Below are 68,127 nucleotides of genomic sequence, written 5' to 3' on the forward strand. Positions count from 1 at the left end.
AGCCGCTTCTGACCTTGCGGACACTCGGCCGTGGGAACCTGGCAGCTCCACTTCCGGCGGTCGCCGCGGGGCGCCAGTCCGGTCTAAGGGGGAAGGTGGGGAGACAGCCGTGCCTCTTCTGAAGCCAGAGGTCCTGCCAGGTCTCCTCACTCTGCCGCTGCCCTGGGGCCCCGCCCCGCGCCCTGGGGCCTGGGGTTTTCCACCCCCGCCCCTCTGCTCGAACCCGGAAGATCGCCGCCTCCACTCACCCCTCACCCCACTCAGGTCCCTCCTTGCAAAGCCTTTCCAAGCCCCGCCCCCTTCTTTCCAAGGTCTTCCCCAGACTGACTCCCCGCCCTGCCAAAGGCAAATTCGAAGCAATTAAACGTTTAATAAAGTTCTGTCGAAGTAATTTATGTATAACAAAGAAAACAGTGAAGCAGGTTTTACATCCTAAGAGCAATACCCCTAAATCCTTTTTACAGAGGCCACCGCTTTTAACTTTTTCATGCTGAAATCTTTATGGCCCTACTAAATGTAAGTAATATACTTACACCGCATTTCTTGATTTATCATTTTGCTCTTTCTTTCCCTCACTTCCCTACTCCCACCAGTTTTCCATTCTATTTTTTTTATTCTTCTGTTGATCTTGGTAGCTTTCAATCATAGATCTCAACCTGTGTTGTGGGAGCTCTTGGTGTCCCTCTGTCTTAGGTGAGGATGTTGACACTTTTCCCACTTCCAACCTAGGATCAGCTGGACCTCAACAGTTGCATTTAATTCTTACGTATTAAAAAAAATGTTGGAGGCATTGTTCTTAGCCTTGGGGATATAGGCATGAACAAAATTGATGAAGTCACTATCCTCTTGAAACTTCTAGTGGGCAAGTAAGACAATAAACACATACATGTCCAATGATATGAAGAACAGGATCATGGAGAAGTCATTTCACGCTGGGAGAACAGCAGGAACCCAAGTGGGTTGGAATGACCAGGAAAGTCTGCAGGGGTCTGGCTGTAGGAAAGTGTGGAAGTTTTTCTCTCTGCTTGACTGGACACAGGTGCTATTTCAAGGATGAAGAACAAGAGCTTCCTATTGGCCTGGGTGCAGGATAGGCTCTTCAGTGGGTTAGTGATTTCATAAAACAGGTTTTAGGGTGCTAGATCCCACAGTTTGGTAGTGTTAGTGGGGGAAGGGGGGAAGCAGGAGACAGGGAGGCCATTGAGAAGGCTGGACCACCTGCTCACCTTTAACAGAGAGTCCTGCAAAATCTACTTACTGCTTCGTTACCTCCAGGAAGACTTCCTGCACTACTCGAAACCACGGTGATGTCTCTCTCTCTTGGATTTTTATCATACCTTCAAGTGTAGAGGTTAGTAATTTGCCCGAGACAGAATGGTGGGGCCCAGGACCAAACATCTGTAAAATGAGAACAGTAGAATAATGGTTTCTCCTTAAGGTTGTGAAATAAACTGAGCTAGCCCACGTAAAATGCTCAGGATAGTGTAAATGCTCAAGGAGTGCTTGCTATTATGATTAATATATGCTCTCGATTTTCTAACAAATTATAAAAGCATTTTGAGTTTAGGAACTATTTCCTATGTCTAGCTGGTTTATTTATTTGAGAAAAGTTTATTCAGTCATAACTGCATTTCAGGTACTGTTTAGGTGCTGAGGATACAGCAGTGACTAAGACCAACATGGCTCTTCCATGTACAGACCCTAGCTACTACCACAAACTTGCAAAGTGAACGAGTAGATTTTGCCAACCGTGCCAAGAGCACGCCATTGGCTGTGTAGGTTACTTACCCATATGTGGCCCTGGCAAAAATCTCAGGTTTCTTGCTGGGGTAGTGACTTTGTTATATGGGTTTGATTAACATCAGATGACCTTTGTTTTTATCTGCCAAGGGCTGTTTTATCTCTCCTTCTAATATTCTAGTGTCAGCATCTCCATGAATGCTGGTGTGGAGAAGGGAGCAGGGGTTTACAGGGTGTGGGGAAAGGATTGCTGGTTCTCTTGTACTTTACACTTTAGTGTGCAACACAAGAAACCAGATGCGCATGTAGGCAATGGGTTTCTGGCATAGCCTCTTTTTTCCCCTTGAAGTATATAAGTATACATGTAAACATACCCCAGAGTGAGACTAGGGGAATTTCTGGCCTTATTTTAGGTACTGAAACATCCCATTTTTGTGACCTTATCCAAGTTCAAGAGGAATAATGCTGATTTGGAGAGCATGATTGAGGTGGGTCTCATGACCCCAGAGGAGGGTCAGAGATGACCGAATGAATGAAAAGTGAGAATTCCCCTCATTCGCTTGCTCCAGCATCCCCGGATGGCCCTCTGTGGTGTGAGTAATGTGGTGCGGTCAGAACTTCAGGACCGAGGAAGGATGGAAAGGAGGAACTTGTTTTTCTTCCACACATTAATTTTCCCATTTATGGATCCCTTTGCTCCTCTGTTACATTTGCCTCTTACCTGTTTTTCTTTTCTTCTTCTCAGCCTTCAGTACCTCCGCCTGGTTTTGTTCGTGTTCCCAGGAGGGTGTAAAAAGGAGCCATGGATCCGGCAGCACTGGTGGAAGCCGTCGTGGAAGAACTGGCCTGTCCCATCTGCATGGCCTACCTGAGGGAGCCCGTGAGCATTGACTGTGGCCACAGCTTCTGCCACAGCTGTCTCGCTGGACTCTGGGAGGTCCCAGGGGAATCCCAGAACTGGGGTTACACATGTCCCCTCTGCCGGACTCCTGTCCAACCAGGGAACCTGAGGCCTAATTGGCAGCTGGCCAATGTGGTAGAAAAAGTCTGTCTGCTAGGCCTGCACCCAGGAATGGGGCTGAAGGGTGATGTGTGTGAGCTCCATGGAGAACAGCTAAAGATGTTCTGCAAAGAGGATGGCCTGATCACATGTGAGACCTGCAGCCGGTCCTCTGAGCATGAGGCCCACAGCGTCGTGCCCATGGAGGATGTCGCCTGGGAGTACAAGGTGGGGGGCTGAGGCTAGCTACCCCAATCTCTTCTCTGCCCCTCAGTTGGCTGTGTCTAAATTAGGAACTTGACCAGCGGCCCCAGAGATAAAATGAGAACTGATTCCTTTGGTCCTCATGCCCACCGAGCCTTGGGACCTGATAGTGAGCCACATCTCCTTGCATCAATGACCTCCTTTGACTTCCTTCCCTCCCACTTCCATGCCCCATCCCTAACCCCAAAATGGCTTAATGCCTAACCCAAAGATGCTTCCTTACGGAGAATTTGAAGGAGACGCAGTCTGGTTTAGCTGGAGCTCTTGGTGCCTTGAATGAATCTGGTATGGGGTAGTCAAGGCTACAGCTATCAGAACCTGCAAACTCCTAGCAAATAGTCATTTGACATTGTGTGAGTCCCTTTAATCCCCTTGTCTTATAGACAAAACTGAGGCTTAGAAATTTGAGATCATGGAAGAAACTGTGGCTGAGTCATTTAGGTTTGACTTTACCTTAAGTTAGTTAAAGGAAGATCAAAGGATATGACTCGGGTCTTGTTCTTGGGCCAGTATTCTTTCTCTTCTTTCAAGCCATTTTTTTGAGGGGGGGAGGGAGTGGAGGGAGAGGCTGCAGGGGGAGTCATCTCTGACATACCTGCTATTCCTTTTTTTTATCTACCCTCATTGACTTCCAGCTTCTTATACTTTCCTCAGTTGTCCATGTTGACATATCTTTACAGAATCATTATGCCAATAACTCTGTGATGCAATACTAGTCTTAATTTCCTTTCTGGAAGTTGAGATTAGAAGGTAAGAGTGTAAGACAAATCCCCAGAATTAGCTGTTCTTCTATGTGAGAAGAATTTCTACAAAATTAAAAATATTTACTTGCTCATTTTGTTTTGAGAGTATTAGAATAGAGAGGCAGTATCACATAGGCATGGAGTTACACAGCAGTGTTAAGTCCCAGCCCAACCAGTTACTAGCTGAACAGATTTGAGTATGTCTCTCTCTCTCTCAGCCTCAGTTTTCTTATCTGTACAATGGGGATAATACCAGTCTCAAGAGGTTGAGCACTGAATGTATATTTAGTACTTAAGCGCATGTGTGGCACTTGGTAACTTTTTAACAAAATGGTTAATATCATCATCAGAATACTTCATGCTTTCCAGTAGTAATGTCTTGCATGAGTGTTCTAGATAGTGCTTCTTACCTTTAATGAGCATTTGAACCACCCCAAATTCTTGCCAAAATTCAGATTCTAATTCTGGAGATCTGGGGTGGGGCTCGAGACTCTGCATTTCTAACAAGCTTCCAAGTGGTGCTGATGCTGTCGACCCACTTGGACCACACTTTGAATAGGTAGGTTTTAGGAGGCCATAGGGTAATGTGGAACATACGTATAAAGAGGCATGGATAGGAAGTCCAAGGAGGTCTTCTAGCAAGCTTGGAAACAGACGTTTTCTGTCACTCCACAGAAACTTAGAGACTGTGGGCGTTGAAATTACTCTCAGAACAAGAGCTACCTTGGATGTCATGTGGGCAGGATTCCATTCCCTCTTTGGCATCCCTTTGCTCCCAGCATTCCTTCTGGCTCATCACCTGAGGGACACTTTGTTCCCCATTACCTAGCAAGCCTCGTTATCAACCGGCTGAGGTTTTTTTCTCTTTCAGTGGAAACTCCACGAGGCTCTGGAACACCTGAGGAAAGAGCAAGAAGAGGCCTGGAAGCTGGAAGTTGGTGAGAGGAAACGAACTGCCACCTGGAAGGCAGGTTGCCGCCTGGGGAAGGAGTTTGGGTGGTTCCGGTGTTGTCCTGGAGCTGGCCCATGGTGACTTCCTCATCTCTATGAAGCAGAATGTGGGGATTGAAATCAGAGCCAGGGATCCTCATACCAGCTTCCTCCACAGGTTGTGCAGCCCTAGGCAGGCCATGTACTTCTCATTCCAGTTTCTTGATTGTGATGTAGGCATAACCTCTGGCCTAGTGCCCTCATATGTCCTCATACACACCTCACATACACTGGAAAATCACCTCTGAAATAAATTTGAGGCCGTAACTACCAAACTATCAGAACTTTAGATCAACAGAAGGTAACACTGAACCAGTCAAAAACAACATATTGAACTGAGATAATACCAGTAAGAAGCAAAAGCATCTACCAGTGTAGTTGTTACACTGCCTTAGAGGCTCAAGTGTAATGCTCTGGTCATTATTTTGAAAATAGCATATACTATTCTGAAAATAGGAAATAGTCTAGAGCACATAGTACCAAGATAATATCCTGGGCCCTACTGGAGTCGATAAGGATAGGTAATAGGGCCCCAGAAGCATGTGAGAACAGAAGATAAGAAAAATAGTAGCCTTCATCTTGGCCTCTACAGTGCCAGGCATACAGTTGGTACCAAAACATTCCAGAGTGTGTGTGTGTGTGTGTGTGTGTGTGTGTGTGTGTGCGCGCGCGCGTGCACAGTCCCTGGTGGCCCTTGCATGAACAATATCAGTGCTTTTCTCCCATCCTGGCTGTGCAGATACAGATGGAAACCCGAAAGCAGAGTATCGTGTGGGAGTTTGAGAAGTATCGGCAATTACTAAAGCACAAGCCACCGGGTCAGCAGCTGGAGGTAGAGGCAGCCTCAGCTCTCGCCAGCCTGGAGCGGGAGGAGAGGGAGACGAGACAGAAACTGGAGCTGAATCACGATGCGCTCATCCAGCAGAGCCGGGTCCTGTGCCGGCTGATCGCAGAGCTGGAAGAGCGGTCTCAGAGGCCTGTCCGCTGGATGCTGCAGGTGAGTGCATCCATAGCCATCCCCCACCCCCATCCCCGCACTTCTCCTGCTCCTGGCTGGTTGGATGACCTGACCCATTGTAGGCAGGTAGGTGGGGCGGTGTTCAGGCAGCTCTGGCATCATACCAGTCCTCCTTTGGCCAGAGAGTTGAGAGTCAGCCAGTCCAGTTTAGCCTATCCTCCCCTCCTGTAGGCTTCTCCCTTCCTCCTCTGCACACCTTCTCTCCAGCCTAGCTCTGCGCCTCCCTTGCTCTTAGAGAAACCCCCTCCCAGCGCTCAGTGTCTGTCTGGTCCCTCCGAGGAATAGCAGATACTCATGTGCTGTACTTTTTTCTCCTTCTAGGGCATTCGGGAGGTCTTAAACAGGTACGTTCTCATCCTTGGAGCCCCTGGCAGACCCAGGGGGGATAGTGGGGCCTGGCCAGAAGTGGGAAAGGAACAGGGACCCATGCGGTAGAGAACCTGGGGCTGCTCCATAATCCTCTCCCTCTTTCCTTGCATTGGCCAAAGAAGCTTTATTCACCTTTCTTTTTTCTTCTTTGTATGTAATCAGATTCATTTCAAGTGTTATCAGTAAGAATCTCAGAAAAGTTATAAAATATGTGGTGTCAGATAGATCTCTCAAGGAGGGAAAAACACTACAGACGTGTCCATTAGTCTCTAACCTCTGAGTGTGGCACACCTGTTCCTCTCCCCGTATCAGGTGAATGCTCTGTCTGTGCCACAAACCTTCCTCTCAGTCGAATAAGCATCACAGCTTTGCTTGTTGATGCTGGGGAATGGCACCTTCCTGCCAACCCCTCTTCCCTGTACTACGGGAAGGTCCATGTGTCTGAGCTAAGACTCCTTGACCCAAGGCTTACCCCTCCTTTATTAGGAGCAAGTCTTGGAGCTTCCAGCGGCCAGAACCAGTCTCCCTGGAACTGAAGACAGATTGCCGGGTGCCAGGCCTGAGAGAGATCCTGAAGACGTATGCAGGTAATGAGTGCTGGCGGAGGTTGTGATGGGCAGTGGGAGGGGCCCCGCCCAGAAAAATAAAACCATTCAGTGTCCTCTGGATGCCTCAACTAGCCCCACTCCCACCCGTCACTGAGAAATCCGGGGCTGTATTTATCAGGGAGACCTCGCCTATGGTCCCTCGCTCTGTTCCAGCATTGCCAACCAGGATCTTTTTCTCTAGCTGATGTGCGCCTTGATCCAGACACTGCTTATTCCCGCCTCATCGTGTCTGAAGACAGAAAGTGTGTGCGCTATGGAGACACCAACCAGAAACTGCCCGACAATCCTGAGAGATTCTACCGCTATAACATCGTCCTGGGCAGCCAGTGCATCTCCTCAGGCCGGCACTACTGGGAGGTGGAGGTGGGAGACAGGTCTGAATGGGGCCTGGGAGTGTGTAAGGAAGATGTCGACCGGAAGGAGGTGGTCTATTTATCCCCCAACTATGGCTTCTGGGTGATAAGGCTGAGGAAGGGCAATGAGTACCGGGCAGGCACTGATGAATACCCCCTCCTGCCCTTGCCAGTCCCTCCTCGGCGGGTGGGTGTCTTCCTGGATTATGAGGCCCAGGACATCTCCTTCTACAACGTGACCGACAATGGCTCCCACATTTTCACTTTCCCCCACCACCCCTTTCCTGGGCGCCTCCTGCCCTACTTTAGTCCTTGCTACAGCATTGGTGCCAACAACACCGCCCCTCTGGCCATCTGCTCCCTGGAAGGAGAGGACTGAGACCCACCATCCAGCCAGAGGCCACGGAATTTCACCTTGGCCCCAGGGGTCTTACAGGGCCCTGCCCCTGACAAGGGTTCCCTGAAACTGAGTTGAGCCTAGAATTTGGGATTCCTCTGCCTGGCCCCGTGGTCTGCTGCTCCTCAGCCCGCACCTCTCTCTAAACCACTCATGTGAAGGAGGTGAGGCTTAGTCACATGAGCATTGTCCCTGTGAGGGAAGCGTGACAGGGCTGACGGTGAAGATCCCAGTGACTCTCACAAGGAGGGCTTGTCCTTTCTGTAGCTCAGGCCCCTCTTTTTCAGTCCCTGTTGGTGCCATAACTAAGTCACGAAGGACGATGAAGTAGACCAACCTCCTAGAAACCTGTTGGCAAAGAATCCTGCTCACATCCAGAGCTGGCTGTTCTGCTGAGGCCAGTCGGGGGAGGCCTCCCCTAGGTTTGCTGCCGATGAGCAAATGTTTGAGCCCTGCTCTCCGACCTGCAAACTAGAGGCATTCATTGCAGATTGTCCAGACCACTCCCGTGGCCATCCCTCAGCACGAGCTGGGCACACCACTGTCTCAGACTCTAGGGAGACCTGTGTCCTGGCCCTGCCCTTCTCTCTGAGTGACAGGATTAGAAAACCTGTGAGCCCTGTTTTTAGTTTCACTTTATGGATGAGAAAACTGAGAAGGCCTTAGTAGAGCAAGTTATATCTCACAGAGCTGTTGAAAGAAGATTGTAGAGATTATAACGTATTTCTCACATTCGAATGAAACGAGATTGGCAAGACTCGCTTCTCAGGTCACATGTCTGCATGTCATTCATTACATTTGGGTCTGAAACTTCCCACCCGATTGAAAGATTTTTCAGCCTCTGGAAAAATGGGTGGAGTGGCTGTATACTCTCCTACCTCACAGGGTTGTTGTGAGGATCTCAGATCCATCCCATATTTGTGTTCCTTTCTCAGGGACAGAGGAAGGCAAGTTGAGAATATTGCCCATGTTACCTTCCTATCACATTCTCAGCCAGCATCTGACAGCAGGGCCTCTGTCTCAGGACCTCTCCTCACAGTCTAGAGCCCTTTAGACAGAACATGGCCCTACCAGGGCAAACTCTGGGCTACTGTAATATACTGTGTATCTGTTGTACGTTTGTCTTGTTTGGATTAGAATTGGGACTGTGACTGCAGGATAGAGACAAGATAATTTAAAATGAAAAACAAAATGCCCAGGAAAAAGACTCACTCGCCCACAAGCTAGTTGAGCTAAAGTTTAGATCTTTTTGTGTCACAAAGGGAGTCTGAATCGTTCTGGTAACTACATAATATTCTCCCTGCCTTTGTCTTCTCTAAATCTGTGGCAGAAGGAGAAATAGGAGGCAGTGTGAGGGAAAGAGTAGGACTAGGCACAGAAAGCCAGTTTGGGAGCTGTATATATAGTGAAGGGGAACTTAAGACTGTGTATCTGTGCTATTGACACATGAGTGATTGCTGTGTGTGGCAAAAGTAACTCACTGCAGGCCTTTAGAGTGTGATGTGGGAAGGTTGTGTCTAGAAATGAACTGCAAGACTAGCATGATGAAGAATTCATGGCTTTGCCTATTGCGAGGGGCTGCAACATATACATCACATATCGTCACCATGACTCAAGACACACCTTCTGATGTACTTTAGACGTGAAGGTAGTGATGTTGGGGTAGGAATGAGCAGCAAAGAAGATACTAGGTGGTGTATGGACAGAGGCAAAGTTACTCCTGTAATAAATAATAGCAAAAACTGTCTTTCTACTTGAATTGTTAATAAATGAAAGAGGTAAAAAAGGCCAAAATGGAGAAATAAACTCATTCTGCCCACCACGCTTCCAAGTCACTTCTTAAGCATTAGCAGAAGGGGAATGGACTAGTAAGCCACCCGACCTGGTCTTGGCAAAGTGCTGAGCTGACCTAAAGTAGAGGGGCTCTGTGTCTTTTTGTGGGGGAGACTCAAAGTGGTCCAGAAGGGGAAGCGGCAGGTAGGCAAGTAGCCATGTGGAGGGTAGAGTGCCTGGGGAATTGTTTACAGACTTGAGAAATAGATCTGTAGGAAGTGCTTCCCACTAGATGTCCATAGACACTTAGCAAAAGAGGCTAGGGAAAAGTCAATATTGTTCTTTTACTGTTTTATTAGGACAATCCTTGGAAGGGTCAGAGAAAAGTTGATCAATTCATTCAAACCTAGAATGAACTAAGGAGTGGGATGGCTTAATTTGTTATGTACTATTTGGGGGCGTTGGGTTTTTGTTTTTGTTTTTGTTTTTTTCATTTATAAGCTGATTTTGGAGCTATGATTGCTTGTTAGAAGAATTACAGGTTAAATGATGTCATGCCGTTTATTTCATATTTTCTGATTATTAAGACCAGGCAAGAAGATTGGAGTTTTTAAGCATATGAAAACCCTTTTCTTTAGGGTATTGATGTGCACTTACCTTCTAAGAACCCCATGAAGACAAGACCTTATTTGTCTGATTCACCATTGTACCCTCCATGTAGCAGTGTGTGTGTGTGTGTGTGTGTGTGTGTGTGTGTGTGTGTGTGTTTTGATAAACAAGTGAGGGAACTTTCAATCTTATTCCTAGAATCAAAGCAAAAATAAGCTCCCCTTGCCTCAAAGGGGCATGAAAAACTAGATGATATTTAGTTTTAATCTTATTCAAAAACTAATTTGATGAATAATTATAAAAGTGTTCTGGAAGGGGAAGAGGCAGATAGCCATGTGGAGGGTAGAGTGCCTGCATATCCCCTGAAAGTGTCTACCCTGGCACCTCCAATTTGATGTGATAATTCACCACAAGGCAGGGTTCAGGCATGAGATTTGCCTATTTTTGTTTTACTGACAGAAACCAAGGGGTGCAGTGCCTGAGCCTTGAAGGGAAAGGCTACTAAAAGGGCGAAGTGCTTGAGTTCTGCAAAAGGAAGAGACAGAGGGCAAATCGGGTTTACAACTCACAGGAAATTTAGTCTACCTTTTTTCAAGCAGGATTGGTTGTACTGTCTTAAAAGCAAACATTGAGAGTCTGCTGTGAATCACAGGCACCAGTTAAATGAGCACACACTGCTTCATGTGATAGGGTAGGAGTTGTAACTGAATGTATTGGGGAAAGCACGGGATTTTCTGTTGGGGGAATAGCCATGGAAGGGAACCAGTCCACTTTGGAAAGGATATAGTTCAATAAAGAGTTGAGTGCCAACAGTGGATCCCAGTTTCAGGGAATACTAACGTGAATGAAACAAAGCTGCAGGGTAGGCTTCTAAAGGAAATGCTATGAAGACATTTCTGGTTTGGGTGCAAGCTAGACTGTGCCTTTGTTGCTTTCTATCAGATACAGTCAATTCTTTGGTTTTCTTATGAAGAAAGAATAGTGTGACTTTTCAAAATAGAAATCTTATCAAATATGCTTAACCACCTCATCTTGATTTGTTTTTATATTACGGGGTTGCAAGAGGAGGAGAATTTCTTTTTACTACTCTGGGAGCTCAATGCATCATCAGATTTTTAAAATATATTTTATTGATTTTTTTTTAACAGAGAGGAAGGGAGAGGGATAGAGAGTTAGAAACATTGATGAGAGAGAAACATCGATCAGCTGCCTCCTGCACACCCCCTACTGGGGATGTGCCCACAACCGAGATACATGCCCTTGACTGGAATCGAACCTGGAACCTTTCAGTCTGCAGACCGACGCTCTATCCACTGAGCCAAACCGGTTAGGGCCATTATCAGATTTTTAGAGGCTGATTTCTGCTCCACTAGTATTCAGAAACAGAATATATCCTAGTAGACAGACAAGTCCGATGTTAGCAAAAGGTGTGTATATAGCATGTCTGTTTGGAAGAATTATCACATGAATGATAATTATAAGACTGCAGTTCTAATAGTACCTAAAATTATTGAGTTAGAAATCTATTGTGTAGTCGTGGCCAGCTGGCTCAGTTGGTTAGAGCATCATCCAATACACCAAGATTGTAGGTTCCATCCCCAGTTAGGATACATACAAGATACAAGAAAAAAAACCATGAATGCATAGATAAGTAGAACAACAAAACAATGTTTCTCTCTCCCTCCCTCTGTCTCTAAATTCAAATAATTTTTTTAAAAGAGATCTATTGGGTATATATTTTAAATATGTACAACATGTTAATCTTATGTGCTATCCTTTATTTTAATACCCTCTATAAATTATCATTGGTTCTTCCATCAGTAGAAAGGAGATATAATATTTAGATACAATTGTTATCAACACTATTAGGAAATTATCTTTTATTAAGATTTTCAAATGTATCAGAGTTAAATATATGTACTCCTACATATGAAACTTTTTTTTTTAGCTTATACTGATCATTCACTTTAAGACTTTCTGAAAAGGTAAAATATAAAAACAAGTACCTGCTGAGCTGGAGAAGAGTAGTGTCATTTCAGCTTCATTATTAATAGTGCTATTGTTTTCTATTAACCTTTTCATCCCAGAGCACACCTCCTGAGAGGTGTTCAAAAGAAGAAAGACCTTTTATATTTGATTCCTCTCCTTTGTGTCTACAGTTAAGTTACACAAGCAGGACTAGGAAGAAAGTGAAAGATGTCCAAAACAGAACTCACATTGCCTTGGCCTCTGTTGCTTAAAAATAAAAAGCTTATGATTATGTTAAGCTGGCTCCAACTAGCTTAACAATGGGGATATGGTAAAATGATATAGCAGCATCTTACAGAACTTAATTATAAAGGTATATTCAAGTATCCAAAATGAATTGAAACCAGAGAACCAGAGACTCAATTTCTTCATCCCATCTTATAGATCTTCTGCTTCTGCTATGGAACAGATTTTTCTTTCCAAGTTCATGTGTTAGAAAAATGGCCACCATCAGGGATCCCAAGATTACATCTGAGATAAATTGGAATCCATTTTTATTGGAGTAGGACTCTAGACCAGGGGTGGGCACATGGCCCAAGTTGAATGGATTCATCAATGGGCCAGAAGACAGAGTCATATTAATAGCTGCTTCCATATAATCACATGAGGAAATGAACAATTCTGATCAAATTAGCCAGGTGTGGGGAGGCCAAACAGTTGGCTTCTTTTGCAGAGGTACTGGTAGGATATTAAGTTGGAAATATGGGTCAGAAGCTAAGGAAAGAAAAACCCCAAATCTATTTTTCTGCCCAAATTTGTCTCTAATTCAGATACCAGTTGATTGAAACCATTAAACATGTTGTCAAAAAAAGTAACCGTTTTATTCACATTCTTGCTAGAAATTGAAAAGTTACACAAGGATATTCTTTACAGTTTCATCTTAGAACTCCTATGGCACCAGATGAACCAAACCATCTCCTCAGATCTCTAAGACATATTTGAAGTAGGCTAGAATGCTCAAGACCTGAATAGACTGTGTTCATGAACTCAGATTGCAGTGGTCGAAGAGACAATGCATCAGCAAACTCCATATTTGCTCCCGTATTTGTTTGGTCCTCAGACCATAGATAATGGGGTTTAAAGCAGGTGGGATGACCACATATAAGTCAGCTAGCAGCACTTGGGTGTGCAAAGGCACTATGTCCTGCCCTAGCCAGGCCACATAGATGGATGCCATCCCAGGTAGGTAGTACAGAGCCATAACCACCGCGTGGGAGCCACACGTGCTTAATGCTTTCACCTGAGCATTCTTTGAGGAGAGATTGAAGACTGCCTGGAGAATCAGGGTATAAGAAGCAGCAATGAAGGCCACATCGGAGCCCACGATAATGGAAGAACCAATTAGACTATAAAGGCTACTGGACGTGGTGTCTGTGCATGCTAACTTGGCCACAGCCATGTGCTCACAATAGGAATGGAGAACCATGTTGGAGCCACAGAAAGGTAGATGACTCACCATATAACTTAATGGAGTCATGAATATGACAGCTCTGATGGTGATGGTCATACTCATTCCCAGCATCACTTGAGGCGTGAGAATACTCTTGTAGTGTAGAGGCTTACAGATGGCTATATAGCGGTCAAAAGCCATGACCAGCAGCAGCCCTGTCTCTATAGCTGTGGTTACATGGATAAAATACATCTGAGTGAAACAAGCATTGAAGCTGATGGAGCTGCCTCCTGAGGAGAAGATGCTCACCATCTTGGGCACCACAGAGGATGCCATAACAATGTCCACAGCAGCCAGAACACAGAGGAAGCAGAACATGGGCTCTTGTAGAGTGGAATCCATCCAGATTATGGTCAAGATGAGGGTGTTTCCTAACAGGGCTATGATATACATGGCACTCATCGAGATAGCCAGCCAAAGATGTGAAGATTGCAAACCTGGGATACCCACAAGGAAGAAGGTGGCAGGGGTTTCCGTTGTGTGGTTGTAGGGTGTCCCCAGCATCACAGATGAGACTGTTTTCCTGTTAATGCATAAAATGATGTAAGAAAAGGATGCAATCCTCTGAGATTTACTCCCAGCTGTGGTGTTAAGGAAGCCTGGTGGTATTGTCAGCTCAGAACTAGAAAACGTACATCTGACAAAGTTATCTTGCCCCACCTCCCATCCACCTCATAAGTCTTTGCCTCATTATTCATCATTCAAAGATTGACTGATGGGTTACCTCCTTTGGAAGTCTCTTCGGCTCTACTTCCTCTGCCATTCCATGTCAAAGCTAAATTATGTACCTTCTGAGCTTTCATGGAATCTCACAGGGACCGCTGAGGGACCTAAATTAACAATTCCAATGCTCTACCCTTGACTTTATTGTATTCAATCATATGTGCCTTGGTCATGGACTTATACCTTATATCAAGTTTGTGATACATGGCTGTGGTGTGCAAGTCCATTAAAAGAAGATATGTGTGCTCGTTATAGCAAACAGATGAATGAATGAGAAATCAGAAGAAAGAGTTTTTTATCTCTGTGTGTTCAGTTCCTAATATTTAATATTTTTGAATGAAACAATGAACTTCCTGATATTAAACATGTCATATTTTGTATCCCCAGTATAGTGCTATACAAAAGATGAATGAAACATCCTTCTGGTTAAAAAAAAATGAATTGTTGAATTCATGAAAATCATCAAGGTCATTAGAAAACAACATAATTTTTCATAGGAGATAATAAACTGTCTGGAAATATTTATAATCCTTACCTTTTCTTTACTTCAGCCTGGATTTCCTCATTGAGCTAGGTTCATTTAATAGATTAAATAACTGCAAATAAAACTTTAGGGCTCCTTTATAGATGACCCCCCAATAGGTTTTTATGACCTTCAATATAAATAACTTCGTGGTTTATAAGCTACAAAGACATTCCAAATTACAATAAAGCTTTATTATTTTAGAATTTGTGGGATATGATTGCAAACCATGGTCTTTATTGAACTGGACAAACCACCGCTAACAACAACAAAGCCTAAACATAAGAGATGCCTTATAATGGAACAGACTGAATAAAGTAATAAGCTCTGCTTCATGGTCAGATTAAAAGAACCTTGAGGTGCCCTGGCTGATTTGACTTGGTGGGTCAAGTGTTGGCCTGCAGACAGAGGTGTTCCAGGTTTGATTTAGGTCAGACTCACATGCCCGGGTTGTGGGCTCAATCCCCAGTGTAGGAATCGAGTGTTGGCCTGCAGACTGAGGTGTTCTGGGTTTGATTTCGGTCAGGCGCACATGCCTGGGTTGTGGGCTCAATCCCCAGTGTAGGAGGCAGCCAGTCAATGATTCTCTCTCATCATTGTTTCTATCTCTCCTCCCTTCTTCTCTGAAATTAATAAAAATATATTTAAGTAAACAAAACAAAAAACCTTGATGTGTATAGTCACTGAATGAGACATCTTCAGTGATAGATCATGAGAAGACAAAGGAAAGCTTTTTGATATAGAATGGAAGTGAAGAGCTATCAGGTTATCAGAAATTATTCAGGTTATCCTTAAGACTGCTGTGTGTTTTCTGGATGCCACACACTCATAATTGAGCATCCCTGCTTAGAGGGCTGGAAAAGAGCCTGAGGAACCTTCCACCCACCCCCGACCCCCCACACCTGCCTCTGAGCCGGGATCTCCAGGATCTCCCTCTCCAGGATGGCTGCCCTGTACAAATCTACCTTTCTTCTTCTGTGCACTGCTCATCCCTCCTCTCTGCACTCTGGCAAATTCTAGCTGGTCATATTTTTCATTCCTTTGAGGCTTTTATTTTCCTCATTTTTCTTCTGAATTAATTCTGCTAAGAGGTTCATATATTTTATTAGTCTTTTTAAATGATAGGACATTTGGTTTGTTGATCATATTTTTTTTTATTTCACTCTTCAATCTATTGTTACTGAGAAGTTTCTTCTAAGATCAACAATGATCTCCATCCATGCCCAGTTGCCAATCTAATCATTTCTTTTCATTTTTTTAATTTTACCTGACCTATCCAAAACATTTCCCGTTACTGCCTACTCCTTCAATTTTTTTTTTATTTTACATGCTGTAAAATGCACAAATCGCAGGTATGCAGCTTTATAATGTTTTATAAAGTGAACACACATGACCACTACCCAGAGCAAGATACAGACACAGTTGCTTCCTGGTTGTTAAGATGGTCTTCAGAAAGCTCTGATCAAGAGCTCTCTTAAGACACTTCCAACCCAGAACCAGCCTCTGCCTTCATCCCTGCCGTGACATTCACATAAAAACCTGGAGGGCCAATCACTGAAGAAAAGCTCAGATAAGTCACTGAACTCCAAGAAATGAATCATAGGAGATGTGAGGATTTTTCATCAAAGGATGGGAAATACACAATCTAAAGTAAAATTGTTTAAAAGTAAAGGCAGTAATGCATATTACAGAGCCTTTGTGTTTATGCCTCCCCTCTACAACCAAATAAAGATGCTCCCAATCAGGCCTACTGCTCTGTTTCTTTCCCTATAATTCCTGTGGTCTCTGAAAACTGTCTCTCCATTATACCATGGTGGAACTTACCCCTTTCTCTCTCAGCTTTGAACCAAAATAGTCATATGTCCCCTGCTCTCTCCCTCTCTCCCATCCTCTCATCATTTCCAGAAGGTAATCTTGACATCAGAAGTACCCACCCGACTTGCCCAGACCTTTAAATGGAGTGGAAGGCTTATCTCTCCTTTCTAGGGTGACACTGGCTTTCAGACTCATCAGCCCATCACCTAGTCCCGGGTCAATTACCCACATCCCTGGAGTTTTCTCTATTCAACGTCCTCTGATGTGTCCACATGTCTTTTACTCAAAAGAATGGAGATTTATACAGGATCCTTCAGGGGGAGCTAAAATAGCAGCTTAAGATCAAACATGAACAACAGAGAGTCATGGTGAGAAGTATTGCCACTTTCAAAGATGTCCCGCTGGGAGCCTTCTTTCCTCTTTAGGTTTTCTATCATCCTGCTTTTTCCCTGGACCCCAGCTCCCCTTGGCCTTTGCCCAACAGCCAAACACTATAACTCCTCCAGAGACGGGCTTTTCTCTGTGCTCTGGCCCCTGAGGTTTTCCAGATTGCAGGAGGAGGCAAATGCTTAGTGGATAAAGAATCTTTGTTTCTTCAAGTCCTCAGAGGGTACATAAGAGTGAGAAGAATGTAGAGTGCATCCTGAAAAGAGAAGGAAACACCTAGATTAGTTAGATTTGTGAAAGCCTGATATGTGCCAAGCACCTTGCTGAAGGCTTTTCCCAAAGATGATCTCATTCAATTGTCATAACCCTCTAGAGTAGCTGCCATTATTACATCTTCATTTTATAGATGAAATTGGGGGACAGAGAAGGTCACAAAGCTAGTAAGCCAGAGTCAGGATTCGAATTCTAGCAATCATAATTCATTTTGTTGTTGTAGAACTCTTCACACTGATAGTATACTTAATCTCTCAAAGTCCACTCTGTTGTTCAGTTCAGTTCCTCAGTTCTGCCTGGGAGCTTGAGGTGGGCTTCACTGTTTCAATATTTCTCATGACTCTCTGTTATAAAGTCCTATTTGAATAAATAAGGAAAGTAGAGTGTAAGGGAATCAAGGAAGATAAGCTTTTGAAACTAAGGGAAGGGCAAAGATAGGAAAAGACAAAATATTCTCCAGAGAATAAACCAGAGAAGGTAGAGTTGTAAGGTAAGTACTTGAAAAAGAATGAAAATAAATGAGGCCAGGAAATAAATGAGGTGCATGGTTCATATTTTAAAGGTCATGACTTCTGCCTGGGCATCATCACAGTGCAGAAATAAAGTGAAGAGAAAGAAGCCAACAAGCACAAGATATAAAATTAATTTTATAATGGCAAAGGATGTAGAGACATATGGAAATATAAAGTAGGGTAAGTACTTTAAAAAGTATGAAAATAAATGAGGTCAGGAAATAAATGAGGTGCATGGTTCATATTTTAAAAGTCATGACTTCTGCCTGGGCATCATCATGGTGCAGAAATAAAGTGAAGAGAAAGAAGCCAACAAGCACAAGATATAAAATTAATTTTATAATGGCAAAGGATGTAGAGACATATGGAAATATAAAAAATCAGGAGTTGATGCTACCTGCTCCCAGTGCCCCAGGTCCTCAGGGGAGACATAGTTACTAGTGATGGTGATTGATGAGAGGCCTTTGTTTCCTTTCGGGGGTGGGGAAGTGCTTCATGTCTTCCTCAACCTGACCCATCACATTCCTAAAAATGGAGGTGGGTGATTGAAGTCCAATTTACTAGGCTTATCATCTATTAGAAGGTCATTACTAGTGATGGTGATTGGTGAGAGGCCTTTCTTTCCTTTGGGGTGCGGGGTATGTGGGTGATTAAAGTCCAATTTACTAGGCTTATCATCTATTAGAAGGTCCAGTCTTCAAACCTGTGAGAGAACTAGTCCCCAAAACTGCTGTATTTAAATGTTCAAACTCTTTAGGATAATTCAGATAACAGGCCAGAGCGTAAGCATAAATAAACAACAATGTGGAATATTGATAGGAAAAGTGGGCAATCAGATGAAGGCAAAGGAGGTGCCACCTAAATAGCCCCAGCATGATGTGAAGCTAAACTGTGACAGTGCCAGTGGGACAGATGGACCACTTCCCCCTGGGATTCAGCCTGCCTCCTGCTAAGGCATTAATGGCAGGAGTGGATCCTCATGAACAGGGTGTGGCCTTAAACTCACCACACCCAGTACCATGGCTGAAGGGTTTCAAGAGGAAGAAGAAGTATTCCCAAAAGGGTGGCGACTCAAGATAACAGAAAAATGATACAGAGCAAGGTATTCTATATATAGAAGCAAGAGCTTTCAACATCTTTGATTTCCCACCCTTTGGAATATAATAAGAAAGATTAAATCTACAACTCACTAGGCCAAAGCTTTATTCGAACATGCCACCTAGGCGTAAGGGCCAGTGTCAGGCTTGTATGTAGGTGTGTTTGCATTTGTACATAAATGTACATGCAAGTAAGTGTTGACACACATCCACTTTCAATCACACAGCCCTTTTCGCTCGAGCTGCTTTTCATTAGGACTCCAGGGAAGAATTTCACTTTGTGCCACGAGGACCCAGCCACAATACCACCCAATGAAAACGGTCTACAAGATTTCAGTTGCTTCTTCACAAAAAGTGTCTCTTTATTATAAAAGACGGCCAAATTTTCCATTCAACAGAATAATTCTTAGAGTTGGGTCAGTGTAACAAGTCTCTTGAGGTCAGGATTTAGATAGAGACACATCAATTTCTTACGATCTTCGGCTTTCTGTCATGAGATTCTTTACTTCCAACTCCCTACATGCATCCTTCCTTAAGGTATCCATTGCTAGAAAACTAACCAATAAATACAAACAACATTTAAGTGAGCATTTAATTTGACTTTCCAAATTTATGTTTCTCATATATTTATTTTATATTTGAATGAAAAGCAGCACTAAAAAATGAGAAAGTGAATGTTCACATTGCATCTCATTAAATTTTACTTATATTTTAGTCTTAATATTGAGTATATTTTAAAATTATGGCTTCTGTTACATCTGTTCCATGGTTTCTTTTTTTCATGGTTTTTTTTTTCTTTTAATTGATTTCAGACATAAGGTTCAGGAAAGCTAAACACCATGATGGAATGATGAAATGGAAATTAGAGGAATTAGAAGAAATGTGACTATAATTGGAACCCTAAGTGATCATACATTTTGGATATCCCAGTTGTGGAGCAAGTAATTGGAATACCCAAAGCAAAACCAGAAGTCACTTTTGTGGTTGTTATGTAGTGGTCTTTCCTTTGCACTTGACTACCGTCTTTTGTATCATGCCCAGTGATAGCATTTTGCATACCCAAAGCCCAATAATCTCAATGTCTTCTTGCCTATTTTGTTTAATGTGTTATGGAGTTTGTAATCAGACTTGTAATGAATCCAGCTCTACCCTTCGTCGTCCCTCTGGGAAGGGAACACTGAGAGGAGACTGCTTTGTTGATCTGTGCACTCCCAGTTCCGGGAATAAGGGGACACCTAATGTCTGCTGTGTTGGAAATATTAAATGCACAACCATTCAGACCTTGAGGAAAAGGCCTTTCAGCTCTTTCACAGTTAAGGAAAGTGAGGATCAGAGAAAGAGTAAAAGCTCTAGAGCAGTGGTTCTCAACCTTCCTGATGCCGCGACCCTTTAATACAGTTCCTCATGTTGTGGTGACCCCGAACCATAAAATTATTTTCGTTGCTACTTCATAACTGTGATTTTGCTACTGTTATGAATTGTAATGTAAATATCTGATATGCAGGATGTATTTTCATTGTTACAAATTGAACATAATTAAAGCATAGTGATTAATCACTAGAACAATATGTAATTATATATGTGTTTTCCGATGGTCTTAGGCGACCCCTGTGAAAGGGTCGTTCGACTCCCAAAGGGGTCGCGACCCACAGGTTGGCGACCCACAGGTTGAGAACCGCTGCTCGAGTGGTGTTTTTTTTTTAAAGCTTAATTTTTAATTTTTAGCTCTTATAAACTGAGTTATCTTGAGCAATTAATTGTTTTATCACTTCTGGGAATGTCAGTTTCATCTGAAATTTAGGGAGAGTAATTCCTGCCCTTTCAGTGTAGCTATAGAATCACGTTAGTAATTTTCAATTCATAGAAGTTAAGTAGCTCAGTGCTTTATATATATTATCCATTTTCTACCTGGAAGGTAAAGCCAATGTTCCTATAAATGCTAGAACTCATAACTTTATCTTACTCTGTGACCCATTCACAAAAGCACATTATGATCAGGGATCCTACAGGTGGACCCAGGGGTTAAGGAGTGTTCCTGTGAGAAGAAGGTGTTTCTTTCCATGGAGCCCTCACAAGTTTCAGGCCACTCGATGGGATCAGGCCTGCAGAGAAAATTCGAGAACAATGTTGAGACATGGTCATTTTGTCTCATTTCCTTCACTGAGCTGATATTTTTTCCAGGCCACATTCTTTCATGAGTGGAATTCCCCATACCAGTCAGGCATATAGGTCAGTTTTGTTTTTTTCTAGAATATTTCATGCTTTATTAGTACATGCAGCTTTAGCAGCATCTTGATTATTAAAAGCTTAAATCAGAAAATGCTTTTCTTGTAGCTCAGACCATTTTAATGAAATGACCTCAGATATTTATTTATTTACTTTAAAATATATTTTTTATTGATTTCAGAGGAAGAAAGAGGGAGAGGAAGAAAGAAACATCAGTGATGAGAGAGAATCATTGATCGGCTGCCTCCTGCACGCTCCTCACTGGGATCGAGCCCGCAACCCAGGCATATGACCTGACTGGGAATCTAACCGTGACCTCCTGGGTGATAGGTTGATGTTCAACCACTGAGCCACGCTGGCTAGGCTGACCTCAGATTTTTAGGACTTATATTAAAGCATACACAGAAAACAGAGTATTATATAACACCACGATATATTATAAACTCCAATCAAACCATTTGATCTAGGCAGCTTAAACTTTGTGTGCAGTTTATAAAGCAAGAGTATCCTGTCCTATTTCCTCATGTGTCAAATGTGAATACTATCTACCTCATAAAATGTCAGGACGTTTATAAGAATCTCATGGTATGTAATTGCTGAGTAAACATTACTTGCTATTTCTGTTACTGATACTGTCCTTGTTTTACTTTCCACAGCTCAAATATCCTATAGTTATTAAACAAATATCTTTTACTCTTAGAATTCAGAGCTATACATTCTTTCTTCACATTCCTTTAGAATTATTAAAGCTGGAGACCACTGGGCCTAGCATCTCAGACTTCTTGAAGTTCCCATTTGGAAGGCTGCCCATATTTAAACACATGCACTTATTTGAGAAAGGGGGAAGAGGTAGTCATCTGATCTTAGTTTGTATCTTCAGGATTTGAAGGAGCCGCTCTCGGATCTGCTTAGTGCGGACAGCATAGACAATGGGATTGAGGATTGGAGGAATGAGGAGGTAGAAGTTGGCCAACAGAGTGTGGATTGGAGGAGGCACCTGGTGACCAAATCGATGAATGAGGGAGGAAACGGCAATGGGAACATAAAAGATCAGAATTGCACAGATGTGAGAACCACATGTCCCCAGGGTTTTAAGCCTGGCCTCAGGGGTGGCCAGCCCCATCACAGCTCTGAAAATCATCACATAGGAGGCAGCAATGGCCATTGAGTCCAGGATCAGCACCAGAAAGCCAATGCTCAGCCCATAGACATTATTGATCCTGCTGTCACCACACGCCAAGGTGACCACAGCCATGTGCTCACAGTAGGAGTGCATGATGACTCGGGCTTTGTATAGGGGCAGCTGCAAGCGGATCATCACAGGCAGAGGTCCAATGTAGAGTATACCCCGGAGGAGGGCAGCCAGTCCCAAACGTCCCACCATAGTATGAGTGAGCACTGTGGTATGACGCAGTGGGTCACAGATGGCTACATAGCGGTCAAAAGCCATGGCAAGAAAAATGCCTGACTCGACTGTGGCAAAGCAGTGAATGAGAAACATTTGGGTCAAGCAGGCATCCAGGCCAATGTCACCAGCACCAAACCAGAAGATTCCCAGCAGTTTGGGCATGGTGGAAGTGGAGAGAACCAGGTCAATGACAGCCAGCATGCACAGGAAGAAGTACATGGGCTGGTGCAAGCTGCGCTCTACTCTTACCACAGCCAGAATGGTGATATTCCCCACCACTGCCACCAGGTACATGGAGCTGAAGGGGATGGAGAGCCAGATGTGCAGGGACTCCAGCCCTGGGATGCCAGTGAGCTGGAAGGAGCTGGGTACCGAGCAGACATTATGAAAAGTGAGCATAGCTATTCATAAATGAACCTTCTCACTTGGGCCCCAAAATGCAGTAGAACTTTTCTTCTAGAAATAAAAGACAAGAGGATTTTATTCTTAAGTCCTCTAATAAAGAATAGGATCATTGATAAGATGCTATAAGCTTCTTTCTCAAAGGAAATTACAAAATGTGACAGTGTAGGTGTCATATTATTGTTATTATAGTACTCACAATTTTACCAAGCACAGGCCAAAATACATATTTGATGAAACAGCTGAGCACCTTTTTATAATATGGTTCTCAAGGAGTAATGTTCTTGCATCAATGAATGAAATGACCAAAGGCAGACAGGTACCTATTCAGTCATTTAACTCTTCAGAACTGTGTAGTATCTCTCAGGATCATATTTGGTTTCAAAGTGAGGACTCCTTGAAAGAAGAGACACATTGATGTTGAGAAATACAAATAGCAGTTAATTTTATTCAGCACTTATTATGTCATGTCATTTTTACAGTGTATTTATTTTCAGGGTCTAAGAGATACCAGAATGTGTTCCTATGTATATTACAGGAATGTCAAGGAAGGGAAGAAACTTTGTCTTCCACATTTTGAACCTAGTTGGGTTGAACAGAGCAGAGTAGTCCGTGGTCTGGGCTTTAGAATTTTCCAGATATGGTGTCAGATCCTGGTAATAGGAGTTTAGACAAGTTACTTTATCTCATTAGATAAATACAACTGACTTCATTCCACAGCAGACTTAAACCACTGTGACCTAGAGAAGTCATTAAATGCATTCTCATTTAATCTGACCAATAACACCAAGCATTATATCTTTTTAGAATAATGTGTAAAACCCAAAATACATCCAATCAACTTCAAAGAACTCTGGAATGTCTATCTCTGAAGGGAGCCATAATGCTGGGAGGATGGCAACCTATGTAAGTCTGTTGTGGTGACTTTATCCCACAGAATTCCTCTCCATAAGCTGTGTTTTGTCCATCTCAAGGTTCTCATAGATCACTACAAATGGAAATAGAGACAGTGTTGGCAGTAGCCGTAAAGTGAAATACTACTCAGCCATAAGAAAAGATGAAATACTGCCATTTGTGAATATCATGCTAAGCAAAATAACTCGGACCGAAAAAGTTAAGAACAATAAAAGGGGACTTGTCTATTTTACCCTTACCAGTTATTAACTGGCTTTTATAACTTGATGTTATACTAAGCAAAAGTGTAATCATGTGGAGAATGTTGTTTTACTCCAGGACAAGAGTCCCTGAAATGGAAAAATAGGCAGGACTTGCCAAGTGACTATGCCTTCTGTTCCCATGCTTGTAGAAGTTACTCTCCTGTTAGTGAGGAAACTGTGTTAGCAGTTTGTCTTCTCTTCTGATGCCATTTGTGTCCCATCACTACTGAGTCACACCCTGGGGCAGTTGTTCCCTTCTAGATTTGGACCTAAAAGTCATGTTGTAGAAGGATCTCACAGCCCAAATTAAATATGAGGCTAAATGTATGCATAATGAATTATGGGCGTATGAGTTCTCTTGAAAGCAATCAGGCCTCAGACCTCTACTACATCACAGACATTATTAGATTCAAGTCAAATATCCTCAATCCTCTGAACTGGCCTCAAGGAGGTGGATTTTATTTTTACCCCTTATCTCTCACTTTCCTTCCCTATACTTGAAAATACTAGTATACAGGGCTGTCTTCCTGGATGGTTATGTCATCTCCTTTAATCTCTTCCTCTGCCTATCCATCTCCTAGAACACATCATGAAGCTGAAAAGGGCACTCACAACTAGAGAGATGTCCTTCAGCTGCTATATGAGGGTAGGCTGAGCATTGGTGACCACCCATTCTTCCCTATGATCCCAACACTCCTTATCTTATGTCTTCCTAGTCAGAGCAGCCCTCACACCTTAAACACAACAGAAGGAGGCTACTGTACCTCCTTTTCAAGGTTACTGTGAGGGTGTAAGGAATTACGGAAGGACAACCTCCCACCTGAGTTCTACCCAGACACATTTGCCAACATCAACCATAGCGTTTACCATTCCTCATCCTGCCTACTACCTTCCAACAAGGCTGAATTTTGTCCATTTCCTAATGGCATCATGGTCTTCTGCCTCTAAGAATTATCTATGTCTTTTCCTGATGTTGAAGTATTCTCATCTTCTTCACCTGGCTAATCCTTACATATGCACCTTGCCACCACTTACATGTCACCTTTAAATAGCCTGCTCCAACACTTACTCTCTGCTTGGTACCTGTCTTTGTACTGCACACGTAATGCTCTGAATTGCCTGATTATATGCGTGTTTCCCCAAACAGAATGTGTTTCATAAGAACAGAAAGCATGCCTTATCTTTTTCTTTAGTGTAATCCCTGTGCTAACACAGTGCCTACCTATGTTGAATGAGAAGAAAATATTGTGCCTACTTAAAGCACCCAGAGATGTTTTCAGAGGGACTTGCACTGGTGTTAGTAGATTAGAGGCCTTTTCAGCCTCCTTGTGTTTGGTTTTGTGGACTCCGCCCCTTTTCAGTCCCACTCTGAGAGAAATCCTTCTCAATCTTATCTTGGAGACTTATACAGGAGCACAACCTAAGTGTCCCAATCTGTTCATCCTTACAGCCTGGGAACTCTTCCTGATGACCCCTGTTTCTTTCCTCAATTCCCCTTTATAAGATGCTCTTACCTGGGCTGGGTAGTGTCAGAGAACAAGAGCCTGGGGTTCTGCAAATACCTCTGAGGCCTGGCACTTATAAGCATTCTATTCAGGGCTTGAGAGAATTCCACCTGGACTCATAACCTTCTCACTTCCCTCAGTGGAGAAGGAAATAGCAGGCTTTGTCCCAGAAGGATGGACACAAAACCTAAATTTAGGCACAGCTATCCCTGCCACATCAGGGTTGGTCCAGAGAGGTCTAAGGAGACAGACCTAATTGAGTCTAATCCCTTGGGTCCAACTCCTGCTCTCGCTTGTTGCTGGCCTCCCTGGAGTCTGAAGCTATTCTAAGGACACCAAGTAGAAATCAGAAAGGCCTTTCTAGAGGAGGGATGCAGAATATCCCCGAGATTAGATCTCAGCCTTGCAGTAAATCTCTAATGAAGTTTGATATCCTTACAGCACTTGAAGTTGACGGTAGAGTCTTGAACTAATGTTAAGACCAATCAATGGCTATTCCCTAAAAACTAGATAGGGCAGACTTTTTCCCTAGTTTGGTTTACATTGTGAGGAAAGGACCTCGTGGTCTTGTGGGTTGAGCAGTGCATCGCCCTTACATCTTAACCTGACCTTCCCAACCTAGCATTCCATTCTGCAGAAAGAGGAGAAGCCAAACTGAGAGAGCAGTTTCTCTTGTTGTATCCTAATAGGATGCTCATGCGTTGTTGGGGCATCACGCTTTAGGACGCATGTCAAGACATGGCCTTTGAAGCACCAAAGGTTTAAGTTTGCAAGCCAACACGGCTACACGCATACCCACTATGTAACTTTGAACTCCATTGCTTCAAGGGTAAAGTGGGAATAATGCCTGTCTCTGGGTAGTTCTTATAATTGAGTTTTTATTCATTGAGCCAGCCCATACTGTATGGAAAGGGGCTAGAAAGAAGACAAACGTATTAGATGCTTAATAAACAGCATCCTTGTTGCCAACATGACTGCTGTTGTTTTTGTGTCTTAGAGAGAGATTAGCTCTCACATGCCTAGAAGAGACATCCTAATGGGTTTCTTTTTCAGATAAGGAGCCCATATCTGAGAAGGGGCTAATGCAATAGAATCAGTACCAAAAGGATCTCATTTTCACCTCCGACACCCCTTTCAGAGGATCTTGCTTCTCTGGCACCTCAGGAAAAGCTAGAAATTTCTAGAAGCTTTCTACCTTCTCCCCAACCTTAAATTTTACATTCTGTGTAAATCTGCTTACAGTTGCTGCAATATACATGGTTATTTCTTCCTTTTATGCCTGTGCATATGTTATACCCTCAGTCAAGTAACGTAGGAATGCCATTCCATACAGATTCATATCTAGCTTTTGAAACATGGTTCAGTAATCACCTCCACCAACTGAACTCTACCTTTAAATTGAAAGTGTAATAGGTAAGTTAGGATTTTTAGTACCTGGATGTCTTGTGTAATATTAAAAATGATAAGTATTCAATAAATCAAATCAATTAGACTTGAATTATATTGTTAAAGGTTCATGTAGTAAGGCTTCTTCCTTTAATAATTTGACTTTATGGGCCAACTCTCAAGACAACCATGAAATAAGCCAGTCAGAGAAAGACAAATACCATATGATTTCACTTATATGTGAAAACTAATAAACAGAATAAACAATATAGAAATGGACTCATAGATACAAAGAAAAAAACTGATGGTTCCCAGAGGGTATGGGGCTTGGGGCACTGGGTGAAAAAAGGTGAAGGGATTAAGCAGTACAATTTGGTAGTTGCAGAAGAGCCACAGAGATGTGGTCTGCAGCATAGGGAATATAGTCAATAATGTCAAGATAACTGGGTCTGAGTGATCCACTTCTAGGAATATATATTAAGAAACCCAAAACACCAATCAGAAAGAATATATGCACCCCTATATTCTTAGCAGCGCAATTTACAATAGCTAAGATTTGAAAACAGCCCAAGTGCCCTTCAGTAGATGCATGGATATAAAAAGCTTTGGTACATTTATTCCATGGAATACTATGCAGCAATAAAAAAGAAGAGTCTCTTACCCTTTGTGATGCTAAGTGAAATAAGTCAGTCAGAGAAAGACAAATATCCCATGATCTCACTTATATGTGGAATCTAAATAACAAAATAAACTGATGAACAGAGTGAATCCAGAGACATGGAAGCATGGAACAGTGAAGGAGAAGGAGAAGGAGAAGGAGAAGGAGAAGGAGAAGGAGAAGGAGAAGGAGAAGGAGAAGGAGAAGGAGAAGGAGAAGGAGAAGGAGAAGGAGAAGGAGAAGGAGAAGGAGAAGGAGAAGGAGAAGGAGAAGGAGAAGGAGAAGGAGAAGGAGAAGGAGAAGGAGAAGGAGAAGGAGAAGGAGAAGGAGAAGGAGAAGGAGAAGGAGAAGGAGAAGGAGAAGGAGAAGGAGAAGGAGAAGGAGAAGGAGAAGGAGAAGGAGAAGGAGAAGGAGAAGGAGAAGGAGAAGGAGAAGGAGAAGGAGAAGGAGAAGGAGAAGGAGAAGGAGAAGGAGAAGGAGAAGGAGAAGGAGAAGGAGAGAAGCTGGAGAAAAAAAAGATAATTGGGTCTGGCCCAGGTGGGTGCTTGGGTCAGCAGGGGGCCATGCTTTAGACTGCATGGTTTTCCATCCCCTTTATTGTACATCTGCAACTGGTGTGGAATGGTATTGAATGTAAATTGTGGTCGAAAAATAAAAAAAACAAAAATAAACAAATCAACACCCCAGGGGAAAAAAAGGACAACCCTTTAAAACTGATAGAGAGTTATGCATATTAAATATGCATAAGAACATTAAATTAATGTTCCCCATAGAATAATATCTTAAATCTATATTAAACAAATCAAGTGCATATTCAGCCTTGAAAGAGATGAACCAGAAACATGGTCCATGTTCATTCTAACACTGTCCAGGAGAGGGCGTCTTAGCCCAAAGTTGAGACACCAATGGAAAACCTCAAGCTTGGTGTTATTAAAATATCTTAATCCTTCATTTGAATGTGCCAAGTCAGCTTATTTTTCTTAATTTTTATTGTTGAAAGTATTACATATGTACCTCTTTTTCCCCACCCCAGGTCTTCATCACCCTATTGTCTGTGTCCGTGGGTTATGCATATATGTATGCAAGTTCATTGGTTGATTTCTTCCCACCAACCCGCCCGCCCCTGCAACTCAGCTTTATGTCTTCATTCAATCAACCCTGTCTTACAGCTTGGCATCCCATGTAGGTCAATCAAGGTGAAAACAACTTCCTGCTCAGGCCAGCATAATGATTCCATGGGCCTTACTGTGGTCATTAGACAATGCATACTAGGATGTGTATCAAATCATCACTTTGTATGCCTTAAACTTACATAATGTTATATGCCAATTGTATCTCAATAAACCTGGAGTGGAGGGTAGCTTTAACATCAGACTTAACTCCTCTATCCTACATCGAAATCTCTTTGTCCTTCCAATTTTGCCTAAGACTTTATCCCTTTAACTTGAGTCTGCACTAGGGAAAGAGCAACAATCTCCTAGAATTTTAAGGTGTGTTGAAACGTGTTTCCCAGAAATGGTCAGAAAATAGAATCTGGAGCTGGATGGAAAGAGCAACCACAAAAAGCGTTTTGTTAACAGTTAAAGAACAATCCATTTTGCTCTCTAAACGTGGCACCTGAGGAGCAGAGATGAGAATGATAGGAAAGACGAACAAGGGCCATTATAAGGCTGGTGAGGAGCTGAAATAAGATGTCAAGGCCTGGCAACAAGGGTACAGAAGAGAGAAAGCTCTGTATGAATAATTAGAAAATCTGCTTGAGGGTTCTCATAAATCAAGATGGAGTACTACAAATTGCTAACAGTGATCATAAAAGTACCTCCTTGAATGTATGTCAGAACTTTTCCATAGAAAACATTAAATCTTTGCCATGTTTTCAGAAATGATTCTCTCTACTTTAAAAATATTAAGTATATGTTAGAAAAAAATTGAGAAGAGAAACTGTTCAAAATAAATGCATTAGATAAAAATTGTTCAAATATTGACCTGTTCACGCTCTGTAGAAATGAAAACAATTTTCTGTTTTGCTCACCTATATAGTCGATATTTTAAAATTACTACAGGGTAATTGAACTCAAATGAACTCACTGAATGCTGGGTTAAACACAGCTGGGCAAATACTTTTGGAAAGCAACTTGACAGTAGAATCCATGAGACCTGCACAATGGTCGATAATTTTCCCTGGGATTCTAACCTAAGGTTGAGCAGAAAAAGGCTATTGACCAATATGTCTGTGCCACTTGCTATAGTGGGACAACTGAAACTATACTCGCACTATTCTGGGAAGTGTAAGTTAAAGTAACCACAGATATGGACACACAAACCATTGTAACTTGTGATTATAAATATTTTTAAGTAAACACAAATTTAAAAAAAACTAGAAGCAGAATGAAAAATTACAATGTTGATGAAGTTTGTATTTAAGTAAATCTCTTCTTTATTTGTGTAGCCTAGAGTTGATATTAACAGTTTTTAAATAGTAAAAACAATGACAACAAAATTTAAATTTTCATATTGGTTATACTAGTATCTGATGCCCCTCCCCAACCCCACCCTCCCCTTCTCTTATGAACTTTTCCAACTTCAAGACTTCCCTCTTGAAATCTTTAAAAACCTCGGGCCTAGGGAGAGAAGAGTGACCTGGGGCCAGCCAAGAACTCCATCGGGAGAATAGAAATGTAAGTGTATAATATAGTCCTGGGAAGTGGAATGGGATAAGGAGTGAAAATTGCTCCCTAGGAGAATAACTGAAGATCCAGAGGGAAGGGCACAGGTTTCTCTATGCAACCCTTGGGAAATAACTGTCTATTTTCAGCATCTGGATAAAGAGGGAGGGACACCAGAGAAAACAGTGAAGAGATCGGAGCCATGGCCTCCCCCTTGCTTGTGAACTAAATGCATCCAAACATTCTGACAAGGTGACCACTGTAAGAAACAAAGCCTACAGCTCTGTGGACAGCACCTAATGGGTAAGTATATCCCAGAGATGGAACCAAAGTCATTGGATACACTCCAAGTTTCAGAAACTACATTTGTCTTTTGGTCTATCCAGGGCTTAACTTCTTCACAGTTCTGGTCAAAAGCTGAGGAAATAAGTTGGTCAAAATTTGGCCTGGATTATAAATCAAGGAAGAGGAAAAACCCCAAGGTTTTCTCAATGCTTTGTTGCCTAGTGCTCTCCATAACACAAGAGGAAAGACTGGACTATTCCAGCCCGATGTGACCTCTCGCCTTCTGCTCCAGTCAGGCACGATCTCCTGAGCTGATCCTTACACGATAAACAGGTCTCTTCCATTGATTATATCCGTGTCTAAAGGTCTATTCATAGAGCTGGGAAAGAAGGATAGCACTGTGTCTGTTTTCTGTGGAAGAGGGCAAAGAACCGAGGGGAGGGATCAGTTAGGAAGGGAATGCACTTAATATCTGACCTTCTGTGCGCATACACACACACACACACACACACACACACACACACACACACACACACCACTAAATACATGAAGCATCTTTAATGTAGCTATCACTCCCTTCATTTCAGACAGGGAAATAGAATAGAAAACCGAGGCAGAGAGATTATATTCCCTAAGTCATGCAGCCAGAAACAGTGGAGTTAGCATGTGAACCTAAGTGGGTATCACTTCTAATCCATGTTTATTTCATCAGAACAAAACATCTCTCAGGAACCTCAGACCCTCCATCAGAATGCTTCTTCCAGGACTTGAAGGAACGTTACTAGTGTCCAGGAACGTTACTAGTGCCCTTATGTGGGCTGACACAGAAAACATTTCTCTGAAATATTCTAGGTGAAGTAACACAACTTAGGTGCCACAATCTAGATCAAACCACCATTCAAGATGCCAATTATAAATTTGGTGGATTTTATTTTTATACGTATGTTCACATTCTCTTTGTCCCAGCCTAAGACAGTTTCACTGATTAAACTGGGTCTGGCACAAATCTAAGTTATACATCTGGGTTTAACTCAATCCTACCAACATCCTTTTGTGATGAGTAGCCATAGATTGACCTACCTTAACATTGAGTGACTAGGCCCCTTTCTGCTTTAGGATGGTGGTTCATCACAATATTTTCAGAGACCACTTCAGATATTCTCCCTGTTATGAGATAAAATTGTCTATTAACTACTGTTTCCCTTAAATCTCTGTTCCATCTATACAATTCCTGGACTTCTAAGGCATCCTTAAACCTGTTCCATGAAACAGAGAAACACAGGAAACTATTCCAACTTGTAGAATGTAAATTTCTGGTCTACTCCCCTCAGTGAACAGTAGAATCCAGGGAAAGGAAGCTGTTGCTATGTGCCAAGAGTCTCACGCCTACGTTGTTTGTTCTTTATACTTATTCTTTACAGTTGGTATTCTCCCCATTTTTCACAATAAAATGACTTGGACTTAAGAGGCTTTCCCAAACACCGAGTAAGATGAAGCTCTGGAGAGGGAACACTTGTTTAGAAGATGGTAAAGCTGATGCCCTGAGCTGGTGCTGCCTCCCAAGACCTCTTTCCCTTTCCTATCTTATCCTGTAGATTCACAGAAACTTCTATTTGATCCCGAGGAAATGACTTCATACATGTATTTCCTCATTGGCATATTAAGTTCCCAATTTCACAGAATTGTAAAGTAGGAGTTAATATAAGAGAACACTTATGAACCATTTTAAAATTTATAAAACTTTCATTTTTTTCTAACATCCAAAGCCTGAACCAGAAGTACGAAAACATGTAAAAAACAAAACAAAACTTAAAATTGTGTTGGTGCATGAATTAAGAATTCATGAGGTTGCATGGGGGCATTTCTTTTGCTTATTTGCTATGAAAATATAATTGCTATTTATGTTTTAGACAAGAATACTTGAAATGTGCATGGCTTATTTGAGACAATTGGGGAGAATGCATTGACTACTGGCCACTTTGGTGCTGCCTCCCAAGACCTCTTTCCCTTTCCTATCTTATCCTGTAGATTCACAGAAACTTCTATTTGATCCCGAGGAAATGACTTCATACATGTATTTCCCTCATTGGCTATTAAGTTCCCAATTTCACAGAATTGTAAAGTAGGAGTTAATATAAGAGAACACTTATGAACCATTTTAAAATTTATAAAACTTTCATTTTTTTCTAACATCCAAAGCCTGAACCAGAAGTACGAAAACATGTAAAAAACAAAACAAAACTTAAAATTGTGTTGGTGCATGAATTAAGAATTCATGAGGTCAAAACTTTCATTTTTTTTCTAACACCCAAAGCCTGAACCAGAAGAAAACATGTAAAAAAAATTGTGTTGGTGCATGAATTAAGAATTCATGAGGTTGCATGGGGGCATTTCTTATGCTTATTTGCTATGAAAATATAATTGCTATTTATGTTTTAGACAAGAATACTTGAAATGTGCATGGCTTATTTGAGACAATTGGGGAGAATGCATTGACTACTGGCCACTTACTCTTGTATAGGCTAGAGATACAAAAGAAGGCTTTGTAGAGGAGAGGTGATCTGGGACGGGCCTTGAAGAATGGAGGAATTTTGCCTGGATAAGAGTCGAGAAGGTCGTGAAACCTGTCAGCAAAAATATGGCTATTTGAAGGCACCATGGTGAGTGTGATCATGGGGAGTCTGAGACTCGACTCTGCTGAGTTTCTGGTGGAAAGCATGAGGATGTCAAGCCCAAGGCAGAGGAGGATGCAAATTAGGCCCTCGGATTCTGCACCCCAACGATGTGAAGCAATAGGAGCCATTGTTAGATCCTTAGAAAGAGGTACCTGAAGGGCAGAAGAGCAAGGAGTTGGACAGGTGGTGGCCAGTGCTTTCATGCTGACCTCTTTGTCTCTTCAAAGAATAGAAAACAGTCAACAGGACCCTTTTCACTGATCACATACTTCTTGGTCTCTGTCAGTCTATTCTTTTTTATCACTATCATCAGATAATGGGACAAAAATGTCCAGTGAGATTTGCTCATAAAAAGATACACCTCTTCTTTTATCTACCTCAAATTATATACAATGCCCAGATCCTCAGAAAGTTTAATAGGGTCTGTCCTTACACTAAACCTTTCTTAAGGAACTTTATCTGTTCATCATCTTTTTAACCATGAAATCTGGGCAACCTTAAATGAGAGAGCTTTTTCTTTGAGATATTAGGTTTCATATCAAATATCTTTGAAGAAGTCAATTTGATTTGATAATATGGCCAATTCAGTGTTAAACCTTTAGAGAAAAGGGAGTTGCACTTGACTAATATAAGGGCACAATTTACCAAGGAAAATGTTTTTTTATTGAAATTTTTAAGATTATTTTTAGAGCTCTTGACCATTTTTAAAAAACAATATACATACAAAAGGAAAAGTCAAAAAGGGTGTGTTTTTACATTAAAGTATGTTTCTAAATGCACACATATATTTTTAAATAATTATATCAGAATATGCCTCCTGCCATGCCCTCCCTTACTGAAATATGTAAACATCTTATCATGTAAATATATAGATCTAAAAAGGTTATAAACATAATTCTAGTTCATTGAATGCATGTACTAGAATTTAAACAGTGCTTTATTTTTGAACATATATTTCTTCCAACTTTTTATTATTATAAAATCAATAATTACAAATAGCTAATCATTGTTTGTTATTGATGTTACAATGTTACTATATATACAGTGATAAGAGAAGTATATGCAGGAACTGGGCTAAATACATTACATAGACTTACATTTAATCATGGCTCATAGAACTTTTCTGTATTTTCCATTTCCTTTAAAAAATGTTTCCAAAAGCAAAATTCATCGAAGGGGATGAACATTTTGGGAACTTCTACAGTGGAGTAGGGTAAGTTAGCAGTAGAAATCATGAGCATGCTTGTTTCTACATTTACCAGTGGATGTTTTTATGCATAGTCTCTTTTATAAATATGTAATATGCCAATTTTCAAAACCACACTTCCAATTCTGCTTTATTATAGGTTCCATCAGTTCCCCAGGATGGAAAAAAAGAACTAGTAGTCTACAGTTTCCAGAGGCAGTATTTCTCAGAGAAGTAAAAGTCTAAAAATAAGAGCTCCTGTCCTCTGGGTACTTCACACCCTCAAATATGTTCGTGTCTAACAATTCCTGCTTGGCGCCTACTTCTTTCTGGCTCACTGGCATCCCAGGGCTGGAGTCTCTGCACATCTGGCTCTCCATCCCCTTCAGCTCCATGTACTTGGTGGCTGTGGTGGGGAATATCATCATCCTGGCTGTGGTAAAGGTGGAGCGCAGCCTGCATCAGCCCATGTACTTCTTCCTGTGCATGTTGGCTGTCATTGATTTGGTCCTGTCAACTTCTACCATGCCCAAACTGCTGGCCATCTTCTGGTTTGGTGCCCACCACATTGACTTAGATGCCTGCTTGGCCCAAATGTTCTTCATCCACTGCTTTGCCACAGTTGAGTCAGGCATCTTCCTTGCCATGGCTTTTGATCGCTATGTGGCCATCTGTGACCCACTACGCCATACTTCGGTGCTCACCCACACAGTGGTGAGTCGTTTGGGTCTGGCTGCCCTCCTCCGTGGAGTACTCTACATTGGACCCCTACCCCTGATGATTCGCCTGAGGCTATCCCTTTACCGGACCCAAATCATTGCCCACTCCTACTGTGAGCACATGGCCGTGGTCACTGTTGCATGTGGTGACACAACGGTCAACGACTTTTATGGAATGGGAATCGGGTTCCTAGTATTGATCCTGGATTCATTAGCCATCACTGCCTCCTATGTGATGATTTTCAGAGCTGTAATGGGACTGGCCACCCCTGAGGCTAAGCTTAAAACCCTAGGGACATGCAGTTCTCACATTTGTGCCATCCTTGTCTTCTACATCCCCATTGCTATTTCCTCTCTCACTCACCGCTTCGGACATCATGTGCCTCCCCATATCCATATCCTTTTGGCCAACTTTTACCTCCTAATCCCACCCATCCTCAACCCAGTTGTCTATGCTGTCCGTACCAGACAGATTCGAGAGAGACTTCTCTACATTCTCAAAGCAGGGGCTCATCCCAAGTGACTATTCTGCACCTATAAGGCATGTAGATATTTGGTGATGGAAGGAAAAGGCTCTACCTGAGGCAGTCAATGCAATAAGACCCATGCAACTGGGTCTTACTGGAGTTGTGGAAATAAGGGTCTATGATGAATGAATTTTCTGAAAATGGAGAGGGTAATATCTGAAATATATGACAGTGGAGAGAAATCAAGAAATAAGTTTTTATACTACAATATCCCTTTTCCTATTTGACTTCATCAAATTATGCACAACCACAGAACTGGAAATATTTTTATTTTTGACGCTTTTTGGTAAAGGATTTCTGGTTTCTCTTTGGAGAGTGTTTTTGAACAATTTCTAGAAGGTAAAATTACATTCTAACACCTTTTTAAATATGTTTTTATTGATTTTTAGAGAAAGAGGAAGAGAGAGGGCTAGAGAGATAGAAACATTGAAGAGAGAGAAACATCATTGACTGACTGCCTCCTGCACACCCCCTGCTGGGGATCTAGCCTGCAACCTGGGCATGTGCCCTGACCGGGCATCAAACCAGTGACCTCTTGGTTCAAGAGTCAATTGACACACAACTACTGGGCAACACTGGCCAGGCTACCCTAATACCTTCTTGAAGACCATTTACAAATTCTGTCAGCAAAGGCCTGGAAAAATTCCAACTGTGTTGGCAAGCTCTTCCGATCCTTTTGGCTTGCCCCAGAAAAGACCTTTTGTTGAGAATGGAAGCAATATGAATATTATAAATCTTAACCTAATAGGACCTTACTGCCCATAGGAGTTAAAGTCCTCAAGCCAGATCATTTCCCCATTTAATAGATAGATGGAAATGTAATATCCCACATCTTCTCCTAATAATAGAGTTAATTGGAAGCAGGTAGGAGGAGACAGAAGGACAATTGGGGATTTTGTTTTGGAGTCCCTGAAATGGCATACATGAAGGACAGCAGCTATACTGAAATATTAAAAGGACATAATGAGAAGGTCACAGTGGGATTGACTTGAAAAAGGTTAAGTAGAGAATGAGTAAAGGTGATGAGAATAAATAGAGACACCGTGGTAGATACAAACCTTGAAATAACTTCAGATCTTTGGTGAATTCTTGCTTCATACTTTTTTATTTTTATATGATTTTAACCCTTTTCTTTTTCTTGATTATAGATTTTTCATAATAAAATTACTATTCCAGGCTAGAAACCTACAGAAGTGATGGTAATGCATGAAAAATGAAATGAAGCAATCACTATTAATTGTAGTTATTCAGAATTATATGTCTATTTTAGTTCTAAAGTGTTTTAGACTTTAAAATGCGCATCTCACCTCCTTGTTTTGCATACCATTACAAAAAAAAGGAAAAATTAGGAACTTAGGATATCACAAACTCTTTTCTAAAATTTTGCTAATTTCAAATTTCTATTTCCTCATAATCTTATTCCTAAACCTAAGGTTGGTTGGCTCATATATATTTTTCCTCATTGTTTCTCCTTCCCCCCATCTCCTTATCAAGGGCCCTGGAGACCAGTGCCAAAACCAAGTCCACTTACTGGGAAAAGGTTGTGTTCTATGAACATAATTTTAGTGCCAAATGTTTTTAGTAGGAATTGATAAAGAGATACTATAAAAACCTCAGAGATAGAAGCTTATTTTACAGAATATCTCCTGACCATGATCCTAGGCTTTGGAGGGGAAAAAAATGTATCACTGGCACTGATGCAGAGGGAAATGACAAGAAAATTTTGTCATGGAATGGCTCTTTGGCATAATGCATAAAGTCCACTTTTTACTGTGTAAGCAGAGAGTATATATGAAGATCCAGGGCTTTTAATCTGGACTTAGTATTAATCCTTCTAAATGTAATTAACTTTCTGGCCAAATCCTCTCAGAAACCTCACAGTAAAGTGTTTCTCTTTAGAAATCTGCTGGGTCTACGATAGATCAAGACCAAATACCAATCATCTCTAGCTTCTTTATATGGATGGCATTGAATGATTGAGGGTAAAAAAGAGAAAATAGCATCTGTCTGTAGGGTTCTAGATACAGGGATAACCCCCCTGACAACATCCTTGCCTATCAGACTCAGGGTGTGTACTTGGTTACAGTAGAGCATTTAATTCCATTGTCAACTATACTCATTGCTGGGCTCTTTCACGGTGAAGGGGTTATCTCAGAACAAGATGGGAGGGAATACATAGTGGTTAATGCAGTATAGGGACCTGACAGAAGTCCAATAATTGAATCTCTTTCTTATTCAAAGCCAACATCTTACTTCTCCTTCACACAAATAACTCTGTTCCCTTTTAATCACCTGCCCTAGGGTGGGAGTAAAGGACACTCTCATCAGTCCCTTTTGAGTCTGCAAGACTTCATGGAAAAGTGAAATTGGGGAACAGTTGAGGGAGGAGGCATTTTTATGGTTATTTGTAAAGGCATTTTTATGGTCATATGGCACAGGTGGTTAAGGACTTGGGCTCTGGAATTACAATAAATGGAAGAGATGGATCTGAACCAATAACTGTGAGACTTTGGATGTGTTGCACAATCTAAGCCTCAGTTTCCTCTCCTTGAAAATGATACTAACTCCTTATGGGTTTGTTATAATCTACACTTATAAAAGAGAAAATGCAAATTGACCATACCTTCACAACTCCCACCAGCTAATCAGAGGTGAGTATGCAAATTAACCCAACAAAGCTGTTGGGTTAATTTTCATATGCAGGCACTGAGCTGCTGGGGTGGGGCAGGATGCAGGTGTTCCATACTGCCCCAGCTACTCCAGGCCACTGCGCAGCGTGAGAAGGCAGAAAGGCAGCTCTGGGCCAGAGTGAAGGCGGTGCCAGCAATTAAGGGAAGGAAGGCCCATTCTTGCATGAATCTTCATGCATCAGGCCTCTAGTCTATATATATAAAAAGCCAGTGACCTATCACTTGACACCCACTGTGGCCAGCAAACCAGCTTGATCAGGGGGTGGCCAACCTCCCACAGCCCCTCCCCCTGTCCAGGCCCACCCCTGGTCATCCCCCCCACCCCAATAAGGGGTGGGACTGGCCAACCAACCTCCTGCAGCCCCACCCAACCCCACCCCAGATCGACCCCCACCACCCGGATCAGGGGCAGGACCAGCCGGCCAACCACCCATGGCCTCTCCCCCAGGCCACTGGCCCCGATTGGCAACACCCACCCCATTCATGGGCAGAGCCAGCTGGCCCACTGTCCACAGCCCCTCCCCATGGCTGGCTCTGCCCCCCCAACCCCAATTAGGGGTGGGGCCTGCTGGCCAATCACCCATGGCCCCTTCCCCCAGCCAGCCCAGCCCTGATCGGGCCCTGATTGGGGCAGGCCAGACGGCCAACCTCCAACCATCTCCTCCTCCCGACAGGCCCAGCCCCAATCCGCCCCAATTTGGGCCGGGCCTGCTGGACCCCACCCATGCACGAATTCCTGCCCTGGGCCTCTAGTGATGTAATAAGATAATGAATCTAAAATGCCAGTGCCTGGCATAAAGAGAGAACAACTTGCCTCTTAAAAATAACAGTATTTTATTGTGCAGTAAAAGTCCCAGGGGAGAATGATAAGGCAGAAGAGTAGCTGGAACTAGTTCCTGGAAAAACCAGATAATGTCTGCAATTGTGCCTCAGTCAGGAATGTACCAGCCTCCACTCTGGAAAACTCTGTTCTTGGCTTCTCTGTAGAAAGCCACAGCAACAGAGCCAGCTTTCTTCTGTTCTCTTTGGCTGCCAGCTCATGTACACCTCTGGCTTTCCAATTAGTGATACGCACTCACATAACTAGTCTTGTGACAGTAAAAGGCTAAATACCTCTAAACAGTTCCTTGTAGAGCAAATAGAAAAATTATAGTACAGATTTAGTTGTGAAAATATGTCATTGATTCAGGGTTATGTTTTTGTTTGCACAATAGGATTTAGAGTAAAAATAAAATCAAAGTGTTATAGAAGATAGCACTTCTGACCAAATCCAGTCCACTTTAATTATTTCTTAGTCCATTTCAATATATAATTTAGTCTGATACAGGTTCAAAATCTCCCCTGGGAGTTTTCTTATCACCCCCTTCCTTATGTTAGGTTTAAAACTGCAGTAGGGGATGAATGGATTTTTATAAGATTGCCATCATGGCAGTCATGTGGGAAAGCACTGTCTCCTGCTTCCTTGTATCTTATCTGGCCTCTGACCCCAGACACATCTTGTGCTGTAATTTGGTGCTTCTTTACATTGTTACCTGTTGGAAATGACCTCCTCCTACTAGATTCTCAGGTACTGTTCATTGAACAGATTGCTGTCACATCCCCACAAGTCCGTGGCAGTGCCCACTCTGAATCTTTCTAATGCTCATACCTTCATTCCAGTTATAGGACCCTGTGCTAACTGGCCAGAATGATCACTCTTACTCTGTAATGTTCAATTGTGAGAGTTTGTGTAAGGAGACAAAAGCAGACAGATAAGTGAAATTCTTTTTTAGGATATGTTAGAAGAAGAAATAGTGGATTTTCATTTTTTTCTTTTTTTATTTAAGTACTTGGAATCTTGAACTGTCATGCAAGAACTGACATTGGAGTGCAAGAAAGAACTCACCATTCCAGAAAACAACTCCAAAATCTCAGTAGTTTACATAAAAAAAAACAAAAACCTTCTTTGCTCATGTGATATGAACACTGTGGGCCAGCTGTGGCTGTGTTCCAGGCAGTGAGTTAGACTCATAAGTGCTCTGTGTATCTTCTCAATCATGGGTCTAGGTTGAAGGAAAAACTCTGTTGGGAAACATACTCATTTTTGTAGCAGAGGTGAAAAGCACTGAGCCAAGCTACACAAACACATTTTAAAGTTTCTGATTATTATGACACATTTCAAGGCCACTCAAAGTTTATTGGCCAAAGAAAGCCATAGGAAGAATTAACATTCCTAGAGTAAGGAAATTCCCCTTCAGAGAGAAAGGAACAGGATAGTAAATATCTGTGAACAATAATAATCTATCACAACTACATATTGTAATTATTTTCTTCTTGAGCTTCAGTAGTCTCATCTTAAGAGGGGAATATATTTCCACAATCTATTCAGCTCTTCTATGCATTCATATAATAAATATTTGTAAGGATTTTGGAGACAAAAGGCATATGCATGTGAAAAGTAAGTTACCATAATATAAATTTTTATAAAGTGATATCCCAAGACTCCTTTGTTAATTGTGCGATAAGGAATTGCCCATTACTATGGGTCAGAAAGGAACTGACTTAATAGAAGGAGTAAGTCTCCTTAGAAAAGGAGCTGTCCAACTGTAAAGCCACTACAACAGTAGTAGGCTAAAGAGTGTCAGAGGCTGAAAACCACTTATCAAAAGAGATAAGGAATTATTTTCAGTACTATATGTGGTTTTAGCCTTTGGATAACAAAATTTGGGTTCAATTCCTCACTCATAGTCTGGATGAAGAGTTCACCCAGTCTCAGCCAATATTCCTACTATCTTTCACTGATATGACAATAGCACTTTGGAAGGCTTCTTGTTTTTTTAACCATCTGATGAGTCTATAAAGATAGGAAGGTCAAACCTCTGTTATCAGACAGACTGTGGGACACACCTGTTTTGATCTTATTGGTGAATCTGTGAGATTGGCACTTCATTTTTCTTATCATTATTGAGAATTAACACACATAGAGACTGCAATTTTCCTACTTGAAATCTTTCATCTATGCTTCAATCCAGCACCCACTCAGTATTGGATTGGTGAGTAAGGAAAAAAGTATGCATCTATATAGCCTTTTTCCGGAATAGACTGAGCACATGATCACGAATCTGCTTGGTCTTGACCCCATAGATGATGGGGTTGATCATGGGTGGAAAAAGAAGATAGAAGATAGCAAGGAGTATGTGTACATGAGGGGCAGCTTGGCGAGCCACACGATGCATGACTGAGGAGATGACAACAGGTGTATAGGTGGACAAGATGGCACCTATATGAGACACACATGTCCCAAAGGCCTTGTAACGGGCTTCCTGAGAGGCAAGCTGTAGAACTGCCTGAAGGATGAAGATATAAGACAAAATAACAAAGAGCAGATCCAACACCACTATAAACATGGCCACTGCAATGCCATAGATATTGTTGAAGCGAGTGTCCCCGCAGGCCAGCCTTACCACAGCCATGTGCTCACAGTAGCAGTGGGCGATCATGGGTCCTCGGCAGTAGTGGAAGCGCCTGAGCAGAAAGGGGAGTGGGGTCATTAGTGTCACAGCCCGAGTCATAGCAGCTATACCAATCTTGGTGATAAGGGTCCTGGTCAGCACCGTGGTGTAGTGCAGTGGCTTGCAGATGGCCACATAGCGGTCAAAGGCCATGGCCAGCAGCACTGCTGACTCCATGATGGAAAAGGAGTGGAGAAAGAACATCTGGACCAGGCAGGCATAGAAGTTGATCTCTTGATCTTTAAACCAAAAAATAGCCAGCATTTTAGGAAGTGTTGTAGAAGAAAGGACCAGATCAATGGTTGCCAACATGGCCAGAAAGAGGTACATGGGCTCATGAAGGGCTGCATCAGCCCAGATAATGAAGAGGAGGGTGCTGTTGCCTAGCAGGGCCAGAGTATAGGCAAAGCAGAAAGGAATAGAGATCCAGACATGCAGGTGCTCCAAACCTGGAATTCCTACCAACAAGAAGACAGCTGGATGAGTTGAGGTAATATTGGAGGCTGACATGACTTCTGGAAATTTCCCTTGTCAGTTTTTGTGGGCCCCTTCACCTTCTATATATACCTTCTTGGGAGGATTAGCTCTTGTTCCCATTGCCAGACCTTAAATATAATCAGTTATTAGGCCTCATAGAAATGGGAAAGCATAATCCATATTTTATTACCTCAAGGAACTTTAAATTTCATTGAGTAGATAGAATATTAAAGATGATTAGAACTGATATCACAAGACAGCTTTCATAAAGGAATGAAGAGAAGGTAGTGTTTTCTGTGTTTGGGGTGTTTTCAGGAATACCCTGTTAAAAGAAGTAGAAATATGTTTAAACAAATGCATTTCTTTAGAACATACATTGGTACCAAACTACATGATAATCAAGCTAAGCTCACAACCACAAAAGCCAATTTCCTGTCCTAAAATCTCAGGTTTGAGTGCTTGCATAAGTTGAATAAAGCCTGAAATTTCTATTAATTGCACAGTTTGTATATTTTCTCTGGCACTACACTATTAGATAGGACTGCCACTAGCCACATGTAGCAATTTATATGTATTAAAATAAAATGGAAATTCAATACCTCAGTTATTCCTAGCACTGTATCAGTGCCAAAAATCACATGTGACTAGTGCTACCATATTGGATTATTCAGATACAAAACATTTCCATCATTGCAGAAAGTTCTACTAGAGAGAGCTACTCTCAGATATATCTTCCAGGTACATTCCCCATCCACAAATTTCTGTAAATACAGCCCTACCTTAAACTTTCTAAGAAAATAAGGATCCTCTTCTTCTGGTTCTCTTCCATCTAAATTCATGTTAAGCTCCCTATTCATGTGGCTCTCCGTCCAATCATCTTCTAGCTCCCTTATTTTCATCGCAGAACTCTCATGTTTAGCAAAGCTAATATCTGACTTCCATAACAAATGCCCTTTGTTAATCTTTCATCTTTCCCTCTTCTCTTATTGATTTTTCTCCTCTGTCAAATCTTTAAACTCTGGAGTTGCCCAGTTTTTACACAGCCACTTTTCTCTTATAGAATCCAGTTAATGTGGTTTTCATGAGCATTACATAAGATTATGTATTTAATACAGATTGAGATAGCCACTGTGGAAAGCAGTATGAAGTTATATAAAAAAATTAAAAATGGCTCAACCGGCATGGCTCAGTGGTTGAGCATCAGCCTATGAACCAGGAGGTCATGGTTTGATTCCCAATCAGGGTACATGCCCGGTTTCGGGCCCGGTTCCCAGTGTGGGGCATGAAGGAGGCAGCTAATCAATAATTCTCTCTTATCATTGATGTTTCTAACTCTCCCTATCCCTTCCTCTCTGAAATTAATGAAAGTATAAAAAAATAATAATTTTTTAAAATGAGAGTGGAGATGGAGTGGGACTGAATGGAGGAAGAGTCAGCAAAAGAGACAGAGTGGGCAACCTATCAGAAAAGTTTCCAAGATGATGTGCTGTCCTGATAGGTTATTGAAGGTAGTGGACTAAGGAGGAGGAAAAAATGACTAAACCAGATGCTACCAATAAGTCAAATAATTCCAAAACAAAGAATTGGGCTTGTATATAGAAGTGCAGTGGGTTGGAGACCTTGATAAGAAAAATTTTTGCTAGAGTAGATGAAGACAAAGCCAGATTTGATGGAGTTCGGTGATAAAAATGAGAAATTGAAATTTGTTAACTTGGCTCAGGTTTCTGCAAAGGCAAACAGTAAAGAGGCCCTGGCAGTTGGAGAGGGAAGTGTGTGTGTGTGTGTGTGTGTGTGTGTGTGTGTGTGTGTGTTCAATTGTTTTTAAGAAGGAAAAGAAAAAGGCATGTTATTAAACTGAAGAGAATTTATCCAGTAGCAAAGGAAAACAAAATTTACAAGAGAAAGGAGAATATTGCTTCAGAAATGTTCTTAAATCATCCTCTCTAGTGTTCTACTTGTTTACCATGAATTTTGTTATCAGCTCCCAACATTATGACAATATGTTTCCATATCATATCTTCCCTCTTAGCCACAGACTAGTATATCCAACTCTCAATTTACTATCCCCACGTAACAGTCTCACAGTTATCTCAGCCTATCGTGCTTGAGGCAGGAATCTTAACTTCATCCCTCTATGCGCATTCCATACGTCAGTACATAATATCCTCTCCAACTAGTTGTTCAACCCAGAATTATTATCTACCCTTACTTCCTGCACCATATTCAATCCACCAGCAGGTCCAATTGGGTCAGCCTCCACAGAAACTCTCAAAATTGCCTACTCCATTTCAATCACCGCAACACTTATTCAAGACACCATCGTGTCCCATTTGCTACAGGAACAAGACTTTTAAAATGTGTGCAGATCTCTGTCTTTGGGCTCCAATTTCTATCCTTCCACAAACACCGGCCTATTGTAAAATAAAGGGACTGACTTATTCACTTCTGTAACTGCAGCTTCTAGCATACACATTGTGTTGAATATTTCACCAAATGAAGAATGAACTACCAAAGTTGAAAATGTCCTCTCACTGTGTTCAGATATCCCTAGCTGATCCAATAATAGGCTATCTTCCCATTTAACATTCAATTAGGAGATACGTTCTAAGAAACCCAACCAACCTTGGTGATGCATCAGAATAAAATCTTCTCAATGGAAAGTATTTTTCCCTGTCTTGCACATCTTTTCCAGGAAAAAAAGCACTTTGGCTTTGTAGGAAACACAGCAGGAACTTTTTTTTCCCGCTGTTATATCTTCAGTGCCAGGTACATAGCAGATAGTCTATAAATGACTGTTGCACCTTCACCCTCAAGAAATATGCATTTTTTTCAACAAAATTGAACATATTTTATTTTACCTCTGAGTCTCTACATCTCCCTGACTTGTTCTCTCTACATACTAAACATAAGTAACCACCCTGTGACCGATCCATCCTTCTTCACACAAACAAAAAGTTATCTATTCTATCAATTTCTTCCCCCAAACACAGGTTATCCAATAGAACATGACCCTTACTTCTGTTGAAGCTCATCAAAAATATACCCCTACCAGTCCTAACTGGTTTGGCTCAGTGGCCAGTCCTAACTGGTTTGGCTCAGTGGATAGAGCATTGGCCCACGGACTGAAGGGTCCTGGGTTCAATTCTGGTCAAGGGCATGTGCCTCAGTTGCAGACTCGATCCTTGGCCCTAGCCCGGGTGTGTGTGAGAGGTAACCAATCAATGTGTCTCATATCGATGCTTCTCTCTCTGTGTCTCTCTCCCTCCCTTCCACTCTCTCTCTAAAATTCAATGGAAAAATATCCTCGGGTGAGGATTAACCAAAAATAAATAAATAAAATAAAATAAAATAAAATAAAATAAAAATATACCCCTCCTAGAATAAGGATCTCAGAAGAGGGGAGTATATGGAGCCAGTCTTTCTTACCAACCATCCAGAACATAGGAACCTGCTTTGCAGTGAATGCTTTATCCTGCCTGTACTATGTTTCTGAGGTCAAAATGTCCATACAAGATCAGAGGACTTGTCTATTTCTTTGTTTTTCCCCAAAGTGCTTAAATGGGTCTCCATGGACAGAGAGTACTCAACACTGGCATCTACTTTGTAGTCTACACTTCTATCATAAGAGGGTATCAGAAAGATAATCTGAATGAGTATGATCCAGAGATGGGAAAATAGTCACTCACCTAAGGTCCTTCAAGGATGTAGCTTGTGGAAGAACCAATAGGAAATGTATTTCTACCTCTCCCTGCCTCTTCCTAGTTCAGGCCTCATTTTCTCTCTCCTGACTAATGCAGTAGCTTCCTAATTGGAACAGGGATACTAGTGGGGTGAGAGGAGAAATGATAGGTAAGAAGTGACAGGATCCAAGCTGTTATAATCAGCTAAAACTGCTTGGAGTTGAACCACAGTGTTTGGCATAGAAAGGAGGCAAAAATCCTCTGTAGTGGAGGGAGTGTCTGGAGTATGTAGACATAGCATTTGGGTTGGATTGTCAAGACTTATGCTTCTTCAATTGAAGAGCCAAAGTAGAGGCAATAAAGAAATAGGGAGCAGGCAGGAAGCTGATGCCTAAGACTAGAACTGAGTGTCAGAGGTAATTGAGGTGCCCCCATCCTCTCCCATTCACCACACCTGTCACCTCTTTCCTGTTTCTGCTAGTCCAGTTCTGTCCATAGTCCAATGTAGCCTTCATCTTCCAGTGATAGACATTTGGGAAGGAGGGAGTTGGGAGGAGAACCACTGCCTTTATCCTCACAAACCTCCACTCTTCTCCCAAAAGGATGTGGAAATAAACACTGCTGCATGTGAGAAGGGTCCTCAGAGGCTCATGGAAGACTCTGGCCTATTTTCTGGGGAACCACTCTGACGCAGAGTTCCCACCTCTGGGGGTCCTGCAGATTACATCCCCACCTCCTTTGTGGTGCTAAGTCATGCCTCCCAGGAACCAGCTGTGCTTAACACTCCAGAGACTTTGAGCACTTCAGTTAGAGACTGCGTGGGCCTTTGTCTTTGATATGTGTCTACTTTCCTCTACCCCTTCCTTGCAGTGTCTCCTAAGAAAGAGATCCTCATTAAGACAAAAACTGCAACCAACTCCTGTCTGATAATGACCCAGAAGGGCAGCAATTCCAGCTACTCTCTGTGTGTATTTGTATGTTGTTAATATTTACTGCTATTTTAAAGCACTCTACCTGTCCCAACTATGCTCAAAAGAAACAAACTAGAAGTTTGTTTTTATTTCTGAGTATTCTTTTCTTTCAATTTTATTTTGTACTAGATGCTCAGTGCACAAATTCATGCACAGGTGGTGTCTCTAAGTGTGGCCTGCAGGGATTGGGCCAAAACCAGCAGTCCAATGCCGCCTGTCGCTCCTACCTGCCGCTCCCGCTCATCCTGGCCCCACTGCACCTGCCGTGGGCTTATGCCCAAGTCAGTCCTGATAGGAAGAGGTCTGTGTCTGGTGCCCATCCTGGTGGGGGTAGGGGAGATCTAGACGGGATCAGCCCTTCAGGCAGGCGGTGGGATGCCTGTACTGGCCCAGGATCCCAATCCATCCCTCTGATGTTTGCGCCGTTTGTAGGGAGCCACCTGGCAGCTGCTTCTATATCATTTCTTCCTTGAGGAGCATCTAGGGAGGGGAAGCAGCCATGGTATCCGAGGCCAACTTCCAGGAGGCCAGTGCGCTGTTGGGATTGTGCCGGTGGCATGCCAGTCTCTTGGTGCATTCTCCAGATATTGGACTTGCAGGACTACTGAGGGAGTGAGTAGCTGCCACCAGGCTGGTGGTCCGCTGGGACAGGTTGGTCAGCTGAGCAGCACTCCTGCTGTGGGAGCACACTGACCACCAGGGGGCAGCTCCTGCATTGAGTGTCTGCCTCCTGGTAGTGTGCATAATAGTGACCAGTCACCTGGTTGTTCAGTCGTTCGGTCACTTAGGCTTTTATATATATAGATTGGTTTCAAGTGTACAATTTAGTGGTTAGACAATCATAGAATTCATGTAGTGTTCCCTTTGATACTTCCAGTATCCCAACTGGCACCATATGTAGTTACCAAAATATTATTGATAATGTTTTGGTAACTATCTATATTATAAAAAGCCAGTGACTGTAATGCCATAACGACCAAACAACCTGTCACCAGGAGGTGTATTGATGGGTTCTGCGGTGCTCGGCAAGTCTGGGTCTCGCACAATTTCACTCACTGGGCCTCTAGTATGTTATAATCCCTATGCTTTACTTACAGCCCCATGACTATTGTGTATCTATCAATTTGTGGTTCTTATTGCCTCCACCTCTTTCACCAAGTCCTAATGCCCCTCCGCTCTGGCAACCACCAGTTTGTTCTCTGTGTCAATGAGTCTGTTTCAATTTTGTTTGTTTGTTTTGTTCTTTAGATTCCACATATAGGTGAAATTATATGGTAATTGTCTCTCTCTCTGATGGATGATATTTCACTTAGCTTAATACCCACTACGTCTATCCATGCTGTCTCAAACGGTAAGATTTCATCCTATGGTATATATCACTGCTTTTTTATCCACTCATGTACTGCTGGGCACTTAAGTTGCTTCCATAGCTTAGCTACTATAAATAATGCTACAATGAAAATAGGAGTGCATATATTCTTTCACTTTCTTGTTTTGAGTTTCTTCAGATAAATCCCCAAAAGTGGAATCACTGGGTCATAAGGCAGTTCCATTTTTAATTTTTTGCTTTCCACAGTGGTTGGACCAATCTACAGTCTCACCAACAGTGCATAAGGGTTCCCTTCCCTCCACATCCTCGCCAATACTTGTTTGTTGATTTATTGATGTTAGCCATTCTGACAGGTGTGAGGTGATATCTCATTATGGCTGTAATTTGCATTTCTCTGATGATTAGTGACACTGAGTATCTTTTCATATGTCTATTGGCCACCTGTATGTCCTCTTTGGAGAAGTCTCTATTTAGGTTTTTTCCCCATTTTTTACTTAGGTTGTTTGTGGGATTGAGTAGTAAGAGTTCTTTATAAATGTTGGATATTAACCCCTTATCAAATGTCTCATTGGCGAATATGTTATCCATTTGGTGGATTGTCTCTTAGTTTTGTTGATGGTTTCCTTTGCTGTGCAAAAATTTTTTAGTTTGATGTAGTCCCATTTGTCTTTTGGTTGCTTTTGTTTTCTTTGTTTGTTTTTTATTTCCCTTATCCAAGGAAATATATCAGAAAAAAATATTGCTAAGAGAAATGTTCAAGATTTTACTGCCCATGTTATCTTCTAGGATTGTTATGGCTTTGATTCTTACATTTAAGTCTTTAATCCATTCTGAGTTTATTCTTATGTATGGTGTAAGAAGGTGGTTTAGTTCCTTTTCTTTTCTTTTTTTTTCATGTATCTGTCCAATTTTCCCAACATCATTTCTTGAATAGGTGTTTTTATATAATCGTATGTTTTTGCCTCCTTTGTCAAATATTAATTGACCATATAGACATGGGTTTATTTCTGAGCTCTTTATTCTATTCCATTGATCTATATCTGTTTTTATGCCACCACCATGCTATTTTGATTACTATGGGCTTGTAGTATAGTTTGATATCAGGCAGCATGATATCTCAAACTTTGTTCTTTTTCTCAATATTGCTGAGGCTATTCGGGATTTTTTGCGGTTCCATATAAATTTTTGGATTATTTGCTCTAGTTATGCAAAATAACACCACTAATATTTTACAGGGATTGGATTAAATCTATAAATTGTTTAGGGTACTACATTTTCATGATGTTAATTCTTCCTATCCACAAACACAATATATGCTTTCTTTATGTATATCTATTTTTATTTCTTTCTTCAGTGCCTTATAATTTTCTGAGTACAAACCTTTTACCTCTTTGGAGAAATTTATTCATAGGTATTATGTTTTGGTACAGTTGAAAATGAAATTGTTTCCTTAGTTTCCCTTTCTGATATTCATTATCAGTGTATAAAAAGGCAACCTATTTCTGAATATTAATTTTGTATCCTTCTACTTTACTGAATTCAGTTATCAGTTCTAGCAGGTTTTTTGGTGGAGTCTTTAGGGTTTTCTATATACAGTATTATGTCATCTGCAAATAATGACAGTTTTACTTCTTCATTTCCAATTTGGATGCCTTTTATTTTTTTCTTCTTGTCTTATTGCTGTGGCTAGGACTTTCAGTGCTGTGTTGATTAAGAGTGGTGAAAGTGGACATCTCTATCTTATTCCTGATCTTAAAGGAAATGCTTTTAGATTCTCTCCATTGAGTATAATTTAACTTTGGGTTTGTAATATATGGCCTTTATAATGTTGAGGTATGATGCCTCTATTTCCACTTTGCTGAGAGTTTTTAACATAAATGGGTGCTGTATTTTGTCAAATGCTTTGATTCCATCTATTTATATGACCATGTGGTTTTTAATCCTTCATTTTGTTTATGTATCGTGTTACATTAATTGATTTGCAGATATTGTATCAACCTTGCATTCCAGAAATAAATCCCACTTGATTATGGTGTATGATCTTTTTAATGTATTGCTGGATCTGGTTTGCTAATATTTTGTTGAGGATGTTTGCATTTGTTTGTCAAGGATATTGGTCTATAATCTTATTTTATTGTAGTATCTTTATCTGGTTTTGGAAATAAGATTGTGTTCAAGCATGAAGTTTTTAACCAAAGAAAAACTAGTGGTAAAACAACTTTTATTTTTCCAGAGGGAATTATAAGAGCAGAGATGGGAAACAAAACATGGTTCTTGCTATATATTCCCCTCTTTGACAGCTTCCAACCTTCCATACCCCATCTGATATGGGCATTTAAATCATCTTTCAAAGCTAAATATGTATAAGCAGATATATAGAGATAGAGACATATAGAAATAGAAATATATAATTAGTAAACAGTAGTCTCTGAGGAAATAAGGAAGTCACAAGATAAAAATAAATGGATGCATTTGTGGAAGATGGTGTATGAAGGTTTGTGTGGCCCCACAAATCCAATTGTCAAGATTAATATTAAGGGAATTATCTATTGTGTACGTTTGCATGGGGTTAGGGAGAAAAAGACAGAGGCCAATATCCCTATCTTCCATCTGCTTGCCTACCTTTTTTGTTTTTTCACAATTCTGAACCTTGAGATGAAAAGTTTAGAGAGCACAACTTTATACTTAGAATTTCCTACTTTATTTCAGGACATAGATGTGTAGCATTCCTCCCCTAGAAATCTATGTATTCTGAACCCCGAGCAAAGATTTGGCACAGATTTGGTACTCGATAATATTTTGTGAGTAGACTAGTAAATAAATAAAGAAGTCATATTTTGGGTGAAAACATAAGATTGATCTGTGTGTAAAGAAAAGATTGCATGCTATAAGGAAATGTCAGAAGACATCTTATTCAAAGTCTTTAATGAGAGGTATTGAGCATGAAGATATAGATGTCAAAAGAAGTCCCAGAATACATAGGCTGACTCAGTTGAAGAAATAAATTTTAACAAGCAAATCTGTCTTACTTGGAACCTGTAGCCCTGGGAGGTTATGAACGCCGCCCCCGGCCCCCAAACTAATAGAAATTAGGAAGATATTGAACACCAACTATCAGACTATATAGGCATTCCTGCCTCAGATAAATTGTTGGTACTTATATGAATCCAGAGTGGATAGTCCACCAAATCCCAATGACTTAAAATAGAAACTCAGATTCTCACAGTCTTCTCTTAATAAATGAAGCTGCATTGTGTCTTTAGGTGATGTTTCCAAGAGCAGAGTGGGTTAAGCCTTTGTCAAGCCCAGGATAGAACAGTGGGCTCTTTGAAGAAACAGAAAAGTCATCAGTTTGAATCCAGAGGCTACCAAAGGACACAGATCCATGAGTCCTGATCAGACTGGTGACTCTATAAGTTTCAGGATATTTCGTTTTTTAGCTATACCAAGAAAGAACTAACCATAGAGACTCTGATAGCCTCCACTTTCTATCATATCCACACCCCCACTCCTGCATTCAACCTGCACCACTTTTTCTTCACCTATCCTTCACTCTCCATTCGCACATCCTTTCTCAGGAATAGTCTTAAGACTCTCTCACGAATCTGCTTGGTCTTGACCCCATAGATAATGGGATTAATCATAGGTGGGAAGAGCAGATAGAAATTGGCAAGGAGAATGTGCACATGTGGGGCAGCTCGGCGAGCCACACGGTGCATGACTGAGGAGATGACAACAGGTGTATAGAAGGCTAAGATGGCACCTATATGAGACACACATGTCCCAAAGGCCTTGTAACGGGCTTCCTGAGAGGCAAGCTGTAGAACTGCCTGAAGGATGAAGATATAAGACAAAATAACAAAGAGCAGATCCAACACCACTATAAACATGGCCACTGCAATGCCATAGATATTATTGAAGCGAGTGTCCCCGCAGGCCAGCCTTACCACAGCCATGTGCTCACAGTAGCAGTGGGCGATCATGGGTCCTCGGCAGTAGTTGAAGCGTCTGAGCAGAAAGGGGAGTGGGGTCATTAGTGTCACAGCCCGAGTCATAGCAGCTATACCAATCTTGGTGATAAGGGTCCTGGTCAGCACCGTGGTGTAGTGCAGTGGCTTGCAGATGGCCACATAGCGGTCAAAGGCCATGGCCAGCAGCACTGCTGACTCCATGATGGAAAAGGAGTGGAGAAAGAACATCTGGACCAGGCAGGCATAGAAGTTGATCTCTTGATCTTTAAACCAAAAAATAGCCAGCATTTTAGGAAGTGTTGTAGAAGAAAGGACCAGATCAATGGTTGCCAACATGGCCAGAAAGAGGTACATAGGCTCATGGAGGGCTGCATCAACCTGGATGATGAAGAGGAGAGTGCAGTTGCCAAGCACAGCCAGAGTATAGGCTGAGCAGAAGGGAATGGAGATCCAGACATGTAGATGCTCCAGGCCTGGGATCCCCATCAACAAGAAGATTGCTGGATGAGTTGAGGTGACATTGGAGAGTAACATGGCCACTGGAATTTTTCTTCCTGTTTTCCACTTCCACAGGGCCCTCCCAGAAAATATCTAATGTGAGATGAATTATAGTATTCAAATTCAATCTTTAATCATTCACTTGGGAGGATTAACCCTTGATCCCATTTCCAGAACTTAAAAGAAATTAGAAAATTGGCCTAGTATGCATTGTGAAACATTATAAATGATCTCTGCCCTCGGGGTGCTCAGAAAATCATTGGGTGATCAGGACATTAAATAGCAATAGAGCTAGTATCACAAGGCAGATTTCATTAAATAATTGCATGGACAAAGAGCTTCTTATGGTCTTTGTATGGTCAAGAACAGCTTTATAGAAGGTGGAGATCCTTGCCTAATTCAAATCTTAACCAAAAACATTCACTCTCTTCCTATTTCCTCCCAACTCAAGCTGCACTCTTAATTATGAAAGGAGAGTCTCTAGCCTGAAATGTCAAGTTTGGCTGTATAAACAATAATTAAGGATGACATCTTTTAATAATTCACTTCCCTCCAAGTTCTATAGCAGAAGTTCCATTGTTCCTTATTTAACATTCAGAAATCTCACCATGAAGCCCTACCTCCAGCTAACTTGAGAACATGAGAAGGTCCATTGTTCTTCTCCCTCACCTAGCTTTAGTTTAGCTTCCATATCTAGATGCTTCTACCTTCACCGACTTTCCTCTCCAGCATTCATGACATTCAGAAAAAGCAATAGTCCACTCCCACCTGATTGCAAGGCTGACCTCTGAACTTCATACCATTCTTTTTCCTCCTGCTATCCTTTATCTTTATCTTTTTTTCCTTTGATCATTATTTCCTTTGAATATGCTTAATCATTTGTTTCCCAAAATTTAGACCTATGCTCCCTTCTCTATATTTTCAGTTCCTATCTAAAAAAAATTTCTTCTGAGGATTAATTTAGATAATCTTTTAAAACACTTAGCACAATGAATGAATAAATAAATAAAAAATGTGGTACCTATACACAATGGATATTATTCAATCATAAAAAAGAAGGAAATCCTGCCATTTGAAACGACATGAATGGACTTTGAGGGCATTGTGCTAAGTGAAATAATTTAGATAAAGAAAGACAAATATGTATAATGTCACTTACATATGAAATCTACAAAAAACTAACTCATTGAAACAGAAAACAGATTGGAGATTGCCAGGAATTAGGGAAAATGAGTGAAGATGGTCAAAGGGTACAAATTTTCTATTTACAAGATAAATAAGTTTTGGGAATGGTAATGTATGGTATGTTGACTATAGTTAACAATATTGCATTGTATATTAGAAAGTTGCTTTAAAAAAAAATAGTAGATCTTTAAGTTTTCATCACCAGAAAAAAATTGTAACTATATAAAGTGATGGATGTTAACTAAACTTGTAGTGATCATTTGGTAATATATACCTATATCAAATCATGATGTTGTATACCTTAAACTAATACAATGTTATTGTCAATTATATCTCAATGAAACTGAACATTTTTTCTTAATATTTAAATTTAAAAATTGATTAACACAAATCTAGAGCATTAAAAAGTGCTTAGTAAATGTGATTACTCTTTTCAATTAAGAAAACTAAAGTTTAGGTTACTTACTGACAATGTCCTGAATGTAAATGTCAGTTTGTGTGACATTCCTGCAGAAACTTTCTTCTCTCCTACTGTTGCATGTCACATGTGCTCCACGATCAGTTCAAATCCAGCATGTTCAAGTTAAATAAAACTCTAACTCATTACCGTGCTATAGAGCGGAAAGCTTTAGAATGTTGGGCCCAAGTGATGATTATGCCATCAGTCTACCAGCAGAAACTGACATTATTCACTGGTATTTTTAATGTTCTAGTTCCTCACCTATAAGTAAAGGAAATAATTATACTTCCCCTGAACATCTTACTGAGCTTCATTGTGAAGAAAGATGAAATCACATATAAAAATAGAACTTGAAAACTGTAAAGCATTGTACCAAAACTATTTTTATTACTATCTTCCTCCCCTTACACAAACCTGTCCTCTTTTCTAAAATTTTGCTTTGATTAACATTAACATGATCCTATAATCCTTGGCCTTATATCTTCTTCCATCTAATACCCCTTAATTCTATTCCCGTTCACAGCACAACTTGTTAAAAACTTTGACAGTATTCAACTTCTTCATTTCTCACTTAATTTCCAGTCCTTTCCAATCTAGCTTCCATTTCCACTACTCTCCTTAGACTGATCTTGTCATCACTTCTTTTTTCCCTCATTCTCTCCTTTTCTTTTTTATTCTCTTTTATTCTCATACTTCTCTGGGTGTTCTCTCCTATTCTTCTTGGCTTTTTTACCATGTCTGTTCAAAGAATTCCCAAATGTATAGCTTCTTCTCTGAGTTCCAGACTAGTATATCCTGCTGCCTATTACATATTTCCTGTTAGATGTTCTGTGGTCATCTCAAACAAATTACAGCCCATACAGAAATCTTACCTCCCCACATACCATTTCCTCCCATGCCTTATCTATCTCAGTACATATTACTGCCACCCATCCTGCAGCAACTGAGGTCAGAAATGCAGGGATACTCCTTCATTTAATCCCTCCCTCTTCCTTCATTTCCAGTTCATTAGCAAATCTTATCAATCTGGAAAAAAAAAAAGTGTCATTCCCTATTCATTTCCTTTCCCCTCCCAACATTCTTTTTAAATCACCATCATCTTTCTTCCAGTCTACAAAAGCCTCCTGACTGATCTTTGTGGTCTGAATCTTGGCCCCTCTATAATCTATTCTCTATACTATAAACAAAGAGACCATTTATATGTAAAGGCAAATTATATTAAGCCAGATCTTACCCAAGACCTTCATGGAATTACCATTGTTCTTGAGGATGGAATCCACCTTGATTTACAAGTGTCTGCATGGGCTGGTCCCTACTCACTTTTCACCCTCATCCCTTCTCACCTCTCTTCATTATACTCCAGTCACACAGCCTTCTGCCAGATGCTAGACCTCCTGGAGCTCTGTCTCAGTCAATAATGATGCCCCTGACTGTGCCCCCTGAGTTTTCCACACTGTTCTTCTCCTCTCTGTGCTCTTTGTGTCTTCGCAAATTCACATCATCTCTTACCTGTATCACTATAAACGCCTCCTCTTTAGTTTCCACGCACACACTCTCAATCCATCCACTGCAATGTGACAGACAACATATGTTATTTCCCTATTGAAAACCACTTATGAGATCTCATTGCTACAAGTAAAATAGAAGACTACTCAACGTGCTTACAAACTTGTTCCTGCCTAAATTATTTATCTCACCTCGTACCATCTCTCTAAATATTTATCCTATGTTCAGCCACATTAGATTCACTGCCACTTCCTAACACAGCCATGCTTGTAGCTCATACAATTTATCTGGAATGCTTTCCTCTGTCCCCTTCCTTACCTTGCCAAGCTTGTGCCCCGTCTTCATGAAACCTTCTCAGACTCATCCAGGAGGATTTTCTCAGTGTTTCAATGAGGACTTGTTAATATACTAAATTAAGTAAGGAGAGTATGATCTGTGTTGCCAACGCATGTGTCTGTTCATTTATAGGACTATGAGTTACTCATTTCTAAATTTATAGATTCGGCTGAACATGGTTGGTGTTCAAAAGTGCTTTTTAAACGAATGCGTAAATGACTCCATTCCTGCAGAAACTTTCTTCTCTCCTACTGTTGCATAATACACCACCATCAGATTCAAACAGAGACTTATGGGTATCTCCCAATTTTAGACACTTGCACAAATAGAAAGTGTATAAAATTCTGTTGATCTCTTAACCAACCAAAGGACTTGTATGCATGCATATAAGCATAACCAATGGACACTAGACACTGGGGGGTAGGGGAGGCCGGGGGAAGGTCAAGGGGGAAAAAAAGGAGACATATGTAATACTTTTTGTAATACCTTAAGCAATAAAACAAAATTTCAAAAAAAAAGAAAGTGTATAAAATTATTCCATCAATTTTATTTACTTAGATCAGAATAAAAGCCCTCTTCATTGTGGAAACGTCTTCTCCAACTCTAATGTATATCTGTCAATTTTCTCTAGGACTTAGCATTGGGATGGACAACATGCAAGTCCCACAACAGGGCTGTGGTTTTCTATTTACTGCTACTAATATCCATAGCAACAACCATGTAGAAACTTGTTAACTATTTCTTGAATAAATGAATGAATGTCCTCTTATATATGCTGTCACTTTATCCTAAGTCAATGTGCTTCTCCAATTCCAAACAGGTGTCTCCTCTTCCTGAATATCCCTGTACAACTCTCTTACTTCCTGTGTGTTCCTGCTGAACATCCCTGGCCCTCAGTTTATTGACCCCCACACCTCAATCTCACAGCTGGCCTATTCTGTTTAAAATTCCAAATAACCCCTCAACCTCCTTTCTTTCCGGGTTCAACTAAAATATATCTCTAGTTCCATTTACAACTCAACTCTGCTTATCTGGTCTCCTGCCCCAACTCCCTTCACCCTGCCTGCATGAATGTTTGTCCAGTCCTTACATATCATTGTCCTGTTTTTGTTTCCTGCCTTCACAGTCAAGATATCAGAAAATGACAAAAGGAAGCTTAAGTCATTTTTTTTTTCAGATAGGAAGGGAGAGGGAGAGAGAGATAGAAACATCAGTGATGAGAGAGAATCATTGATCAGCTGCCTCTTGCACGTCTCCTATTGGGGGTCGGGCCCGAAACCTGGGCATGTGCCCTTGACTGGAATCAAACCTGAGACCATTCTGTCTGCAGGCCAACACTCTATCCACTGAGCAAAACCGGTTACTTATTTCTTGGTCTCCCCAAAAAGTACATATGACTCCATACCTAGTGAGTATTTAGTCAGTACTATAAACTATTCAGTAGACCACACCTTCATCCTGAAAAGACCTTAGAATGATGTATTTGGAAAACTGAGCCCTCAAATGGTCATGGGGGACGTTAGTAGCAGATCTAGAACAAATTTTCCATCTCCTAACTCCTACACCAGGATTCTGTCTATAGAACCATACTGTAAAAATAAAGCTGGTTGTTGCTGAAACCTGATCTGTCCCTTCCATCTCCCTATTTCAGGTTTCCATCTTTTTCCCCCTGGACTATCACAGCAGCTATGACTGAGGTGGAGTCAGAATGTGAAGTAGGAATGAAGCAAGCAGCACTTACGGGAGGGAGGAATGTGACTAACCCAGTCTAAGTAGTTTAGCTAAGGTTTTCCTAAGGTGGCCCCTCATACACAACACAGGAGCACAGGCCTGGGAGGCAGAAAAGAATTTCTTGTAATAATGGTGGGATCTGAAACTTGTAGAAGATAAAGTACTTGAGGAGGACAGAAAGAAGTTCTTCTGTTAGATTCAGACAGACAAGGATGAGAATTATAGAAAACAAGAGAATCAGGAGGTGAGGTAATGCCTGAGACCAGGGTAAATTGGTTGGATATGAGAGGTACATGAGAGATGGACCCTGCCTTGTGCACTCTGGACTCATCCCCCCAACCTAGCCTATTTCCGTCAACCATTATACATACTCTTTTCTTACTGAAGCTCCACTCAGCCTATGGGGACTTCCCTTAGTGATTACTATTTTCAGTCCTATTTCTATCGTTATCCTGGTTATTCCAGTTTTCTCTGCCAACCTCAGCTCACATGGCCTCTTTCCTTGGCTGTGCCCCTGTTCTAGGCCCTTGGTAGCTGGTTGATCTCAGCATAAGCACCCCTCCCTGGTCTACTCACCCTTCATCCCATTTGTGCCAACTCCCTTACTGCTCCCTGTGTACTCCTGGTCTACCCCTACTACCACTGGCCCAGTGTGCTCTCACCTCTGTGTGATGCTCAGTTCATTTTCTGTAGGCTTCAGAGGATGCTGGTACAGTTTCCCCCTCGGTGAGAGGAGGGCGGGAAAGAGGGAGGTGGAAAGGGGAGGTCTGGCTATATCCTCACAATCAGCTAGTCTTCTCCCCAAAGGAAAAGAAAACAGCAGGTTCTCTCCATGAAGAATATCCTTAAAAGGCCCCATGATGGGCCTGGTTTCTTCTCTGGGGATGACTCTAGGGAACTTCTCCATGCTGGTCTCCAGTCTTTTGGGGTTCTGGCCCCTGGATTTCTATAGACCTTACTCCCTCGCCATTATGTGGCATTCAATCATGTGTCCCTTGAGGCAGAGTGTAGTCTGGTTTCAGTAATTACTGTGCCTCTCACCACCCTCGCCTTCCTCCCCTGTAGAACCTACTGAGAAATGGAGTCTCCTTAGAATATGCAAACAAATGCCTGCTGTGTGTGTTTGGGTTTTTTTCGTTTTTAATTTATGATTTATTAAAGTACAGCTGATATACAATATTATATTAATTCCAGTATACAGCACAGTGGTTTGACATTTATATACCTTATTCTGTGAACACCACAATAAGTCTAGTAACCACCTGTCACCCAAGTCATTACAATATTATTTCTTCTTACCCTTTTTTATAGAACTTTTCAATACCTATTTTTTATATATTATTTTTAAATGAGCAATAGAAATTCCATGAGCACAAGGACTTAATCTTCTTTCTTCACTACTACATTCCTAGTACTTAGAGAAATGTTGGCACATAAGAGGTGTTCAGTAATATTCTGTTGAGTAAATATTGTTGGTTGAGCAAAAATCTGCCCAATGGTATCACAAGTTAACAATGAGTAGCCATGCATAGCCCCAAGCCCCATCAAGATAACAGAGATCCTAGGTTTGGCTCTAAGCACTGTGGTAATGGCAGAAAATTTTAAGAGTCATCTCATTTATCTGCTATTGTCACTTATTCCCTCTATTAGAATCTGTTGTATCTCTGGAAGGTCTAAATGGGGGATGGCCAAAACTCAGCACTCCTAAAATTTAATTATTATAGTATCATTCCTCCATGCTCTCCAGGGAATCTATGTGTTTAAAGAACAAAGCTTTCACCTTCCTCTCTATCATCCAAGCCATGCCATCCTCCACTAGTTCTTCCTTCCATCACCTGCATGCATTGAAAGCTCTCTAATACAAGAAACTTTTCTATTATTTGTATTTCCAAGACAGGGCCAGATACATATTAAGTCATCAATATATGTTTGTTGACTTACTGGTTATCTGAAATCAAGCTTGTCTGCCTGGCCTACATTTGATCAAAATCCCATCTGCTTATTCAACAGCTTTCTCCCAAAACCTAACATCATCATGACCTTTGAAGCATTATCAGAGAGATGAATTCACCTGGTGTCTGCCTTTACAAAGCCCATTGTGTAGAAAGCTAACTGAAAGATAATGTACTGATAGTAACAACAAAAATCTATTGAAGACTTGCTATGTTCCAGGCACTGTATTAAAGATCTTATATGTAATATCTCATGACAACCCTCCCCATTTTGTAGGTAGGAAACAAGAGGCTAAGAGCTGTTACTTAACCCACCTAAGGTCATACCAATAAGATTTAAAGTGAGCAGTATCTCAAAAACAGTATCTGATAAGATGCTGTGTGGACAAGAGAAGAGAGAGAACATGTGATGGTGACTCGGAGTATCAGAGAAGACTCATGAAAGTGCTAACTTTGAACTGGGCTTTAATGGTTCCAAGAACATGCCCATAATCTCTTTCCTACCATGTTTTACACATGTTGTCTTCTGTCCCTTGTGTGCCCCTTCCTCCAAGGTCACCTTAAACTTCTAAACCCTAAATTCTCAACTGACTTTTATAGAGCTAACCACTTCCCTTCTTAATGCACCTTTGTGTCTTTTTTGTATCATTGAATTGCAATTAATTTGCATCTGTCTGCCTGTCCTCCAAACCAGGCTGTGACCTCCTTAAGAACAGTGGCATCACCCTTCACCTCTATGCCCTAACATCTAGCATAGTCCTTTGCATATAACAGATGTTCAATCAGTGATAATTGAATTAGATAAAATAAAAATTCTGCTTTTTATTGAGAGGTTAGCATAGACCAGGCAACATGGTAAATGCCTTGCATATATCATCTCATTTAATATTCATTGCCTCTCCTTTTATAGATGAAGAACTAGCATTCAGAGAAGTAGCTTGCCCAAAACAAACAGAAAAGAAAATATTTTTGACAGAGGGGAGGGGATAGGGAAAAAAAAGCAAAATATTCTAAACTGTGTTTCTATAACAAAAAGCCTTTAGAATTATTTGTGCTCTCCACCTTCCTCCTTCTTAGCCACATTGGACTTTTAGGGTAAATCTTCTCTGCTATCCTATCTTTCCTGCCTATCCTATCATGGCCCAAATTTCCTAGCTTCAATTTTCTACCTCTTTCTACCATCCCAGAGGTCCTTTTATTGATTTTATCCCCAGAGAATTTTTACTCTCCGCTAGGGCTCTAATCACAGGATAAATACTCCAGCTCTCTTGGTCCCCATACTCTAAACGCTGCAGTACCTAAGACTCCACTACCACTCCCAGCCCCAGACCTGGTAAGTCTGTCTGTCTCTTCAACCCTATCATAGGCGCACTATGATCAGACCAAAGACCTGATGCCACTAAGATAACCTTCTCACAGAGGTGGTCTCCACTTCAGATAAAAGGGGCTTAGAAGTGAATCATACTTTTTGATCACTGTTATGTGCTATGTAGTGCCATTGCTCTTCAGATACGTATCTCCTAGAATAATTCCTCATGGTAGACTCTACAGTAGGAATTAATCTCTCCAGGTCACAGATGAGGAAGCAGGTTGAGAGAGGTTAGGTGACTTGACTGAGATCACATAGCTGGTGAGTTAGTAGAGTTGGGATTTGAATCAGGCTGCCCTTGGTCTTCTATAAATGAGTGTTGAGTTCTTGGCAGGTAGCTTCCAGATGCTCAGGAGCAGCTCCATTGATGAAGAACATGCTCCTTTCCAGGTACTTGAGCTCCTATTCTTATATACAGTGGTGGCAAATGTAGGTTTACAGTTGTAAGTACACAAAACACAAAGTTTATTCTTGTATTATTTATTTAATATTTATTAATATTATTAACCTACTTTTGCCCTGTATTTTAGGTAAGGCCTTTATTACACCAAATGCTAAGTTAATTCAGAACAAAGAGAGGTGAAGGGTATAAAAGTAGCTATTCTGGACAAGTCATCTGGAAGAGGCTGGGTGACCTCCAGAGGGGGTGAGTCAGAAGAAAACAGCAGTAGGGTGTAGCAGAAGAGGGTTCACAGGAAGCTGGAAGAGTCTCTAGTGATTCACCTTTACCATGGAGAGGGTTCTGTAGCCATGCCAGTCACCTTCCAGCCCACAGCTCAGAGATCATTGAATTAAACAGAAGTGGCAAGGGTTCCTTTGAACACTTGTGATGATAGCCCACCTCCTACCTTGCATCATTTCCCAGTGCCCTACAATCGTCTTCTCCCAGACATTTTTTCATGAGCTCTAACTTAAATATAAGTGAGAGGGCCAGGAAGTGAGAACCTCAAGGCCTTCACCTTGGCCTCGATCTCTTTCCTGGAATATTAGAACACTATGCTCAACATATGCTTTTCTCCATTTGTGCAAATGGGACTGAGGCAAGATGATTATGCTCAACATATGCTTTTCCAACTTCATTTTCTCCATTTGTGCAAATGGGACTGAGGCAAGATGAACTTTAAGGTCATTTTGTTGTGTAGCTACAGAGATAGAATAAAAGTTTCTTGAGTGGCAGCTCAGGGACTGAGGAAACTTGATTCAATTATTTAAAGGCTAAGTGGGAGAAGAAAAGAGAAAGAAGAAAGCAAGGCTGTCTCATTTATGGCTGGATTATTCAGCTCTCCATTTTCTCCACACCAAAGAAAGAGCACTAAAGCATGGACACTCCTAAAACAATTTATTACCTAAATGTACCTGTCTTCTGAGTACAGCCTTGTTCATGCATTTTGCACAGAAATGTATGTAGATAATCACATGCTTATTCAAACACATAGTGTGCTCATTCATAGAATGGACCAGTTTTACATATATTATTTCCCAAGATCCCCACATCCTATTCAGTTTTTCTTTTCTTGAGCCTTTGGCCACCACCAAAGCTAAAATCCCCTCAAGATATGTTTGGGCCCAGGCTGAATGATGGAAACTCAGGAAGGGAAATAGCACAGAAGAGAAAATAGGAAACACATGGAAGACGGAATGATGAGACAAAAAGGGACAGGTGACTTGTTCAATATTCCACAGCCATAGTCGGCACTGAGATGGAAAAGCAGGCCTCCTGGTCCGAGTTCCTTCCTTTCTTCCTGCCTCTATCTCTCTGGGTATGAATAGGTGATGCAAGGGTTTGCAAGGAGTATTGCAGCTTAAGGTAAAGGATACAAATGGGCCATCTCCAGAGGGACCAATTAGTCAGCTATCTGTGTCCCAACTAGCAACTAGAACACAGTCACATTTCATTCTATTAGAAACCAGTGTAAGAAAGGTCCATCTCTCTCTTCTTCTCTTCTCTTCTCTCTCTTATGTCTATTTCTTATTCTTTCTTTCCTCTTCATCCTCATCTCCTCTCCCCTCTATTGTCCCCTTCTTAAATTTTCTTACTAATCTCCCCTCTTTTTCAAATTCTCAATCACTGGCTGTCTAATGGATAAGAGAAAAATGAGAAAGTACATGTAGGTGAAGGAAGATCAGGGGATATAGAGAATATAGATAATGGACAAATAGAAGGGGTGGAGATGTGTAGAAGCTCAGTACTATCATTTGACCAAGGTTAGTCTCCATATTTGCTTAAAGTGAGTGGTTCTGCTCCCAATTATTAAAATTTGCTTATCTCCTCTTTCTTTCATGTACCTTTGATTTCTATAAGAAATGATACTTCATATGCAATCATCTCTTAATAACTTTATCAAATTACATATTATGGCCAAATCAGCCTGACACCTAACATAGGCCAATTCTGCATGACCTCACCTGATTCTACCAGCATCCATACTGGACACCTAAGGCAAGAATGGAATCCTAGTACTAACATGAGCCTAGGAATCTTATGGCTGTAGCGGGCTACAAGAGATTCAACTCCTCAACATGTGCTTTGCTGTTCCTGGTCAGAACCCAGGTTCTGAGCCTCATCTATGAGTAACCATGGACTCAGTGACTTGAAAAACCCATCCAAAATCTCCCTGTTTTCCTTTCTCTTCTCTTCAGTTCTGATCTTTCCATCTTGAAAAGTAGCCACATTTTAGTCTTTCATCCAATCTTCCTGAAGTTTGATAATTACATTAACCTTTCATTGCCAGGTGGTTCGGAAGAAAATAAAGGCAGAAGAGGATTCACAGGCAGAAAGAAGAAAGCTCTAAGAGTTCCTAGCCCTCATCTTTACCACGGAGAGGATTCTACAACCATGGCATCACTGAATTAGACACAAATGTAAAGGACTCCCTGGAGCCCTAGTAAAGATAACTTCCCTTCCTGCCTTGCATCATTTCCCACTGCTCTACAGTCTTCTCGTCCTGGATGTTTTTCATGCGGTATAATTCAAATATTTCCTGCTACTGTTTCTGTTTCAGCCACAGCATAAGAATAAATCCCAATACCTTCATCTGTCAAGACTTCCTATGGCTAAGAGTAAGACAGTAAGGTCTTCTACACTACCCAACCTTGACCTGGCCATGCAATTCACAAACCACAGCCATCAGAACCCAAACTCCTTCCTGCTCGTGGGAATTCCTGGCCTGGAGGCATCCCACTTTTGGATTGCATTTCCCTTCTGCTCCATGTATACCCTGGCAGTGCTCGGCAACATGATGTTGCTGCTGGTGGTGCGCTCAGAGCCTGCACTGCACCAGCCCATGTACCTGTTCCTATGCATGCTGTCCATCATTGATCTGGTGCTCTGCACTTCCACTGTGCCCAAGCTCCTTGCACTTTTTTGGGCAAATGCTGCTGAGATTGCCTTTGAAGCCTGTGCTGCTCAGATGTTCTTTATCCATGGCTTCTCAGCTGTAGAATCTGGTATCCTGCTAGCAATGGCCTTTGACCGTTACTTGGCCATCTGCCGGCCACTGCACTACGGGTCATTACTGCCGCCAGAGGCTGTGGGCAAGCTGGGGGCTGCTGCTGTGTTTCGTGGCTTGGGGCTCATGACTCCACTCACCTGCTTGCTGGCAAGGCTGAGCTACTGTAGCCGAGTGGTGGCCCACTCCTACTGTGAACACATGGCTGTGGTGAAGCTGGCTTGTGGGGGCACACAGCCAAACAACATCTATGGCATCACTGCTGCCACACTGGTGGTGGGCACTGACTCCATCTGCATTGCTGTCTCCTATGCACTCATCCTCCGGGCTGTGCTAGGCCTCTCCTCTAAGGAGGCAAGAGCTAAGACCTTTGGCACCTGTGGCTCCCACCTTGGTGTCATTCTTCTCTTCTATACACCGGGGCTCTTCTCATTCTACACACAGCGCTTTGGCCAGCATGTGCCCCGGCACATCCACATCCTCCTGGCTGACCTCTACCTCGTTGTGCCACCCATGCTCAACCCCATCATCTATGGCATGAAGACCAAACAGATCCGGGATGGGACGCTCCGACTGCTGAAGTGGGGCACTGCACAGTCATAAAGTCTTCAACCCCACCCTGGAACCCTAGCCTCTTCCCTTAATCCTTGGGAAAGATGTTTAAGAGACCAGTGAAACTTAAATGTCAAACTCTGTCTTCCTAGCACAGGATATTGTTGATATCAAGGATGTTACTCTAAATAAAGCTATTGTCCAGTGACTTTTTTTAGTTGCAGTCTTTATGGCCTTTTAATACAAGAAGAATTATACCATGTGGCCAGGATCATTGCACTCTCTCCTCCTTTCATTTTGCTCCAGCTGATCCATTATAACATGTTCTGTTCTGCTGTCATCTCTTCAAGCCCACCTGTTCTCCTCATCTGAGGGTCAATTTCAGGATCCTCTGGGTTTTTGGTCCTTTCTGACACCTGCTCTTTAAGCATTCTTCCAGCAGGATTAAGGGTCTAAGCCAGGGGTGGGCAAACTTTTTGACTCGAGGGCCACAATGGGTTCTTAAACTGGACCGGAGGGCCGGAACAAAAGCATGGATGGAGTGTTTGTGTGAACTAATATAAATTCAAAGTAAACACCATTACATAAAAGGGTCTAGGACCAACATTATATCCTATTGAGAAAAGTGATTAGATAGGCTTAAACAAGTTATTGCTACTAATAAATTCTTTGAAGCAATGGGTAGCAATGAGTAAGATGACTTACCTAGGCCATCTTAAAATCATAAAACAGATACTAAAGGTCCTGGTGACTAGAATCAGAAGAATGTCCTTGTGCAGTAGGCTAAGACAACCTACATTCAGTTTTGCCAAGAAATGGAGACAGTTGCAAAAGTCATAAGAGTAGTATACAGAGTTCTGACCTACCCCAGAATACAAGGTCAGAGGAGGAAAAGACAGCAAAAGGGAAAAACTGATTGACTAAAAATCTGTGTAGAAATTTTATTATGTTGATACAATGTTTCTCAACTGAGGTTCACAGATCTCTGGTTTTCTGTGTACAGGAAGACTAAGAAGCACACCATACAAAGAAAGTCTACAATTTTCTTTGCATGTGAGTTATTTTGTCTAGAGCCAGGTATTGTACTTCTCCACTTACACTATTCTGAGATATAACCTGGTTTGGAAGCAATGACCAATGGTAAGTCGATCTTGAAGAAAACATGAATGTTCTTGCAAAGCACCAGCTTGGGGTGAGGCAAAGAGGAACTGTGCTCTCTGGCAAGGTAAGGAGGATGCTTCTGCAGCCTGAAGAGTTCAGAAAAACATTGAAGATTCAGTAGTTTGGGTTCATCCACCAAAATTTCTCATTTCTTGCTCTTAAGGACCCACACTTTTTCTGTCAGGGAATTTACTTTGACATACATGACCTGTAGATGCTAAACATTCAGTGTTCTTCATATTTCTGCCACCCTTAAAATCAGACCTGATACATAGCTATCTAATACATAAAGATAATAATAATAATAAATGCTCCCATCGATTGAGCTCAATAAAAATTATACAATTATTTGCATTTACCAGTTGCCAGGAATTCAGTCTTTCCTTTACTCACTCATTTATTTTATACATAAACGGCTTACAGTATTTCAGCCCATTTGCATGGGTTAGACAAGTCAGGAGAAACAATGCCTTCCTGGTGCTTGCAATGAATAAGGAAGACAGGCATTGATCTAATAACTACACAAGTGGTTCTACCTAAAATTGGTTCTCTGCTGCTGGATTTGGTGCTCTATGTACATTATGTGGTTGAATCTTTACAACATCTCTGTGAGGTAGGTATTCGGCTTACAGTATTTCAGCCCATTTGCATGGGTTAGACAAGTCAGGAGAAACAATGCCTTCCTGGTGCTTGCAATGAATAAGGAAGACAGGCATTGATCTAATAACTACACAAGCACACCTAAAATTGGTTCTCTGCTGCTGGATTTGGTATGTACATTATATGGTTGAATCTTTACAACATCTCTGTGAGGTAGGTATTCACTTTATAAAGATGAGGAAATGGCCCTAGCTGGTTTGGCTCACTGGATAGAGCGTTGGCCTGTGGACTGAAGGGTCCTGGGCTCAATTTTGGTCAAGGGCATATGCCCAGGTTGTGGGTTCCATACCCAGCAGGAGACAGCCAATCAATGATTCTCTCTCATCATTGTTGTTTCTATTTCTCTCTCCCACTTCCTTCCTCTCTGAAATCAATAAAAATATATTTAAAATAAAATAAAAAAATAATCAATAAAAATATATTTTTAAATAAAAATAAAAATAAGGAAATGGAGGTTCAGAGAAGATGAAATAAACTAAAAGTCACACAGCTTATTTAGGCCAAAGATAAAATTTTGCTTAACACAGGTTTTCTGCATGGATGAGTGATAGAGTCTGATTAACTTAAAGATTAAGAGCAGGAACCTTAGATTCATGTACATAGACTCTTTTTAAAACTAATGCCAAAACCTAAAAGCCACTGTATATCATGTCCTGACAATCTTTTAACTGGCTGAACTGGTAGTAAAACTTTTTAGAGACCATCTCAGAACTCCCCCTGTGTCAGGCTCAGATACTAGTTATTTGGGTCTGTGAGCAGAGGAAGGCATTTTGGGACATACTGATGCATCTGTACTGAAGATAAAGTTGTGAGCACACGGACCCCAGATCCTTTCTCCTTGACGTCAGTGCAGCTGTGGAATAACTAGCAGTAAGGTGACAGGGATTAAGGGTGAGAGAAGGCTCCAAGCTCAGAGCTGCTGCTGAGAAAGGGTAAAACCAACAAAGCCAAACAACCCCCACAAATCTATACTGGGTGTCTAACATCTAAGCTTAATTCTGCTAACCCTCTAAGACAGTGGTTCTCAACCTTCTGGCCCTTTAAATACAGTTCTTCATGTTGTGACCCAACCATAAAATTTTTTTTAGTTGCTACTTCATAACTGTGATATTGCTACTGTTATGAATCATAATGTAAATATCTGATATGCAGGATGGTCTTAGGCGACCCCTGTGAAAGGGTTGTT

At 41.5% G+C, this 68,127-nt stretch overlaps 7 protein-coding genes across 8 annotated transcripts; 3 read left to right on the plus strand and 4 right to left on the minus strand.

Annotated features, from left to right (window-relative positions):
- The first annotated feature begins 91 nt into the window (after positions 1 to 91).
- TRIM68 (tripartite motif containing 68) lies at positions 92 to 9,304 on the plus strand. 2 transcript variants are annotated; one of them, XM_014533080.1, is made up of 7 exons: positions 92 to 516; positions 2,486 to 2,968; positions 4,619 to 4,714; positions 5,477 to 5,734; positions 6,077 to 6,099; positions 6,611 to 6,711; positions 6,914 to 9,304. In XM_014533080.1, exons 2-7 carry the CDS (start codon positions 2,543 to 2,545, stop codon positions 7,462 to 7,464), a joined length of 1,455 nt encoding a protein of 484 aa, XP_014388566.1. In that variant the 5' UTR covers positions 92 to 516; positions 2,486 to 2,542; the 3' UTR covers positions 7,465 to 9,304. The 2 variants fall into 2 exon arrangements, with proteins under 2 accessions (XP_014388566.1, XP_005885963.1); XM_005885901.2 differs by lacking the exon at positions 92 to 516 and adding an exon at positions 855 to 1,351.
- A 2,466-nt stretch (positions 9,305 to 11,770) lies between these two features.
- LOC102263605 (olfactory receptor 52I2) lies at positions 11,771 to 14,752 on the minus strand. The gene has a single exon (XM_005885903.2). It carries the CDS (start codon positions 13,844 to 13,846, stop codon positions 12,872 to 12,874), a length of 975 nt encoding a protein of 324 aa, XP_005885965.1. The 5' UTR covers positions 13,847 to 14,752; the 3' UTR covers positions 11,771 to 12,871.
- A 6,999-nt stretch (positions 14,753 to 21,751) lies between these two features.
- Positions 21,752 to 22,705, minus strand: LOC102263908 (olfactory receptor 52M1). The gene has a single exon (XM_005885904.1). It carries the CDS (start codon positions 22,703 to 22,705, stop codon positions 21,752 to 21,754), a length of 954 nt encoding a protein of 317 aa, XP_005885966.1.
- An 11,809-nt stretch (positions 22,706 to 34,514) lies between these two features.
- On the plus strand, positions 34,515 to 35,468 carry LOC102240116 (olfactory receptor 52M1-like). Its single transcript, XM_005885910.1, has one exon. The coding sequence runs from the start codon at positions 34,515 to 34,517 to the stop codon at positions 35,466 to 35,468; it is 954 nt and encodes a 317-aa protein (XP_005885972.1).
- Positions 35,469 to 41,171: 5,703 nt separating this feature from the next.
- Positions 41,172 to 42,180, minus strand: LOC102240424 (olfactory receptor 52K1). Its single transcript, XM_005885911.2, has one exon. It carries the CDS (start codon positions 42,161 to 42,163, stop codon positions 41,219 to 41,221), a length of 945 nt encoding a protein of 314 aa, XP_005885973.1. The 5' UTR covers positions 42,164 to 42,180; the 3' UTR covers positions 41,172 to 41,218.
- A 9,473-nt stretch (positions 42,181 to 51,653) lies between these two features.
- On the minus strand, positions 51,654 to 52,616 carry LOC102240727 (olfactory receptor 52K1). The gene has a single exon (XM_005885912.1). The coding sequence runs from the start codon at positions 52,614 to 52,616 to the stop codon at positions 51,654 to 51,656; it is 963 nt and encodes a 320-aa protein (XP_005885974.1).
- An 11,607-nt stretch (positions 52,617 to 64,223) lies between these two features.
- LOC102264224 (putative olfactory receptor 52P1) lies at positions 64,224 to 65,171 on the plus strand. The gene has a single exon (XM_005885905.1). The coding sequence runs from the start codon at positions 64,224 to 64,226 to the stop codon at positions 65,169 to 65,171; it is 948 nt and encodes a 315-aa protein (XP_005885967.1).
- Positions 65,172 to 68,127: the final 2,956 nt, after the last annotated feature.

This window comes from Myotis brandtii, unplaced genomic scaffold (genome assembly GCF_000412655.1).
Source record: "Myotis brandtii unplaced genomic scaffold, ASM41265v1 scaffold936, whole genome shotgun sequence".
NCBI classification, from domain to species: Eukaryota; Metazoa; Chordata; class Mammalia; order Chiroptera; family Vespertilionidae; genus Myotis; species Myotis brandtii.

Bases quoted from the DNA above. Each gene is read 5' to 3' on its own strand.
- TRIM68 (XM_014533080.1), top strand. From the start codon at position 2,543: ATGGATCCGGCAGCACTGGTGGAAGCCGTCGTGGAAGAACTGGCCTGT. The intron at 4,715-5,476 runs GCAGGTTGCCGC...CTGGCTGTGCAG, and splicing joins AACGAACTGCCACCTGGAAG to ATACAGATGGAAACCCGAAA. The intron at 6,712-6,913 runs GTAATGAGTGCT...CTTTTTCTCTAG, and splicing joins GATCCTGAAGACGTATGCAG to CTGATGTGCGCCTTGATCCA.
- LOC102263605 (XM_005885903.2), bottom strand. From the start codon at position 13,846: ATGCTGGGGACACCCTACAACCACACAACGGAAACCCCTGCCACCTTC.
- LOC102263908 (XM_005885904.1), bottom strand. From the start codon at position 22,705: ATGCTCACTTTTCATAATGTCTGCTCGGTACCCAGCTCCTTCCAGCTC.
- LOC102240116 (XM_005885910.1), top strand. From the start codon at position 34,515: ATGTTCGTGTCTAACAATTCCTGCTTGGCGCCTACTTCTTTCTGGCTC.
- LOC102240424 (XM_005885911.2), bottom strand. From the start codon at position 42,163: ATGTCAGCCTCCAATATTACCTCAACTCATCCAGCTGTCTTCTTGTTG.
- LOC102240727 (XM_005885912.1), bottom strand. From the start codon at position 52,616: ATGTTACTCTCCAATGTCACCTCAACTCATCCAGCAATCTTCTTGTTG.
- LOC102264224 (XM_005885905.1), top strand. From the start codon at position 64,224: ATGCAATTCACAAACCACAGCCATCAGAACCCAAACTCCTTCCTGCTC.